Genomic DNA, 72,089 nt, shown 5'->3' on the forward strand with positions numbered 1-72,089 from the left:
CTTCCCTTTGTATACAGAAGGAAACAGAGTGGGGGCTATGATTAATAGTATAGGAAGGAGGCATGGCTTCCCGGTTGCCTACCGGAGCCATCTTGAAAGAAATCGTTGATAGAAAAGGTCTAGAGAGTCTATCAGAAGGCCTAATAGAGGCAACATTGAGTTTGCTTCTATTCACAAAGAGAGAACATCCCAAAGGTGTTAGGACTCATTTTTCAAATTCATTCAAATTAGTCACATCGAAGTTCCCAGAAATACTATTGTTCCAACGGCCAAAGAATAGTGCCCTGAGCGAGGCATAGCATGCAGTAGTTAGAGGAAGAGGATGAATATACCAGCCCAACCCCTTCTCCCCGTGTTGTGGCAAGTGTGAACACACCCAGCAATTCGTTCTGTTTAGAATCTCATGGGTCGCATTCAAAATCATTATGAGAGTATTATTATGATAACCCTCTCTTTGTTGGGAATCACTAGGAGGAAGAGTGTGCAGCTGCACGAAAGGTGGAGAAACAGTGGAGATTATTTCAGTGGTAACAAAGTCTCAAGCGAATGCACTCTTTCCACGTACCAGAACCCAAGCACACATATAATTACTAAACAAACCAGTACTGTGATTAAAAAACAGTGGGTCCTCAAGGACCATGATCTCTGATGAACAGATTATTTGTCAGCCACAAGACCAATAGCTTGCTTCGCACAAGTGGATTTAGCAAGGGACATTGTTTCTCACAGTCTCTTTAGAAGCCTCTCCGTTAGGCTCTTTTAGTTCATCCGTCAGTGGCTCCTGACCACGTGGCCTATCTTGCTTGAAGGTAACTTTGCCGGTCCCTGTCTCATTTATTTTTCAGCGAAAGAGTGACAAGGCACTGGCTCAATGATGATTCCTTATAGGCACAGCTAAAGTTGTGCTGTAAGTCTGGTGTTTCGGATGAAGATTGTACCTCAAGACTCCAGGTACGGTGTGATCTGCGAACACAGTGTCGTCACTTCCTGAAGGAAGTGATGAAGCAGAAGCAAGATTGCTCAACGGTGAAGAAAGATCCGAAGAAGAACTTGGAGGCAAAACAGCAGTCTGCCCAGGCTCAGGAAGGATTTCCAGGACACCATTGGTGTCGGTTAGAACAGACTTGTGATGAAGAACAGAGTGAACAATCTCCTTCTCTTCGCCTCTGTCGTGGGGCAGAGGAAAAGGTATCTTCTTGATGTGCATTGAGTGAATCCAGTGTTGGTTCCCTTCCACTCGTACAGCGGTCTGTGTGGCAAGGAGGACTTGATATGGTCCTCTCCAGCGAGGTGCGAGACAGGAGGCTCTTTCAAACGATTTGATGAGCACCCAGTCGCCAGGTCGGAGTCGATGACCTGGACCCTCGTATTTTACTGGTAGGTCTTCTCGCACCTGTTGATAAATCAAATACAAGTTTTGAGTTAACTGGTCACAGTACTCAGAAAGGAGCAAATACTCTACATCTTTTAACTGCTTGGGTTTGGGTACTTTCCAAATATTGGCTGGCCTCCCCATGATTATCTCATAGGAAGAGAGCCCTGTCCTAGACTGTGCAGTCGTCCTCATGGACAATAGAGCTATCGGTAAGGCATCTGGCCACTTCAAATTGCTACTTGCACAGATCTTTGCCATTTTATTCTTTAATATACCGTATGGCGCTCTACAAGTCCGGCACTTTGAGCGTGTCTGGCCGAATGGAACTGTTTATCGATTGTGCAATCCGGCGCAAACTTGGAGGATAACAGCAGCGATAAAATGTGGACCATTGTCCAACCAAATGACTCTTGGCAAACCAAACCTAGGAAAATATTCCTTCAGGATGGTTTTCGCCGTCATCATTGCTGTGACATCTTTTAGAGGAAAAGCTTCGACCCATTTACTGAAAGCACAAATAACTACGAAAACATATTTGTAATTCTGAAAATGCTCCATTTCAATGAAATCGAAGTGTATAACCTCAAAAGGCATAGAGGGTGACCAAAACTACCCCTTGGTGTCGATGTACCTTTCCCAGCATTATGTTGTAAGCATACCATGCGATTTTGGACAAAATGCTCAGCGGTTTTCCAGATATTTACATTCACCCAGACAGGTTCTAACAGTTTACAAATCTTTTTAATGCATATGTGAGTGGGACCATGAGCCATCGCAGCCACAGCAGTGACATAAGCATCGGGCAGCATCCATTTTTGTTTTGCATTATTTACCCAATAACCTTCATCGTCTAAACTTGCTGAACCCTCGGCCCACTGTTTAAGTTCATCTGGTGTGGCATCAGCCTGAATGTCTTTTATACAACCAATTCCTACATCTATGACACAAGTGTTAGTGACCTCTTTCGTTATATACATTTTGGAATGCAAATCGGTGGCAGTCTGTTTGGCTATTCTGTCAGCAAAACCGTTTCCTTTCCCCACGTCATCTGTTACTTTCTGGTGTGCTGCACACTTCATTATTGCTAACTGGGTAGGAAGCGTGAGTGCTTAAAGTAGCCAAACTATCAGGGTACCATGTTCTATCTTAGTTCCATGCGAGGCCAAGAAACCTCTCACTGCCCACAGTCGACCGAAGTTGTGAACCACACCAAAGTCATACTGACTGTCTGTAAATATATTCAAACTAAGCCCTTAGGAAAGTTCACAAGCTCGAGTCAATGCAATAATCTCTGCGGCCTGCGCGGAGTTATGCAGAATTCTTTTGGTTTCCACAATAGTGCTTAATGTAGTGATTGCATAAGCAGCAGTGGATGTACCATCTGGATGTTTGAAGCAGGAGCCTTCCAAAAAACAGCTCCCCTTGTGGATCTTTTAACAGTGTATAACTTAAATCAATCCTGCCCTTAGTATCTTGTTCTGTGGCATAGAGGCAGTCATGTGACATCTCATCACTGCAAGCAATTTCTTGCGGAAGAGGCAATAGTTTGGCTGGATCCAATAAGCAACATCTCTTCATTTGGATATGCGGTGTGAACAGAATCAGCTTGTATCTTGTTAATCGTGCTGATGTGAAATGTTTTGTTTGCGTTCTGTTTAATAGAATGTCTACAGAGTGAGGTACCATCACGGTTAAGGAGTGGCCCAGAACCATACCCTCACTTTGTTTTACCGATGTAGCGGCCGCAGCAACAGCTCTCAAACATCTCGGCAAAGCACATGCAACAGAGTCAGGCGTGGAGGAAAAATAACCGCACAGTCTATTCTTCCCTCCATGCTCCTGCATTAACACAGCCAAAGCGCATCCATCACATTCATACACATACAAAACAAAGGCCTTGTCATAATTTGGTGTGCCCAAAACCGGTGCTGAACACAACGCAGCCTTGAGCAAATCAAAAGCTTTCTGACAATCCATGTTCCATGGTAAAGGCAAAGATATGCCCTTCTTTGTCAATGCCAACATTGGTTTTATCATTAATGAGAAGTTAGGGATCCACTGTCTATAAACTACAGAAAGGTCCTAACACCTCTCAACTTCTTTGAGAAAAGTGTGATCTACAACCCTGCCAATCCATTCCTATTTCACCTACAGGTTTGGAGGAGGTTTATAGATGACATTTTGATAATATGGGACCACAACACAGCTAAATGTGTCGAGTTTAAAAGCTGGTTTAATGCACAAAGCCAATTTCCTAAATGTACAGCTACAACTAGCACAGTCGAAATTAATTTTCTAGATATCACAATCTGGGCCGATACTTCAAATAACACCTTGAAAGTCAAACCGTATCACAAAACAACAGATCGGAATTCCCTATTGCAATTTAATAGTTGCCACCCAAGACATACCAGAGAAAATTTCCCAATGGGCCAATTCCTGCGACTTAAGCAGAATAGTTCCGATACAGAAATATTTGAACAAGAAGCATCAGTCGTTAGTTCTAAGCTTACAGTAAGAGGTTACCCAAAACAAATTGTAAAGAAGGCTTGGAAGCAAGCAAGGAACAACAAGAGGGAAGCCTTATTAGAATACCAAGCTAAATCAAAGAACAAAAATCAGATTGTGTTTGTCAGTACATTCAATTAACTTTCTAATAAAGTCAACGCCATCATAAAACAGAATTGGCACATATTGAGTGGTGGTGAGTGCCCGATCGATAGACCACTATGTGCATTCAAAAGAGGACCCAATATCAAAGATCTGGCAACCCGAAATTACATCTCTTCAAATCCATCCCAAACGACATTGACAGAGTTGTGGGGTTTGGAAAAGCCAATGGGCCACACACCTTGCGGCGGATGCAGTTGCTGTTCCAGCACCAAACACACTAAGAAAGTAGATTTGGGCCTTAAAAGACCTTGGCAACACCGACAATTCACAAACTGCAATTCGAAAATGGTTGTTTATGTTATTTGGTGCCCCTGCCAGAAAATATACATCGGGATGTAGAGCTGTATAAGAAATAAGAACATAACTGCCCTGTTGGTAGGTCATTTTTTGGCTATGAACCATACCCCAGAGTCCCTTATGTGGAGTGTGCTAACACAAATGAACCAAATGGAAGATACAACATCAAATAGAAAAAAACAATTTAACAAAGAACAAAGACTAAATTATCTTTGCAATTCTGTAGAGATGGGGCTGAACGAGTCAATTGATTGGAAATTACTTTAGGTTAGAGTAGAGGTGAATTCCAATATTACTTGGACCAATGAGCACTAAGATGCGGAGGACGCTACAGGATGACATCCACTTTCAAGGTGTTTCAGGGTTTTAGTTGCTGTTCCTCCTCTGCCACCTTTTGCCTCGTGTTTCGCTTGTGGCACCATCTTGAATAAAGTTAAGTAGGTTACCATATACAGGGTCAAGAAGGTTACCCCATTGATATGTAACCAGTCAAGTTGCCTGAGGCTGAGGTATATTGGGCCCGGTGAGATCCTCCACATAGCAGTAAATGCCAAATCCTACTGGCAACTATTAAAATGACAAAGTGTAGAGATAGATAAACACTTCCAGTCCATGCAAACGTGTACTAGGAAGAAAGAAAAAGTATCTCCACAAATACGGGTGTTACACGTTCAGAGGCCAGCTTTAATTGGAAAGTCTTCGATTTAGGAAGGAAATCCCTCCTCCAACATGGCGGCTTCTGTTAACCACACTATAGACTAGAAAGAACAGTCTAGTGTGTTGTAGAATGGCCGGCAACTTTTCCGCATTGTATATGTCACGGTTTACACGTTGGCATAGCGAGACACTGTGGAAACAAGAGACGCAACCGGACAAGTAGCAACCACCAGACATGGGCTAGAGAGCAGCCCTTGGTACTTCGCACTGTATAAAACAGGTAAGTACAGGCAAAGATACTATATCTAATCCATAAGCGATGCATGTAGTTAAGTGTTCATGGAACAGTTTGTTTTTTCTTCTTTTTTTAAAATGAGTTTAGTGCAGCACATACAAGAACCACAAGTTGTGACGTTTGTTCAATAACAAAAGTGCTTGTTAGCACAATCATACAAACACCTCCGACCTAAATACAATACTTAATTCTCTTCTCACTGTTTCTACAGAAGAGACAGAGAAGCGGCAAATATGCAGAGAGACAGTATAAAGAAAGAAAGCTGACTGAGCACGCCAAAGCCGGCCCTCCCACAACAGGACCCCGTTTTTGCTTTCAAGGCCCACACATTGAATGGTAAGAGCTCCTCCACTGCTAGCACAAATTGAAGGAGGCTTTGCAGCCTATCCCCGTAAACCTTGAGACCAATGCATATATATGGTGGGACCAATATGGACAGTGGTGGTGTGTGATATATAACATAAACATCCATGAGAGTTTTAAATTGCTTGTAACGAGATGGGTTACATGATACATACTTCCGCATTAAGGTTTCCAGTCCAATTTGGCAAATAGAAGCCTGTTTATATATATTTATATATATATGGTGAAAAGATTTGTTTTAGAGTCAGTGGTTTACCGGAGCCGTCCACTGAGAGAGTGTGTTCTCTTTCCTTTTTTTAACCTCTAGGGAACAAGACTCCTAGCACAAGAATAAATTCTAATTACCCCTGCTACTAATTAAAAGACTGCAGTGAGGTAAGCCTCCCCTTGAGAATTAATTCCTTTAGGTGGGACGACTGCTCCAGCATTTTCCTTGAGTAGTAAAACTGATTTTTCATGTTGTTTCTCCTCCCTTAGGCTATTGATTTACATTAACAGTAAGCAACCGTATGAAAAGATGCACAGAACAGACACTGAACAAGTTTGGTAATAAACACGTTAACCGAAAGTTAAAAGTGTTCCCCTGAAGAATTTCCCTTCAAAAAACTTTACCGACAATGGGAATGAAACATGTCAGGACAATGATACTGTGGGAATGTTGTCACAGTGAAAATTGAGCACTAAAAGCTGGATACTACTTAGTGTTACTAAAAAATCATATTATTAATATAAGAGATTCCACACTAGACATTAGAACTCTACATCTATCATGTAATGCTAGTAATGTAAATGGTGTCGTATGATTTGTTTAGTGTTTTTTTGAAGGATTCATTGATTGTTTTTTTATTTGTTTTTTGATGGATTTATAGTTCGTCTTTTGTATTTATTGTAATTCCACATATACAGATTTTTTTGATCAATATTACTTATTTTCCCCCTTCACAAAATTTTTTGGTTTTTGCAATATATGTGTAGGCGTACACTTGTACATTACATATTCTATTTGAGTCCTATTCCAGGATCATTGTTTCACTTTTTCTTTTTTCCTGATTTCCCTTTTGAGAAAAGATTACATACTAATGCCATAGATTTGTATTTTAGAGTTTTAGAGAACTTGTAATAAAATAAATAGATATTTTTTCAAAAAAACAGGTTTTGTTGCAATTTGCATACCGACCAGGGTTGTTAGTTCTCTAGGTTCTTACAAAGAGGTTCCAACAATTCTAAGGGTAGGAGTTGAGAGGTGTTAGGACCTTTCTATAGTTTATAGTTGTTGTAAGGGGCTCGGTCCTATCCTCTGTTTAAAAAAAAAAAAAACAGTCCTTTAAAAGTTTAGTGAGGGATCCACTGTCTACAGTACAAGGCCATGCTTATCAAGGCTCTGACCTCTTTCTGTGTATTTGGGACAGACATGCTAGAGATGCTTTGTATCCGTTCAGGTGTCAGTCTTCTCCCCTCCTTTGACAGGAGATTGCCTAAATAGGCGACCTCCTGTTGATAATATTGAAACATTTTCAATGAAGCCTTAGGCCCATGTTCTGCTAGATGAATAAGCAGCAACACGGTGCCCTCCTTGCAAGCAACTTCTGAATCTGCAGCTAAAAGAAGATCGTCAACATACTGCAACAACGTACAAGTGGAAGGCAACTAAAGTGTATGAAGCTGTTCCTTCAAAGCTCTACTATAAATGCTTGGGCTCTTAGTGTACCTTTGTGGCACACGAGTAAATGTAAATGAGCATCCCCCTAGTGTGAACATTAACAAATATCTACTGTCAACATGTACAAGAATACTAAAGAAAGCATTCTTTAAATCCACAACACTAAAATGAGTAGCTGAAGCCGGAATCATTGTCAATATTGTAGTCACATCAGGCACAATCGGAAATTGTGGAGCAACAATTTTAATAATAGCATGCAAATCAATAATAAAACGGAAAAGAATTGCATTATCCCCTTTCTTATACACCGGTAGAATTGGACTATTAAACAAACTTCCTGTAATTTCCTCAATTACTCCTCCATGGACAAAATCAGAAACTATACTCTTTAAAGCTTGTTCACTGTCAACTGAAATCTTATACTGTGGAATAGGTGGTAGTTTAACACCTGGTTTTACCACAATTTTTACAAGCTCAATTTGTAAAATACCAACGTCATTATCATCAACCGCCCATAAACATGCCAGAACTTTATCCAATTCAGTCGGTAAATGCTTAGTCAAGAATTGTGAAACAGATGTTCATTGAGGTGAAATCGTTCAATGCACTCCATCCGGAGAACAGTAAATTACAGCATTCAATTCTTTCAACAGATTCAATCCCAACACATTTTTACCACAATTCGTCATCAAAAGAAATGGACATAAATCAGTAAATGGCCCCAGTGAAATTGGAACCAGCTGAGAGACCGGACTAACCACTGGCGTACTAGAGAACCCTACAGAAATGTTATTCTGCCCTGACAGTGGAATATCTGGAACCCGTGAATGATCAACGGAACACTTCTGTGCTCCTGTATCTATCAAAAATAGATGCTTCCTATTCCCCACCTTCATTTCAACGTAGGGCCCTTGCTGATTGACGGGAATAGGTACTGGTTCCAGACTCTGCTTCGGGCTGTCCTAAGGGAAGAGTACATCATCAAATGCAAGATGCACAGAGAAATAGACAGTTGAAGGATTGTCAAAAATGTTCCCTTTATTAACACTATGCTGCTGACTATCCTGTGAGAATGACTGTTGATTTTGAGCCAACTGACTTCTACCAGGACACCCTATCCCAGGACTGCCTCTGGATCGTCTACCCATGGTACCATATGTGTTATTCGATTGCTGCTGAAGGATCGGGCATTGTGCTCGCCAAGGACCTTCTTGTCTACAACAGGCACATTGGTTCATGTGTACAGGACCCATCTGCACATTACTCTGTGGGGCAAACTGACCTTAAACTGTGTATTCCCACCTCTGGTTCCTCTTACTTTTGTTTTCAAGTCTCCCTTCTTCTTTTCTATCCTCTCTTTTTCAGCATTGACTCTATTTTCATAATACTGAAGCATGTGCAATACTTCAGACTGTGATTTAGCTTTCTAGGCACTTTTGAAAGTCATAATTTGTGATTGGATATCAGGCAACAATCCGCGCACAAATTTGTCTACAAACAGCCTTTTTCCTGACTCAGTACTTAAGTCCTGACCACTAAAATCTGAAAAAACTTGTTTGAACCGATTAAAAAATTCGGTAGCGCCCTCAGATTTCCCCTGCATACAAGCTGTAAGCTTGTCCCAAACTATTCTTCTCTCTGGAACCAAAGTTTTTAATTTAGTTACAATTCTGTCTGGCAGTGTCAATATCACCTGTGGCAGTTTCTCACCAGCCTTCCTTTCTCCATCTATCCGTACCAAGTTAACCCTTGTCACTCAGCCCTGCTTTATCATCTATTGTTCTAATCTGTTTCCATAAATCAGCAGGTAGGATCACAGGGAACCTCACATCTATATCACCCAGCGTGAAAACTGATGAATGCAAGACAGATTCAATTTCTTTATAACATCCTGTTGGATTTTTCCTAATATCTGGAATCGTTTGTCTAATAGTATTCACTTACTTTCTAGAAAATGGGACATGAACAAACCTTGAGACATAATGAGCTTCAATAGTAGTGGCTGCTGCGCCTGTTGCGGCATCAGCTGGAATTTCTACTTTTGAAACAAATGTCGGCGGAACCTCCCTCATTGGCAATTGTAAAGTAGGCAATTCTGAACGCTTATTAAGCAACAAAGCTAAATCTAGCATCAAAGTAGTCAAAGCAGTATGGGGTGAAAATGCTCTCTTATAAATGACCATCAATTCTGCGGGATAACAAACCTTACTCTTCATAAACGCATCTTGTAGATACTCTACCATCACCTGTAACACTTTCCTTTGCATAGCCGGAGCATACTGACTAAACGTGTCATGCACATCAATGGGAGAAATTGAAATATCTGAAATCCATCTAAGAGCGTCCCTTCGCTCATTGGTTTCAATGAAGGAAGAAATAGTTTCTGCACATATGAGGCTTCCAATCTATTACCATCTAATTCATCATTGTGTAACCAATCTAGCTCCCTTTTAAACTCAAAAACCTTCTCAACATACTCATGTACTTTCTCTGCAGTGTCCCTTGAGTGGGCTAGGACATTCAAATACCTCAACCCCTGTGGGACATTCATGTCCGTCAAATCACTTCAAATATCAGCCAAATGCATTCCCCTCCCCTCTATCAAAATATTCTGTTCGGGAATACTTTCTTGGCCAGAAATCGCAGTTAAAACAGCTGATTTTTCACCCTCTTCTGCTCAGTGAGGGGTGAGAGTACTGGTCATCACAAAGCATGCAGTATTTATACACAGTCCTGGTCATTGCCCAGCCCTTCTCCAAACTAATAAGTTACAAATTTGGGTTTGTGCCCAGTTCACATGATAAATATAACAATATTAGTTTACACTTTTTACATGTTGTCCTGTCCTTGGAGATTCAATGGTGATGTTGGTTCTCCAGCTCAAATTAACCCCAGTTTCAAGAAACAAATTCAATAGTTTATTGCAAAGGCACATGGTTTTAGTTTGTATGTCATTCAGTTCTGATGTTTGTATATGGCTGAAGCTATTGATGCAGACAACTATTGAATTGAGGTTCACTGTGGCTCCAAGTTTCCTTAAAGATACAATACTGGCAAACTTTGTTGTATTCAGCTGTGTAGATCTTTCCTTGTTTCTTGGGCTTTACGATAAGTCCTGTTCCAAGAGATGCATAAATGATTTCTTCCAAAACACACAGCTGTAGTTGCTTTGCTTTCTGTGTCGTTGTTTGAAAAAGGATGAGTCTGTAGGGACAGATAACACTTTGAATGGGAGTTCATTTTGACCACAAGGTCTCTTTGCACAGGACAAACATTTCTGCTTTTGGCAGTCCTAGTGTTGACATAGGCTTAAAGGTCATTCTGCTCAGTGGCAGCTGAAAACATGGTTAATCATTTCTGAACAGGCAGCAGGAGTTGGGATCAAAATGGCAGATGTTTTCAAGATGGTGGCAAAGTCAATTCTATCTAAATCGAGTTAATCATAGGTTCTAATACAAATGCGAATGTCTAAGGCCAATATTCATATCAAATAAATAAATAAATATGCGAGACTGAGGAACAGAACTGTCAAACGGAAACCACGTTTCCCTTTGACAGTCCAAGTCAGCCGAGGAGCAATTCCTCAGCCGCATAAAGCAGCTGAGTGAGTGCTCAGTGTTTACAATGAGCTGGCTCCTCCATTATGGGCAAGGGTGACGCAGGTTGGCGCAACATTCAAATACCTCAACCCCTGTGGGACATTCATGTCCGTCAAATCACTTCAAATATCAGCCAAATGCATTCCCCTCCCCTCTATCAAAATATTCTGTTCGGGAATACTTTCTTGGCCAGAAATCGCAGTTAAAACAGCTGATTTTTCACCCTCTTCTGGATACAATTCTCTTTTCCTAGCTTTAGATACTGTACTACGAGTCACTACTCTTAAATCAACACTCGCCCCTTCAATCGCTACAAGTGGAACAGAACCACTTGCAAAAGAAAGTTCAGATAAATCTTGTTCAATAGGCAATGAAGACACTACCGCTGGCGATAAAGACGGAATTAAGGGAACAGCAACTGTCGGTAAGGGCGAGGATACAGAAGGGGTAACAACAACAGGAAGAGGAGCAACAATGGGAAGAGGAGCAACAACAGGAGGAAGATGAACAACAACGGGAGGAGGTGCTACATGGGGAAGAGGTAAAACAACAGGGAGAGTCACATAAGGAGGTGATGCCATGGCAACAGCCTTACGCTCATTCAAAGCTTATTGATTAGTTCATCTGAGTTATGAAAATCCTGAGACGGATATATTTTATATATTTTCTGTACTCCAAGTTGAAAATCCCTATCCATACTTCTAACAGATTCTGACTGTTTCTGTTGATCATACAATAATGCTTTTTCAGAGTTAAACATATGTCGACGTACATGTTTATCTTTACTGTTAAGTTGCTGCATAGCTTCCTTTCTCCAATCCTTAATTACATCAAATGCTGCAGGCCCAGCCTTTTGCTTCAAAAATATAGGCTCTAAATACTCTATACGGGCACTTTCAAAACTACAGTGAACTAGCCACTGAAATTCGGAAGCATGTCTAGTTTGTCTGTGCCAAATATTGTTAAATACAATACTATCTAGGCCATAATTACAGTACATGGTACACGCCGGCGAACCAACAGGTGGTGCCGGGCGGCCTTGTTCCAAAGATTGTCTGTCTCTGTGGAATAAACCCCTGAAACAGGCAGACGATTACCCAGGCATGTCAGATCACTGGTGTTACATTGCGTCCTTTGTACTTGCAAGTGCAAAACTGCAACCAAATATCAGGATTCTAAGGAATCGGGGCATGACTGACCTGATTACAAAGTCTATGGAGGTCCGATCAGATTACAAAGGATCGACGTGGCTGGTGATTTTGGCAAAACTACCTCCCTCGATATGGGGACCCTTGTCAAGATGTCCTCTCGAACCGCTTGCTTACCGTTCAGGGATCAGATTGTGCAGTACTGTCGAGGTGTCGGGTCTCATACAAAAAGGGGCCCCTTTCTCAGGCTCCTATTCCGGTCCGGTAGCCGCTTTCCTTGATTAGCGAGGTGACATCAATTTTGAGGGTGCCTATTTGGGCACCATCTGATAGATCAGCAAGGAATATCAAGGCTTAGTACAACCAAAAATTGAAACCGCCAGTCATAAAGTCAAAGTTATCAATATAACTTTATTCTGTACTGATACAAATATCAAAGCAGATAGCTAACTGGCTCCCCAGCGCCTCACAGTGTGTACCAGCAGACACAGTGAGGGGTGAGAGTACTGGTCATCACAAAGCATGCAGTATTTATACACAGTCCTGGTCATTGCCCAGCCCTTCTCCAAACTAATAAGTTACAAATTTGGGTTTGTGCCCAGTTCACATGATAAATATAACAATATTAGTTTACACTTTTTACATGTTGTCCTGTCCTTGGAGATTCAATGGTGATGTTGGTTCTCCAGCTCAAATTAACCCCAGTTTCAAGAAACAAATTCAATAGTTTATTGCAAAGGCACATGGTTTTAGTTTGTATGTCATTCAGTTCTGATGTTTGTATATGGCTGAAGCTATTGATGCAGACAACTATTGAATTGAGGTTCACTGTGGCTCCAAGTTTCCTTAAAGATACAATACTGGCAAACTTTGTTGTATTCAGCTGTGTAGATCTTTCCTTGTTTCTTGGGCTTTACGATAAGTCCTGTTCCAAGAGATGCATAAATGATTTCTTCCAAAACACACAGCTGTAGTTGCTTTGCTTTCTGTGTCGTTGTTTGAAAAAGGATGAGTCTGTAGGGACAGATAACACTTTGAATGGGAGTTCATTTTGACCACAAGGTCTCTTTGCACAGGACAAACATTTCTGCTTTTGGCAGTCCTAGTGTTGACATAGGCTTAAAGGTCATTCTGCTCAGTGGCAGCTGAAAACATGGTTAATCATTTCTGAACAGGCAGCAGGAGTTGGGATCAAAATGGCAGATGTTTTCAAGATGGTGGCAAAGTCAATTCTATCTAAATCGAGTTAATCATAGGTTCTAATACAAATGCGAATGTCTAAGGCCAATATTCATATCAAATAAATAAATAAATATGCGAGACTGAGGAACAGAACTGTCAAACGGAAACCACGTTTCCCTTTGACAGTCCAAGTCAGCCGAGGAGCAATTCCTCAGCCGCATAAAGCAGCTGAGTGAGTGCTCAGTGTTTACAATGAGCTGGCTCCTCCATTATGGGCAAGGGTGACGCAGGTTGGCGCAACTTTACCCATTGTGGAAAAGCGCCACAGGTGCACCATCAAAGAATGTATGCAGAGGGTCAGTGAGGCTGGAAATGAAATACTGGGCCTCATTCCGAGTAGGGTGGTAAGGGTTAACGGTCACCGGTAACGAGACCGGTGCTGTTAAACCCTTACTGCCCTACTACGAGTTCCCTTTGCGGGTCCTTCCTTAACGCCAGCTTTTAGCAGGCGTTAAGGACGGGACCCGCAAAGGGACTCCGGGGTCAATAACGGTACCGTAATTTATGGTACTATTATTGCCACCTTCCCCTTCCCATTGAGCCCTATGGAGGCTGAAATAGGAATGGGGAATGGCCCTGGTGAATGGGGAATTACCGGTCTCTCCAACCTCGGAATGGACCGGTAATTACTCCATTCACCAGGCCGGAGTTTGGACGAGTCCTGAGGCAGCCATGCCGCAAATAGCAGCCTGGTTACCTCTGACCTCGGAATGAGGCCCACTGTCTACTTTGAATTCATGTACACAAACTGCACTGTTGGTAATACAGTCATTTTGAACACATTTATGGACACATAGACATGCCCTACAGAAGAAAGCTACCAAGCTAGCTCAGCAGTTTAAGTGACTGTTGCTAAGATGTTATATATTTAAAACTGGCTGCAAATCTTATGAATTTTTGGAATTCATTAAAAAACAAGTGCTATAACATCTATTCGACCAGGGGATGTGTTGGGATGGTAGCTTGCTTATATACAGGGTGAGGATGGGGGAATTTCTGCCCACGTAGTGCAAATCAAAAGTTGGCACCCATGAACCCACAGTTTAATTTCCTGATAACGGCATTTATTTGCGATTAAGCAGTTTGACAAGCATATAACAGCTTTAGAAATATAGCCTGTGAAAAAGCACAAAAAGAAGGGACACAAAAATCACAGGGTATTTGGGAGGCAGTCTGACAAAAAAATAACACATTTCAAAGACAACTAATGAATGTAAGTTCAAGAAGCATGTTTCAGTTTGAAAATGTCTTCTCTTTTTTTCTAGATAAGTGTAAGCTGCACATTTGGAAAATAAAAGTGTGCCCACCATGTGGGTGGACTGCTTTTATCAGTGATGGCCCCCAGTGATATTCATGGCCCATTGCTTCCCGTGGTGTCCCTTTCAGGCCAGAAGAAAGAACACAGTCTGTGCAAATAGAGCTGCTAACGCACGAATGATGGTTGGGGCGAAGGAGAACCTTTAAGGCCCCGGCAAAGAGTGCAATTACGCCCTTTTAGGGATGCCTATGCCAGCAATGGTTCGGGCTTCAAAGACTTTCGTAATGAATTGCAGCCCACTTTGTTTTCTGTTGCTTGAAGTGGGCGGAACTTCATTATGAAAGTCCTGTCCTTAGGGGGCAGCAAAGCATAATACAGCGGGCATATGGCCCGCGAGCTGTATGTTGTGCACCCCAGATCAAGAGTAAACACTGTCAGCAATGGAAACTGATCGCTTTCATCTCTGGTCAAGATCGTCATGTCACTGATGAAGGAATACAGTTCAATATCAACAAATGTGTTGTCAATAATGGAAGGTGGTTGCCCACTACTCTGGTATATTGGCCAGGATTATGTAGAATATATTTATGGGGCGACAATCAATGCAGGGAGTTTTTGTTCGCCCCCCCCCCCCCACCAATCAAGAGCACCACACCAATTAATAATTCAATCAGATTCTTGACTAACTGCCTTTGATGCATATAACACCACTCTTATTTCTAACCCCTTCTGCAAAATGTAAGCCAGGAACAAGGCCAGTGGGTAGAAAGAATATATGTTTATTCCTGTTTAATTAATCAGCAGAATCTTTATTCACACAATGATTATCACGAGCACGCCACTTCACTGCATGACACAAAGCTTTTCCTACCTGACAATGCTACTCACTACAAACTAATTAAAACCACAAGTTGTGTTTAGTATACCAGGGGCCTCATTCCGAGTGGGGTGGTAAAAAATTGTTCTTTCCGTGATGCTGTTCCCACCATTTCCGGCAACCCGTAGTGCCGGAAAAAATGGATGATCATAGGTTATCGGCCGCGCGCATTCCGGCATGCCGGAAACAGACGAACCAGCATCATGGAAACACTGTGAGAAATTGCAAAATCTGGCCACACCGTCACCCTGGATGCCAGTCCCCCCAATTCGAGACTCAGCAGAACTGGAAACAGCGATACCGGAAATACTGTGACCAGAAATAAAGTGAACGCCAGAGCAGGAAAAAGGACGGCGGCCATCATTAAAACACAATCCATTGCAATCTACAGGATCCAGAGACATCCACCCCTCCTGACTGCTGAAATCAAAACTTGAGCATGGCATCACGCATCCATGAGACCCTTTAGTGCAAGCCGCGTTTCTCAGAGGCAGAGCTGCACATGCTGACAGAGACCATAGTCCAGCATGCTAGAGAGTTGTGTTCCACGGACCAGCTCTGTAGAACCCATCAGAGGAAAAAGAAGATCTGGGAGGAGGTGGCACAAAAGGTTTCAGCAGTGGGGATAACACCACGCACAGTGATAGACTGCCACAAATGGTGGGACAACCTCCGCCTGAGAGTCTGGAACCTCCTGTCCGCACACTGCAGACAATGCATGGGCAAAAGTGGTGGAGCCTCCTCCCCAATCCGCCTCAGGCTCTTGCAAAAGTGCAGCAGCGTGCTCTACCTGAAGGCCATTGAAGGAGTGGGCGCTGCGGAGGCCCTAGCCAGGACACCAGTCAAGGGCGGTGAGTACATGAAGCCCCAATATGAACACTGTCCCTGCTCACCCTGCACTCACCACCGTACCACTACTGCACTGAAATGGCAATTGCACAGTCCCCATTCCCCAAATCACACCCTGCAGGCACACTCACACACACCTGAATCAACACCCAGGGCGCTGTTGCAGCCATACACCCAGACCCCATCACAATGACCTGTGCATGAAATCACTGAGGAACACTGCACAGGCACACTGTACTGCCAAGAGAACAAGCATGCGCTCCTGCCGTGCCAGCACTGCCACCATAACACGACAATGCCAGCCCTCACCTGCACCAACACATGCACAACCTCCCATCCAATAACAATGGCATGGGCCTTCCACATCCTTGCCTGACCGAGCACAAACCACCAATACACATACTGGGCCTGCAACTGGGTCAGCCATCAACTTTTGCCTTGCACCTTCCTAACACCCCCTCAAAACTCTTCCCTTCACATCCCAACACCCGACACCCCGACAGACCCCCATGCCACCGTCCCCAGAAAATGGCAGGTCACAACACCAGTAGTCACAGTACATCTACGTGGAATGTCCCTACAATCTGCAGCTGAGGCTGCAGAACACATGCATGAGTGCACCATGACATGTGCCACGGAATGTCCCCTCAACAGCCTGCCTCGACCAACACATTGCATGTATCATGGTCTTTTGAGGCAACGCTGGTCCCTAACATCATGCCTTTCTTCCACCCTCAGGCACATCATCTGACAGCGATGGAGTCCAGGCAGTCACCTCATGGGGCACCAGATGTAGAAGGTGTTCGACTCCACCCACCACCACTACCGAGGAGACGTCCTCACACACTGTGACTGTCACTACTGCCCCTCCAACCCAGGCAGCCCCTGCAGTGGCCACAGCAGCTGCCCCTCCAACCCAGGCAGCTCCAGCCATGGTGAAAATGCCTACAAGGGCGATGGCAGGAGGACGGTCACTACCCCCCAACCCAGCAACCTCCAATAAATGTGCCTGAGTACAGCGATGAGGAAGCTGATGATGATGCAGGTGACACCACAGGGGACACCAGACAATGCCACATATGAGCGGCCTGAATTCAGCCCCTCCAACCTGACAAGCCCCCCACGCCTGCCCTTCCCCAATGTCATGGACATGGATAGACGTCTGCGCTGCATCGAGGAAAGGCAGGAAGGAGTGTCGGCCCTGGTGCAGCATCACCTACAGGAGTCTCGCCTGATTCGGGGGAGGCAGCTCTGCTCCGCACTGAGGAACAGCACATGCGGGAAACCGTGCAGGCCACTGATCGCAGTACTGCAGGTGCCCTCAGACATGCAATGTGCAAAATTGTACTTATGGCAAAGAGGGTCCATGAGGGTAATAGTAGTATGTCGGCCATGGCCGAGTCACTGGCAATGTTCCTGCAGGGACCCTGGATCGATGGGCCAGTAAACATTCCCACACGTCGTCCACAAGCTCCACTCCCGCTAGTTCTCGCCAGAGCAGCCCAAGGCAGAGGTAGGGCACAAGGTGGGGCCAGGTGGCAAGCAGCCACAAAAATAGGCCTTGGTCAAACGTGTGCCATGGGTGTGTCTTGGACTGAGAGATTATTGGCAGTGTGGCTCAAATTGGGGAGGGTGAGTGGGGAGGGATAGTTGGGGAGGGTGAATGGGAATGGATAGTTGCAGAGGGTCAGTGTGGAGGGATAGTTGGGGAGGGTGGGTTGGGAGGGATAGTTGGGGAGGGGGTGTTGGTCCACCTCTAAATGTTTCCATATATGGAAATACACTGGGTGTTGCATTGCAAATCATGGCTGGACATTCATTTTTTATGTGAGAGAGTGTTTTATTTGCTGTACGGTGTCAATTGCGGTGTATGGCCTGGGCCATGTGCATGTGTTCTGTGCTCAAAATAAGTGGGTGATTAGTTGATAGAGTGCCTAGCGCCCATCAATGCCATCCCTGCGATGGGGCTATGGAATCTCAGCCTTGGTGTCACTGTTGTCGCCCCCCTCCGCTGGAGGCATGTCCATGTCTGGGGAAGGGGAATGTTGCACCTGATGTACATGTTTTGTAACATGGCTCAGACCAGGACAATCTTGCCCATCTTCACAGGACTTTACATGAGGGCACACCCAGATCTACTCAGGCAGCGGAACCTTACCTCCAGCAGTCCAAATGTTGGTTCAATGGTGCACCTTGTCCTTATGTGTGCACGGTTGTAGCCATTCTCGTGTTGATTTTGTGGCTGCCTGATGGGGACCATGAGCCATGGCCTCAAGGGGTATCTGGCATCACCTGCATGGGAGGGACACAAGGGGGACAAAGTAATTGTGGTGGAGGTGTCAATGCAGCCATGTTTGGATGTTGGTCAGTGCCACATGGAATTGGCGCAAGACGTAGTAAATGGCACAGATGACCTTGGTTTCTTGTGCATTGTAAGGTGGGGGGTGGTTTGCGGCGACAATCGCTGCCCCATATCACTTCCACCTTGCCCTTTACCCCTATGGCGACACAGCCATCTACTTTTTCAATGTCGTCTGCCATGTATTTTTTGATATTTGCATGTTGTACATTGGTCATGTCTCCCATGCGTCATTCTCTGTTACACCATTGTTCAGATTCTTGTCAGATGCATCCGGAAGTGACCGGAAGTGAGCTGTTCAGCTGGACCCACTGCTACTCCTTACTTCTTGCGTCTTGAGCATTACTGCAGGTCCTCCGTCGCTAAGAGGAATCATCCATGCGAGAAAACGCGGCAAAACGTGGCGAAACTCTGTGGAAACTTGGAGCAAGTAATTACACTGTCCCATTGTGTTAGGACTTTGGGACTTTGTTTGACCTTTGTGGGAACTGTGCATAAGTTACTTCCCATGCTGAACCTATTGTTGGCTGCCTAACCTGCTTCCTTAGTGTGCCACGTAAAAGTTGTTGTGTACACACGATTGTAGCCGCAAACTAGAACATCTCTGTATGGTGTTACAGGTGTCATTTGGAAATATGTTTGTGCACAACAGTAAAGGCAATTAAATATTGTAAATTGCACTTTACACTACACGTGGCTTACGTATCACAGTGATCTAGCCTTGTGTACATGGCAATGGCCACGTGATCTCTATGGTGACCTAGACGTTGTATCTTACTATTACAACAGTACCTCTTCCTTATGGTCAAGCGCCCACGGGATAGTGCATCTAGTGGTCGCTCCACGAGACGTGTGCTTTGAAGAAATGCTTATGTTTGTTATCTTTTTCACGTTGAGTGTGTAATTACAACACCTTTGCACTTTGTGATTATAGGCGACTGTTTTGAATTGCTTTTTCCTTTTTGTAAGTGCAGCCGTCTTTTTTGTGAGCAGTACTCCCTTGTTGTTACATGCCCCTTAAGTGGTGTATCCACAGCTTTTCAAACCTCTTAAACGCTTCTACTGTTTAGAATGGTGAAAGGCTTACGCAGTGGGAGGAAATTACAGAATTCCAACTGTGTGTCTCCTAATAAAACCACACCCACTGCCACACAGCAGGCTTCTTTTACTGGGGAGCTTGTTGATAAAGTTCCTCCACTTATTGAAATGCGTGATGGACCGACAGGTCTAACGGGGTCTTTGCCTAGGACGGTATGCATGTAGTAACGGCGTGGGAACTCATACTACCCTTGTCCATCATCCATCCTATGCCCTACCACTAAGCTCTGGCTTGCACGAAATTAATAACATTGACGATGGCATGTATGAACCCTTAGCCCCGTCTCATGTTATTATGTCTCTAAATGCCCTTGATAAAAAAACACACAGCCAGAGGAAGATTTCACTAATCACATCTCTGACACTTCTATTATTGCACCAGCGATAGAGGTGGAGCTGGGTAAACGCAGACGATTATCTTTGGCTCCCTATATCCCGGCTTCTCAGAAAAGGAGGGGTGTAGAAAATGTATTCCTGTTCCATAACAATTTGGTAAGTGTAAAGCCTGATACCCTAGCCAGTGATATTAGATCACGTCATACTAACCACCAGCTATCTCCTAGCTCTACATTGTATGCTACAAATAATCTCGGCGCAAACATGGAGTTTAGTAAAAGAACCCAGCGACAACACTGGAAGGAAATAATGAATCCATGGGTAATGCTCCACAAGGTCCCACAAGTTCTTCCCCTGAAGATCCCGAGAATAGTGTTATAGATAACTATCCTTTTCCTGTGCTCACAAGGATCCTTAACTTATTGGATAAGGGTCATGAGCAAACACATTCAGAAATTCGGAAAATTAAGGGCACGATTCACAGAGTCCAGCGCAGAAGCAGCGCAAGCGACGTGCGCCGAGAAGGAACCAGCAATTGCGCGGCAGGCATATTCATGGATTTCCCGAGGCATCAGTAGCCGTGGCGCAATGAACAGCAAGCAGCACCAGTAATGCCCCCAACACAGCCCTGTGCGCATGAAAAAGCCAGTGAAATGCCCAATATGGCGCAAGGCCTCGTGCCATCCATGGCCCAGCACACAGCCCCCTCATCATAATCGTGTGAAAAATCGGAGCGTACCACACTCGCACCAGCCAGATCATGACGAAAGGGCCGCGCTTACCCCCACGAAATCGCGTATCCCGCTCACACCAACCAATCGCATGGAAAGGGCCATGCATACCCCATCCGCACCCCAGTGAAATCGCGTACCCTGCTCGCACCAGCCAAATCGCGTGGAAAGGGCCGCGTTTACCCCTCCCGCACCCCTGCAAAATCGTAGACCCCGCTTGCACCAGCCAAATCGCGTGGAAAGGGCTGCGCGTACCCCAACAAAATCGCGTACCCCACTCGCAGCAGCCAAATCACATGAAATTGCATGGAAAGGAGCGCGCGTACCCCAGTGAAATTGCGCACCCCGCTCGCACCAGCCAAATCGCGTTAAAGGGACACGCGTACCCCGCAATATCACTCACCCCGCTCGCACCAGTGAAATCGCATGGAATGGGCCGCACGTACCCCAGCGAAATCGCATACCTGGCTCGCACCAGCGAAATCGCATGGAAAGAGCTGCGCGTACCCCAACGAAATCGCGTACCCCATTCGCACCAGCCAAATCACGTGGAAAGAGCCGCGCATGCTGCCATCAGTCGCAAACACACCTCGCAGGCAGCCCACACCACAAGGGACCCCCCATCACCCGTGACCATACCCCGCAGGCAGCTCACACCATATGGGACTCCCTACCCCCGTGACTATACCCCACAGACATCCCACACCACATGGGACCTCCCCACCACCTGTGACCATACCCCGCAGGCAGCTGACCCGTGACCATACCCCGCAGGCAGCACACACCACAAGGGACCCCCATCACCCATGACCATACCCTGCAGGCAGCCCACACCACATGGGAGCCCCACCACCCATGACCATACCCCGCAGGCAGCCCACCCATGACCATACCCTGCAAGCAGCCCACACCACATGGGACCCCCCACCACCCGTGACCATACCCTGCAGGCAGCCCACACCACAAGGGACCCTCCACCACCTGCGACCATACCCCACAGGCAGCCCACACCACAAGGGACCCCCCATCATCCGTGACCATACCCGCAGGCAGCCCACACCACATGGGACTCCCCACCACCCATGAACATACCCTGCAGGCAGCCCACACCACAAGGGACCCCCCATCACCCTTGACCATACCCCGCAGGCAACCCACACCACATGGGACCCCCCCATCACCCTTGACCATACCCCGCAGACAACCCAAACCACAAGGGACGCCCCATCACCTGTGACCATACCCTACAGGCAGCCCACACCACAAGGGTCCCCCCATCACCTGTGACCATACCCCACAGGCAGCCCACATCATATGGGACCCCCCACCACCCGTGACCATACCCCGCAGGCAGCGCACCCATGATCATACCCTGCAGGCAGCCGACACCACTAGGAACCCCCCGTCACCCTTGACCATACCCCACAGGCAGCACAAACCACAAGGGACGCCCCCATCACCTGTGACCAGACCCTACAGGCAGCCCACACCACAAGGGACCCCCCCATCACCCGTGACCATACCCGCAGGCAGCCCACACCACATGGGACCCCCCACCACCCGTGAACATACCCTGTAGGCAGCCCACAGCACATGGGACCCCCCACCACCCATGACCATACCCCGCAGGCAGCCCACCCGTGACCATACCCTGCAAGCAGCCCACACCACTAGGGACCCCCCATCACCTGTGACCATACTCCGCAGGCAGCCCATTACACATGGGACCCCCCTACAACCCATGACCCTACCCCGCAAGCAACCCACCCATGAACATACCCCCTAGGCAGACCACACCACAAGGGACCCCCCCATCACCCTTGACCATACTCCGCAGGCAACCCACACCACATGGGACCCCCCATCACATTGACCATACCCCGCAGGCAGCCCAAACCACAAGGGACGCCCCATCACCTGTGACCATACCCTACAGGCAGCCCACACCACAAGGGACCCCCCATCACCTGTGACCATATCCCGCAGGCAGCCCACATCACAAGGGACCCCCCCACCACCTGTGACCATACCCCGCAGGCAGTCCACAACACAAGGGACCCCCCACCACCCGTGACCATACCCCACAGGCAGCCCACCCATGACCATACCCCACAGGCAGCCCACACCACTAGGGACCCCCCTGTCATACGTGACCATACCCCACAGGCAGCCCACACCACAAGGGACCCCCCATCACCCATGAACATACCCTGCAGGCAGCCCACACCACAAGAGACCCCCATCACCTGTGACCATACCCTGCATGCAGGCCACCCGTGACCATACCCCACAGGCAGGCCCCAACTCATGTCCCCCCACCCCCAACATTGACAGCAACCTGCAGGCAGGCCCTGACTCATGGACGCCCCCCACATTTGTACACCATGCAATCATGTAGCATATGTCCACCAAAATCCCACCACACGCTGCACCCACACCGTGCACCTCAACCCTCATCCATTGTAACTGATCCCCATTACATTCCCCATGGCATGGGAATCACAAACTCACACATGCATGCATGTTTGCACACACATGAACAACATTGCTCAAGAGCAGGGACACGTAATACAGACAAGGAAGATTGGAACATGCACCAAAACATTGAGAGCAGACACCACTTGTACTCCAAAGTATAAAAATGTATTAATGATCATGAATCAAAATTAAACAAATTAAAATCAAACCAGTGAAATTATCATCATACAAAATCCTAATGAAATGCAATTCCAGAACAAATAAAAATTTGATTGAAAAATGAAAGACTCCAAATTGTGGTCCATGTCCATTGTAGCATATGAAATTCCAAAGAAGAATCTGAATAAAACCATTGCTCCATGGTTGAAAATAATGTGTTCTAAAACGACAAGATCCCAACTATATACAAAATTCACGGGTCCATGATCCCCAAAAATCCAAGAACATCCAAAAAGTGCTATGAAAAATAACTATATACAAGATGCGGAGAAAAGTCCAGGAACTCCAAACAAAAAGAAAAAACAAATTAAACCTACTCCTAAAGAACTATATACAAAGGCAGTGGGCTAGTCCTACGACTCACCATTTCCCCCAAGAGTTTTGGCCAGGGCATCATCAAACTCTGGGTCAATTTCCCTGAGGCAGGCCTGTGCTCTCTCCTCAAGGGCCTGCAGGGATTCCATCATGCTCCTCTCAAACTCCCTGCCAGACTCCTCGAGGGACTCTGCCCACCTCTCCGCCGGAAGCAGGGTGTTCTCCGCCCTGGTGATGGTGAGTCGTGCCTCCTGTGCCTGCTGCCGCTCTGCTCCGATCTGCTGGCCTATTCGCTGCAACACAGAAGACATGCTTGTGTTAAGGTCCACGTTTCCCTCATGCCTGATGGCCAATACCTGCCCCTCTGATTTTGAGAGCCCCAAGTCCTGTCGCCTCCTACGTCAAGCCTGCTGCTTCCAGAAAGCCTGCTGCCTGCGCCTCCGGGACAGCCTCCGGGATGATGACAACCCCCGGGGCTGTTGTGCACATGCCCTGCTGCTTGGTGCCTGCACTTCCTCCATTGCCATTGGTCCTGTTGCTGCGGTGACCACCTCTGCTGATCCTTTTTCGACTCTCGACTGTGGCATGGATGTGGTCTCCACCAGACTGGCCGCCTGGGTTGGGACAGGTTCACAGGGGGCCCTGGTGGTATCTGGGCTGGAAGACGGCAGGGAGGACGACTGGCGCACAGAGGAGGAAGAGGAGGAGGAGGTCACAGCAGTGGTCAGCACACATAGGAAATGTGTGACCAGGAACGGAGCTAGTCAGTGTATGAGGCAACAGACCTCACTGTGATGATGTGCAAACCACGGATTGGAAGCCTGCACATCATCACGAATGCTGGCTGTACGCCTCGCAATACCAGCTAGCAATGGTTCCACCATGTCATGAATTGCCTCATCCGCAGGTAGTGGAAGATCTGTTTCTGTGAATACATCCACCACCTGCAGACGGGTACAGCATGGGGCATGCCAGCAGGTGCATACTGCTGCAGTCGCAGTACCAGGGACAGGATTAGGCACAGCCACCTCCACGGGGACCTGCACTGCCTCTGGCCCCTGACCCTTGACTGCAGCAGTCAGACCCACATCATCACCCCCGCTGTGCCCCATGGGCCGGGCTGATGTGGCCTTCTCCATCTACTCCACCACCAACCTGATTGACTCCCCACTGTCTTCTGCATCGGATTGCTACTGTGTGGGCTCACCTGTCCCTCCCACTGCTGAGGAGTCCACCACCAACTTCGCCCTCTTGGGCCTCCCCTCAGCAGCTGCAGCCATTGTCACGGACGCCGCACCAGTCTCCTCACTCCTGGAAGATGACGGTCCCTGGGAGGATGACTGGGCCCTGCGTCTGTGCCTGGTGGAGGCATCCCTGCCGCAGTGTTCCACAGCGCCTTCTCTGCCCTCTTCTCCCATCGTCGCTGTGGATAGGGAAACATAGAACACAAACATCAGGCTACTGAACATATGTGTTTGTCACAATGCAAATGTACATCAGTGGCACTGTTAAAGGTCACGACCATCATAACCCTCCACTACACACAGGCAAGTGCCATTCATACACATTCACAAACATGTCTGTCATTCACAAGACACATTCACATCCTTGGACAAGGCACTGAAACAAGATCACAATTGTGTATTCAGCTCGCACACATCATGGGACATACACATCTCATTCACACACATCACCTGACAGTCATGAGGCAGGCCATGGAGATATCACGTCAAAGTGCACTCGAGGCCAAATTGGCAGTGTGAGGCAATCACAAATCAAGAACTCAAGTAACATACATCCCGGAGTGTTGGGCAGTCACACACTCACTACTCAGACAAATGCACATGTACACCATGCATGTCCATGATGGTGACATAAGCACCCATGTGTCACACCTCTCGCATGTTCAGACACAGGTATGCAAACATGTGCGCATCGTTACATGCCGGTGCGCATCACGCATTGCAACTCAGACACCACTGATGTGGGACACACTTGAATAGACGAACATGCAGCACTGTCAGGGACATGCACACAGACATCTCTACAGGAGGCATGCCAGACATAAGGCCAAGATGCACACTCCAGCCGCATGTCAACATGAACATGCACTATGGTGGACAAGAACACATGAACACTTACCAGTCGACTCCAGACGGAGCACCAACTCCAAGACCTTGGGGTACAGCGCTGGGTAGAAGCGCTTCCGGACCCTCATCTCATCGGTGGTCAACCCGCCCCGGCGCCTCGCTCAATCATCAACAGCCTTGAGGAGGCGCCGGGCCTTGTTGTGCGTCCTGGACTTGAAGTCTTCCCAGCGCTTGTGGACATGTTGGTAGTCGCAGGGTACCAATCCCTTTGTGTTGATGGCACCCACGATGTCCTCCCAGATCTTCTTCCGTCCTTCATTGCCGACCTGCGATGGGTGTTGGAAGAGGGCCTCATAATGCCCCAGGACTTGCTCCACCAGGATGCCAACAGGATGAGAAGCTGATAGCACTCTGCCTCTCTGCCAGGGGGTTGCCACTTGCCTCAGATGGTGTTGGGTCGGACATGACAACCTCTGAGGCAGGTGTGGGTGGGCAAGGTGGTATTGGGGCTGGGCTGTGGAGCGGTGATATGGCAGTCAGGAGTCTTCAGGATCAGCAGATGTGGTCACAACAACAGGATCACTGGCAATGGCATCAGGGCAGGCACCAAAATGCAGGTCATGTGGGCAGCAGTCACGCAGAGTGGGCTGGCAGCAACAGATGGCTCTAGGTGACTCCACACGTGTGGAAACAGCGTGTGAGCGTGTAATCAGAGTAAAGGCCCTAAACCCGTAAGTTACGTGGCGCACGCTGTACGTTGGGTGTTGCCGTTCAGTAGGGGATAAAGGTTTGCATAGGACGACAGTGCAATCTACGTGTTTTCCGTGGGGACGGACACGTGAATTTCATATTTTTGTGGGTTCACACGCGATTAGTTCACTACTGTGGCAGTGCGTACTTCTTGTTTACTGCGACAGTGCTTACTTCTTGTTTTGGCAGGGGAGTTGCCTACGCGTACTGTGATTTTTTTATTCTACTAGGCAGACGGTGAGCCATACACCCATTTTTCCCACTGTGGTTGCCCCTGTGTGTCCGGTACCCCATTTTCAAGGTCATAGTAGCCTATGTGTTCCTTGCGTACACATGTTTTGTGTTGCTGAGTGCCACAGCGTACTGTGGCACATTTTTCCATCACACGTGGGCTTCCGAGGGGTCACATACACGTTGATTTTTGTTTTTGTGGTGCCTGAGCGTTGCGCGACCCATTATTTTTTCACCAGGGGTCACATAGAGCCTTGCTGGAGCACAGTGGTACATTTTTCATCACGTACCCTGCCCCCTCACTCCAATTGCCCAGGACAATTGTAGGCTGCACCTCCCATCGCGCTGGTCTATCAGTGCCATTACTGGGAAGGCAACACGTGGTAAGGGAGGTAAAGTTGGGCGACCTGCCAGAGGTAGTCAAGGTGGGCCACGTGGCCAATGTGGGCAACGTGGCCAGGGTGGTCAAGCTGGCCAAGGTGGTCTATGTGGGCAAGGTGTCCAGGCCCATGCAGGGATAGCTATGCCCCCCCACCCAACCGGAGCAGGGAGATGCAGCTGCTGCTGACATCCCCAGCACCTGTGGTCCCGGACAAGCAGTGTCATCTGCTGGCCAGAGCAGCCAGGGTATGGAAGCTGCAGGGGCAGCTGCAGCTATCACCACGCAGGCTCAGGGTCAGCCAGCCCTGACTGTAGTGGTCCCAGTCCAGGAACAGGGTAACTCAATGGCAGATTTCCATGTCCCGATGGCCAAGTCACATGCAGTGCAGGGTCCTGGCAACAGCACCTAGCTTCCGATATCTGCAAGCCGACCCTCTGTAGTAACATAAGTGGCTTATTCCATAGGCCAGTCCACCTGTACTCCAGCCCCTACTGACCAGAGCGGTACAAGCCACTCAGGGTCTGCACCACCTTGCAAGAGGCACACGTGTGCTCCAGCTGTACAGGCTGAGACCCCAGACACGGCTCAGCAATCCCACACGTCGAGAAAGAGGAGTTTCTGTGAGGAGGAACTGGACATGCTCGTGGACTACGTGTTGGAACACGGCCGTGACATGCTGGTGCAGGCAGGGAGTACACATATGCCTGCTCAACGTATGGCCCACTGGCAGTGCCTTGCAGTCCGTATTAGTGCTGTGGGCCATGAGAGGCGCACAGCTGGTGATGTTGTGAAGCGCTGGAAAGACCTCAAGCGCCAAGCAAAAGACAAGCTGGCTGCCAAGTTTGCCTCTACTCAGGTGACTGGTGGTGGGTCAGCACCAGAGGACGATTAACTCACTGGACATGAGTAGATCGCTAGTGATTTCATTTCAGTGGAGCAGGTCCAAGGTGTGGGAGACCTGCCAATGCATGAGCCAATGTCCGGTGAGTGGTGATGCGTGTGTGTCCTGCCCATGTGTATGTTGCTTGGGTGATGTGTTATGAATGTCTGCCAGTTCAGGCTACATTGACATGACTGCCATGCATGACTCATGTGATTTTGAACTGATACATGCTTGTTGTCATGCAGACTGCATACAAACCATGTGCTGTACCCAGAGCCAATCCTCATCACCACACTTGATCCCTCCTTCCATGACACTCTCTGTCCAGCCTCTTTTGGCCCTATTCTTGCTCCAACCTGTGGTCCCAGATAGCCAGTGATGATATTACACTCAACACTCACCTTCTATTGTCACATGACTGACGTCTCTGTGAGGTCACCCTGCAAGCTGCTCCTCCTCAGAGGCATTCTTACTTTCCTCTCCACCCCCCAGCATCTCACTGTCTCCAGAGGACTGGTAATTCCTATGGTGGACTACTGCAACAGGCTTTATCAGGATTTCTGTGATTCTACACTGTTCCCTCTGCAACTCTGCCAGACCTGGACTGCGTGGAAAGGCCTTTAGGCTTGGTGCAAGGTATCTGCCTAGAACTGTGATGATGGCACAGGCTCACAGTGGCTATGAGTGTTCATTCCTGAACCCTGTGCATTCTCAGAAAGTCGCTATGGGTCCAGGGCCAGCAAGTCCTTCAACTTCATCTCCAGTATTTACTTCCTTCTCATGATCTTTTATCATCCCTTTCATACTCCCTCGGGGTCAGTTGCTCCTCACGGAAATTAGTTTGTGGTTCTGGTCTATGTTGAGCTGGGGCCTCCCTCTAGTGCAGCCGACCTGCCTCTATGTAACTGGAGGTGTAGTTTCTCTGGGTCTGGAGGCACTTCTGATGCCTCCTCATGTGTTGTGCTTTCTGTCCTCCTCTCCCCTGCTGTAGTCCTAGATGACTCACAGAATGCACTTGCCACCTGACCACACTGTCTGCTACAACATAGTCTGACATGCATTGTACATGGCTCATGGACAGTAGTTTTCAACTTCCATATGAGGCTGGTTGAGAGTTCTGGCATGGCTATGCTACGTGCCATCTGTGTATGGGCATCAGTCATCTTTGTGGAAGGACTATGCCAGTGACATGTTTGTGTGTTATGCGGGTGCTATGCACCATGCAGTACATGTGTATCTTTTGCCCTTTAACACGCATCCATGTCTGCTTTCAGGCTCCCGTTCAATTTCATTGACACTGCGTGCATGCCTGAGTTTGTGTCATGTCGACATGGCAGGTTAATGTGTTTGCTGACAACATTGTAATGCCTATGTGTGGCCTATGGTATTAACATGTGTATTTATGTCTCTTTTTTGCATTTGTGCAGGTGACGAGGCACTGGATGCAGTGGAGGAGGAAGTGGAGGAGGAGAGATGGTGGAGGAGGAAATGTAGTCTCAGCCCCAACCAGGCACCAGTGGAGGACGTGGTGTGGTAGCCCATGAGAATCCATTGGTGCTACAGACCATCCTGGCCAGGGGTGACTCTGAGTACACCTCTGAGGACGCCTATGCCTCTGGTGCTGAATCGCAGGTGAGCGATTCTACTGTGGATGCTGTTCTGTCCCAAACACCTACAAGGGGGGTAGACCCCTCACGGGGCCAGTCAGTGTTGGTATGTCCTTCTGTGGTGGTTACGGCTGCAGGGTCACACTCCACAGTATTGGCTGCTGTTCCTGGGGCAGCTGATCAAGGGAGGAATGCAGTCCTGCAGCCACAGGCAGCGCCAGCACAGCAAGGGCCAGGTATCCTTGGGTACGGCGGGTGTGGGCCCGGCAACGCAGTGGCTGTGTGCCACCCGGAAATACTGTGTGGGAGCAATCCATGCATACTATTGCACAGCAACAGGGGGCATCATGTGAGATGTTGGCACAGGGCATGGATAGGGTGGACAAATCCATGCTCCCCTGAAAGACAGAGCTCCAGCAGCAGGCATTGGAGTCCACATGCCGCTCGCACAGGCTGGACATGTCGGCCAACAACAAGGGCCGATGGGCTGAACTGGGGGCTCCGCGCACAGCCATTGCTGCTGAGGCTGAGGCCCACAGGGCTGCCCTGAGGGAAGAGAATGCCTCCCTCAGATCTACTCTGGCTGCACTCGAGTCGGGCCGCAGTAGACGGGCGGAACAGCAGATGGAGCAGGTGATGCATAATGTCTCTGTGGAAATCCATGCAACCTGTGAGGTCTTGCAAGTGGAGACCCTTGCATCCCGTGACATCTTGCAGGCAGAACTCTGTGCATCGCATGAGGTGCTGCATGTGGACCTCCGGGCCATCATGATGCAGAATCAAACCTTTCAGGCCCGTATGCTCGCTGCCATTGAGGAGGAGACCAGCGCTATACGTGGTCAGGCTTCCCTTCTTCGCACACCCCCTAATGCCACACCAGAGGGTGATGACAAAATCGACAGCTCTCCCACTCTAAGCTAGCCGTGCAGGCCATGAACCCATGTAGGGTTTTTTTTTCTCAACATCCACATATGTGGGTGTTGAGGTGCACCCTGCACTTCCTCCCTCCTAGGTGCCCCCCGCCCTCTCTGGTCCACCATGGCCATTTTTGATTTTTTTTTCTTTATTTTTTGTCTATTGTGCATTCATGTGACAGTGTGTTGCTTTGTGTGGCATCCAAAGGCATCCACTGTGTGTTCCTGCTGGGCCCATACAGGCTTGTCTCGTGTTGGTACATGCCTTGTTTGTGCCTTAGCATCCAGACACATATGCCACTCCTGCTTCCCCTTTCCATGGGCTTGCAAGAAGGGCAGCGTGTGAAAGTAACTTACACAGGGGCATTGGCCTTCCATCAGTTCGGTGGTCAGCCTGAAGTCCAACCTGTGTATACACCCCTAGTGGGAATTCATGATTGTTTGTCCAGTGCATGGTTAGAATACCTTTTTGTTTGGACATTGGTTAATGTGCATTTTTTCATGTTACATCTTCATGTATTACCTTGACTGTCTTCATCATTGATGCCCTTCCTGCTTTATGCATTACTCTGCCACCTTTAGCTAGCAGAGGCACACCCAAGATAGAAGGGGTCCATGTGGTAGCTTTGTCACTTTGAGGCACTTGTGCTATTGTGATTGGTCACTGTCTGACATTATCACTGTTGGGTCCTGTGTTTATGATATGTTATGCTGGAAGATGGATGTTCCTGTGTACGATTTCATTTTGATGTGTCAGAGTGAGTTATTTCTGACCTAGTTCCATTTGTCGAACTACCCTTTGTGACAGTCGCATTATGTGTTGGCCATTTAATTGTCACTTTTGATATTGCATGCCATGGCATGGTGTGGCAACCGGGTGACATGAAGTTTGGGAGGGTTTTGGTGACATACCAGGATTTACATGTTTTGTTTTCCATGGGGTTAGTGGCATACTGCATTTTCAATTTGTGCCTTTTGTTCACACAGGATTGGGTTAGTTTAAGTAGCTAGGGATGCACACAATGTAGCATTTCCAACGACACATTCTCAGGGTGGTAAGGTTGGGACAGTTGATTGTCCCTTTGTCATCATTGATCGTCACCCAAAATGTGCCAGGCCTGTGTGCACTCCGCAGGGGTGGGATTTTAGGTGAAAAATTGTGCCACAAGCTGGGTACGGGCTGCCTCGCCACGTGCCCTTTCCCCTCCCATGCGCAGCGGCCATGCATGCGGTTGGGGATATGGGGGCACCACCATGTCCACCTGTACGCTACGCCGTGTTGCAAAGTTGTGCAGGACACATGCTGCCACAATGATCCTGCACACTACTGGTGGTGCACATAGTAGCTGTCCACCAGAGTGGTCAAGGGAGCGGAAGCGTGACTTTAGCACTCCGAATGTGCGCTCCACTTTGGCCCTAGTTGCAATATGGGCTGTGTTGTATCTTACTTGGGGTGGTGTGATGGGTTCCGTATTGGCGTCATCATGTAGCTGCTCAGAGGGTAGGCACTGTCCCCTGGGGAGGTGAGAATGGTTGTCATTAGTTGGCTTTGTCTATTTGTCTGTGTCTAACATGCATGTATGTGCACAGGCATTTATACTCACCAATGAGCCAAGTGTTGCCATGCCTCCCAGCTTCTAGGTCCCGGTGTAGGGGTGACATTCTGAATTTGAAACTATCATGGGTGGACCCTGGATAGTTGGCATATACAGAGGTAATGATTCCTTTGGCATCACATACAACCTGCACGTTGATGGAATGCCAGTGCTTGCGATTGTGAAAGATGTGCTCTGTGGCCCTAGGTGGACGTATGGCCACATGGGTGCAATTGATTGCACCAACCTCTTTGGGGAAGTGTGCCACCCCATAAAAGTCTGGGACCATGACCTGCCTTTCTGTGGGTGCTCTGGGCATGTATATGTGCCTGCGGACTGAGGGGCGTGCAGTCATGAGTGCCAACACCTGGTGTAAGCAGCGTGACTGCGTGGGCTGTGAAACACCCCAAACTATGGCAGTTGTCCTCTGAAATGACCCAGTGGGCAAAAAATGCAGTACATTGAGCACCTTTTCCAAGGGGCTCAGTGCTTGGGAGCACAGGGTGGGTGATGTGAGGTCATCCTCCCACTCAGTGACCAGGTCTAGGATCATATGAGGGGGAAACCTATATCTGCCATAGACCTGGTCATCGGGCATCCCAAAAAGGCTGGTCCTGGGTAAAAAAAAGAGGGGCCTGGCTATCCTCCTCCACCTCCTCCTGTGGTGTCCCTCGGTCACTGCTGCGAAGAATGGTACATTCATCGTAGCTGTATACGCATGTTTGGTTTCGTGCACGCTTTTTATGAATTGTTTTAGGTGCGCAGTGAAGCTTACATCTGCTTTCGCTTGGCGGACGTGTTTCTGGATTAGCGTGTCTTTTCCCGCGTGCAGGAGAGCCCTGTTCAATTCCATGAATACGTGTTGTTAGTACGTGTGTGGGCTTTGCAAGTTTTTTACCGTGGTACTTCCCACATAACGCCCACATTTACGCTTGTTGTTCCTGATTCTGCGTGTTTCACCCTCTTTTTAGGTGTGTGCGCTGGACGGTGTGTGCCTTCACTGGGCGTCTCGCACAAGGCATTCGTGGTGTCGCAGTGACGTGTTGGACCCACGCAGATTACACGCAGGTCTCAGGTAAGCCACGCGCAATCTATTCCATGAATTGGAAAACGGGCGCTTGCATGCGTTTTGCACGCATGCGCCCCGTTTTCGACGCAGATATATTCCATGAATATGGCCCTAAATTAACACTTGCACATATTGTGGGAAAACTAAATAAATTCGAGGGCTTATTATTTGCATATGATAACATGCTGGCTCTTGCATCGGCAGTGAAATGAGGCACTAATACGTGCTCAAAGAACACACAGACAGGTGATTACACTCCCCTCTCTGAAACCAATGCCAGATCCCATGCCGATGTTGCAGAGTAATATAAAGTTCAATGAGACCAAGCTAATACAAACTATTGTAGATAATTATGAAAAAATAGAAGCCAAACTACAGATTTTGTTGGATTCGCAAGGGGTTAATTTGTCTTTATCGTCTGTTGTGCCTAATCCTTCTATGGCTCAAGTACATAACACTGATGAGGGTCCGAGTAGCCCCTCGGCACTCACTGACTTGATTGAATCTGAAGATAAAAATGATGTCCTTGATGAAGGATGTGGTGCTGGAGTTACTGATTCTGACGGTTTGGAGTCTGCTGACTTATGCCTATCTCGTAGAGAGAAACGCGTGGCACAAAAAAGGTGACTTCACAGAAAGAAACGCTACAGGTAGCAGAAAAAAAAACCTAAAAATCTTCCTTCTAAAAAAATCAATGGACGGAATGGTAATATCAAAAAAATAGCTAACATTTTTCATGAGGACGTTACTCTTCATCTCCAGCAACTCAACGATGAGAGTAAATCCTTTTTACATATGAAAAAAGAGACACACAAAAGCCTTCCCATGCATGACAAGTCCGCTGTTTATTAATTTCAGACTAATAAGATCGTGGGTATGCTGGTTGGGAAGGAGCCATGTAGCTCAAAATTACTCATTGTGGATGATCCTCCATCAGACCACTTGGCACTCTCTGATCGACAGAAATAAACTGAATTACTGAGCTATTATGCAATTGTTTGAAGTAAAAAATGTTGCAGGACAGTGTTAGCATGAATGACTGCACTAATGCAAATCTTATAGGGGTAGATAACATACGGACCAGCGCTTTGAGTAAAGATCAAACCACTACATCTAATCTGACCTCTCGGGTTGGCCTCTTGCAGCCACTTACTATGTGTGGTCTGTCTACGAATGGGATAGTGGCCCCTCAAGTAGAGTCTGATTCTAAAATGTATCTGGATTTGAACAATATGCTGCTGCATCTAATCTGTAAAATAACACAGGTGGATGCAACCAACATCTCGGCTACAGCACGAGTGGGCACGATCGCTTACCCAATAGCCACCACGTTTAATCAGGTGGACGCAGCGCTAGGCAATCAAATGATAACAAAGAGCGATAATATGTACGCCTATAGGGCCCATATAGAGGGCCTGTTAAATAATGGCCATGATGGGCTGGATAAGCAGCTCTCAGCAGGTCTCTTTTATTGCAATAACGTGGGGCATTTCGACAACACCGCTCTGGGCGGGGATTCGCAAGTAGAGCCCATCACACCAGGACCAGTAGAGTGTTTGATTTAATAGGCCGTCTGCATGCTGAAATTTTCTTTCAGGAAAAACTATTGATCAATGGCATTGATCTTAAAGTGAAACTATCCAGAAACAGTGACGCCTTTTGCCTCATGAGCGGGGATGCAGAACAATACAAACTAGTCATCATATCAGCCAGTTTATTTGTTGAACGTGTAAGTGTCTCTCCAACTATTACACTGGAGCATGGAGAGGTGCTGTTGATATCGAACTTGAATTATTCTGTGGGGAGAGTCACCCTTAAAGTCCTCAGCATTCCTACCGGTAGTCATGGTACCAGTCAAGACAACCTGTTTCTGGGGCAGCTCCCAAAAATAATCATCTTGGGAATTGTTGAAACAACTGCGCTCAGCGGGGCATGCGATAAAAACCTATTAGAGTTTAAACACTGCAACATGAACAATGCAGTGCTGCATAAGGACTATGTTCTGATTCCTGTCAAAGTATGCACTCCTAACTGTGGACTTCCGAACATAATCAGAGAATATATGGGGCTGGTGGCTGTCAAGGGAAAGCACATACGTTATGTACCGGTTTCATTCACATGCAAAGAATATGCTCTCGTCTATACCCTACTGGCCTTTGATCTAAGACCTGATAACGTGACAGCGGGGCGTGCCAACCTCCTGAGGAGCGGAAACCGATGCGCTGAAATAAAGTTTGAAAAAACCTACCTGCCACACACCAGCTGCTACTGTGTTTTCGATAGCAATCTCGAGATCAATGCAAAAAGAAACATACTCTTTGATATTTAATGGATACTATTCAGCTAAAAGGATTCCTGCGTAAGCATAGACACGCTCGGAAGAATTTCATGGTGTGTATGCCAACGATACATGTCCCTGGCGTTTACCTAGAAATCGCCCCGTTAGCCTGGTGGTGAACCCCAATCCGCAAGCCCGTGGTGGAACACATTCGGGAGCTTTGTGGCTGGAGGACGGTGTGCTAACAGTGCTTGACAGTTTGGCTCACTTCCCGCAACACCCCATATACGCTAGAGTTTTAACGGACTATGTGAAAAGCATAGCAAAGTATTTACATTATATTACTGTGCCGGTTCAAGACTCTTTTCTTTATCAGTCAAATGTCAGAATGGAGATCACTCTCGGCTGTGTTGAAAATGTATTCAAACAATTGCATGCAAAGCGATCAAATGGTAACCAGATTTTTAACAAGTAGTTACTTAATGTACATAGATCTCGCAAAATGTTTACAGTGTATCAAAAATGTAAATGTGGATCGTCTATGCAGTGATAGATGTATCGATAAAGTAACTTCTTTTAAAAATAACATGTATTTGCGCATTCCTATACATAATAAATAATGTAACATAATAAAGAATCAGGCATTTTCATGAATTGAAAACATTTATTAATAAAAAAGACATATTAAATACAGAATTTCTTTTTTTATACCATAAACATCTCACTACAAATAGAAAATAAACATATACATTCAACAATGGGGGGGGCACGCATTATTGGGATAGCAATATAGGCTTGTCAAGTCTTTGGCGTGGCCTAAATGTTTCAGAGTCATGCATGACAGGGATGGGTAAAGATTCCTTAAACCAGCTGGTATTCCATTCCTTTTCGGGGCTGAGGGTGCGGGGACTGTGTATAGGTTTGACTAAAGGGCTGTGTTGTTGGCGAGGAGCACCCATTTTTAGCCGCTCCAGAAGGTGTTGTTGGGCTACATTACCCACAACAGAAGTCGTAATATTTAAATAAGCGACCGCTTCCATAAACTCGTTTCAGCCGATGGGGGCATTTATTTTAGCAGTGCGTGTCGATTTGTAACACCCCATACTAGATCATTTAGGTTTGAACCCCTAACAATCCTGCCTCTGTAGAGAAACTCTCCCCTATTGGTCCAAGCAGCCACATCCTTGCAAGGTTCATTTTATGTAACAATAGTTCTGGTGAAGCCTTCTCACTGCTAGATTCTTGAGGTGGCATGTGTAAAGTTAGTTTATTTTTCTCTGCATCGCCGTGTCGGGCATGGTTTAAGAATTTATTCAGAATTTTCATATATAAGGCTGCTTTATCATGCGCCACTAAATCAGATCTGTTTAAAACATCCTTAATTTCCAAGTTGAGACGCATGTTAAAAACCATTCGCATAGCCCAATCCGGTGCAGGGGTGGGAGTCATCATGCTTTCTAACTAACCCTTGTCACCAAATACATTTTATAGGTGTGTTCCATTACTGTCCCCTGTGCAAGCTGGTGATTAATGGTAGTACTATGCCTATAAACGATCCTATGAATCCGCCAGCCTGCAAGAGCACTTTTCTTTTAGCCCTTAGCGATATTTGCTTACAGCCCAGTTTCTTGATGATGCTATTTTTCAACCCACTTATTTGATGGTGTGTTAGGTGTCCCTTTAAAGTGTTCTGAACAATCTCCAAAATAGCAGCCACCAAATTATCAAAGGCTGCAGCTAGAATGGCCTTTTGTTGTTGAGGGGTGGCATATACAAGCATTTTCAGCAGTGCACTGTTTCTTTGTATGAGTGTCGACATGGTCAAAGAACGAACGGCTCCTGATGTGATATTGCGCTTAATGGGCCTCATTACGACCCTGGCGGAAAGTGACTGACCGGACCGCAACAGCGTAAATAGCGTTTCCGCCATTGCACGAAGGAGCAAAGTGCGGCCAATCACGACCCATCGGGCACGAGCATTACGCCATGGCGGAATCCGAAAGGCTGCGATGGCGGAAATGACCCCAAAACGGCCCTTACCGCCGCCGTACGCTGCACCAGGTGCAATACCGCCACCCATCTTAGCGGTCACCGTAATGAGCGGTCACCGTAACGAGCGTGCACCGCAAATTACGGCCACCGTAAATATACGGAAACGGAAGTAAAAGCATGTGGCCGGAACGGGAAACAGCACGCCGCACAACTATAAAATCCGAATCCCAACACAACCATAAAAAATCCGACCCTGACACACATCCCAACCCGTTAGCAACCCCAGTTAAAAAAATAAATATGGGAAAGGTAGCCAAGAAAGCGTGTGACCGCAAGCGGCAGGTACACTTCTCCCGAGAGGAACTGACCCTGCTCACCGAGACCCTCCAGGAAAATTCCGCCGTCGTCTTCTCCAGTCAAATGACCAGGACGGCCCTTGCCAACAAGAAGGCCATATGGGCCCTGGTGGCACAGCGCGTAAGTGCGGTGGGGACAACACCCCGCACGCCACAGCAATGTCGCAAGCGGTGGGACGACCTGCGGATCCGCGTACGCAGCATACTTTCTGCGAACAGGAACATCGCCACAGCTACCGGGGGGGGTTCAGAGTCGCCCATCAAGTTGACCCCCTGGGAGGAAATCTGCGCCTCCACCATAGGAATGGAGAGCATAGAGGGAGTCGGAGGGATGGAGAAAGGAGTGCCGACATCCGGATAATCAGGTAGGTTGGCCAAGAGAAACAATGCGAAATCCACAAACCACGAACATGTGCAGTACCATGTGACCCCATAGTGCAATACATACTTTGCCCTGACAGCGCCCTCTAAAAGTCAGAATGAACAAACAAATCAATCAAGAAGCCATAAACAACCCCTACATGTGCAGCATGCACCCCCTAACTGCATGCAGCCAAATGAATGCATCCTCAATCCACACGAAAATGAGACCACCTCCAAGGCCCAGTCCCAAATCAGCCTCATGTACCACCCCAATGCATTTGATACGTTGCCATTCCAAATCCGACAGACCCATAACTAACGCTCGCCCCTCTTTACTCCACCACAGGGTCCGATACCAACGACGAGCTGCAGGACACCCCTACCAGCACGCCTGCAAAGAGGGCCAGGACCAACGTCCCAAGAGCCTCCACCTCAGGTGCAAGGATCAAGACACGGCAGCAGCAGGAATCAAGTGGCAGCACACTGGAGGGGACTGCAACAGGCACCCCAGCAGCCAGCAAGTCCACAACCCCAGCACCACAGGTCCCCCCAAAGAACGTATCTGATGGCACTGCCTCTGGTGGTAGCAGCACCATAGGTGACACAGCTGTCATGCCAGCATGCTCCGACACGGAAAACAGTGCTGGCGACGTAGGTACCATCCATGACCTTTCCCAATCCCCCTGCATGTTCCATCCCCTACACCATGACGAAACCACGCAGGGGCACCCTGAAGACGACGACTGGCCAACCCCCACAAGTCCTGTGCCAAGGCAACATGTGTTGAGCAGCCCCCCTGTCACACCACCGCAAATGTCCATGGCCCAGCAGAGGCAACAGTCCCTCGACCTGCTGATCGAGCAACAGCAGGAAGCGTCCACGCTACTCAAGGACCATGCAAATGAATGCGGGGGTTCCAGGGCAGCCATGGAAACATCCACCGAGACACTCAGGGCACAAATAGAGAAAAGTAGTGAGAGCCTCAGGGGAGAAATGGAGAGAAGCACCGAGAGCCTGAGAGCACAAATGGAGAAAAGCACCGAGAGCCTGAGGGGGGAACTGCATGCGACGTCCAAAGACGTTTGTGCTGAACTTGCTGCTGTGCGCCGTGTGCTCTCGGAGCTCTCACAAACCCTCAGAGACATGCATGGACGCGAGCAGGCAGAGACATCATCCGTGGCAAGTTCCGTCCAGGGCAGCCCCCAACGCAGATCTGGCAGGAACCTGCGCTCCACGGGCAGGGGTGCCCCTGATACCCGTAGAGGGGGCTTGCAATAGCGTCTACCCACGGACAGCATGCATATTTGGACACTGGTGTTGGGGGGGGAGGTAGTAGGGTGGAGGGGGTGTGTTGGGCTTCACTGGGTGGCGGGTCCATAGGGTGTATAAATCAAATCACATTAACAATACAGCACCTCATTATCATCCAATGACATGTGTGGACATTGATATTTGCGTACGAGGCCTTCATAGGCGTACAGTCCACAATGTGCCTGTACTACACACACACAGTGCCACAGGTCCCCTTTCCGTGTAATAGGCACCATGCGTGGTTGCTAGAAGCATGCATCTATGATGCTCTGTCGGATTGCACGTACATCCTGTGCCTCATGGACTCCTTGAGGTGCCTCCACATCCCCACCCTCATCATCATCATCATCTTCAGGTGCATGCAGTACAGCGTCAGGGGGCATGGGCACATTCCTACGTATGCACATGTTGTGCAGCATGACACATGCCATGACCATCTTAGAAACCTTCTCATGGCTGTACATGAGTGCCCCGCCAGACCTGCTGAGGCTGCGGAAACGAGCCTTCAGTAGGCCGAATGCCTGTTCAATGACCACACGGGTACGTGAGTGGGCATGGTTGTAGTCCTCCTCATGCTCGTTCTGTGGGTTCCGGATTGGTGTAAGGAGCCATCTCTTCAGTGGATACCCGGCATCACCTGTATGAGACGAATAAAGGGTGTCAGTGGAATGATAGTGCTAAGTAGCCCCCCCCCCCCCTGCAAGGTCATTGACGCATCAAATGGGCCACGATGTCATGCATGGAATGAGACTCACCGAGTAGCCAGGATCTGTGCCCTGCGTGTCGCTCCATGTAGCGTGGTATTCTTGTGTTCCTCAGGACCATAGAATCATGGGTAGATCCAGGAAATCTGGCACAACAATGCGTAAATATCTTGTTGGAGTCACATACCATTTGCACATTGATTGAATGAAATTGTTTCCGGTTGCGGTACTGGACCTCCATGGCATGTGGGACAACCAATTCAACATGGGTGCAGTCGATGGCACCAATGCAACCCGGGATGCCGCCAAGTGCATGGAATCCCACTTTAGCGTTGGTAATCTCCTGGTACGTGCGTGGTAGTGTGATGTGGTCGTCGGCGTGCTTCAGGAGGGCATCGTGCACTTGGAAGAGTGTCCGTGAGAACAGTGGCTGTGAAATGCCATGCAACTGTCCCACTGTGTGCTGGTAGGTGCCTGTGGCCAGGAAGTGGAGTGCAGACACCACCTTCAGTAGGGGTGGGATGGCGGTTGGGCTATCTATCATGCTCACGAGGTCAGCATGTGTCATGTCCACAATGGCGATTATGGTGTCCCGGTCCAAACGGTAGAGGGTGTGGATCTGCTCAGCAGTGAGGTTGAACGGATCGGCTCGGAGGCGTGGGATTGCGGGCCGCCTGCGTGGTGGTAGTGGCAGTGCTTGTGGGCCTTGCTGACCCTGCCTTGCCCTCCTCCTCCTCCTTCTCCTCCGTCTCCCCTGTGCGCCCGGTTGTTGTACCTGTTGTTGTTCGTCGTCTTCTTGTAGTTGTAGCACTTGCAGTGCTATCTGGTACCCCAGGCCCAACATCGCTAGTCCTGCCGGTAGCATTTTGGAGTGGGAGTGGTTGTGGGAGGGGTTTGGGTCTGCAATATATGTGCTGTCGGCCTGTATGGCCTCCACCTGTGCTGATTGAATGAATCTGTGGCAGATGCAATCCCTTCTGGCCGAGCACGTCCCGCACGTAAGGCTGCATTTGGCCGCATGGCATCTTGGGATTGGAATCATGTATCAAATCCCGATGGCAGTGTGATGTACTTTGACTGATTTTCATGCTATGCTCCCATTGTTACACATGCTATGATTGCAGCCGCTTACATACCTGTGAAGAGTCAGTGGTATGTAGGGCTCGATCGATGGCCGACCCTCATGCAGCACAGTAACGTACTTCACCGACGGGCGTGGCGTGCCATTTGTGATTGCAGCCAGTTAGCATCATGACACACAGCCGCACTACATTGATGTAATTGTGAATGCAAGCGTTCACAGAAGCCTTTTCGACGTAATGTTGCAAGTGAGGAATTCGAAGGCCAGCATTTTGGGTTTTGAAGTAGCGGCGAGGATACGCCCACAGGTCTGGCTGGAAATGTAACGTTCTATTGTAGAATGTCCTTGGGACATGGCCCATAACGAGCAGGCAATGAATGATATGAATTGAATGGGATGCGCAACAGCGTAGTGGACGATAAGGCAGGACGTTCCCAAATCCATCTTGCTTCACAACACTACAGATCCGGCCAGGGGCACAGTGGTTTTTGCGGACTGCATTACGCACAGACGCGATGGAAGTTTCACATATTATGTGAGTGAATATTCATGCGTTTTCATTGCGGGATGAGGGAATGATGTGTGGATGCATGGACTGATGATTCCGTTTAGGGTCTGCCATGTACATGGGTTTTTTGATTCACTCCCCTTCCCCTGCGTTATGTGATGCAAGGCTGCCATAGTGGGACATACGTCTATCTGCCCTTGTCGGATCCTCCCTGTCTCGACGCGCCTTCATACACTTGTGTCTAGGCACGTTACTAATCCCATGTCATGGGTTCTATCTTGACGGACGCATGCACAGTAACCGACGTTGACAATGGTGTATTTAGCTCGATTGGTTTCGTTATGATTCGATACTGATTTAGGGGTGTGTATATTCCTTTGGAGTGGGCTAGCATGCATATGGGTGTGGATTTGGTGTGTTGAATGAAGATTGTAATGCATCATGAGTCCCGTAATGCAATCGGTTAATTTGTGTTTCTTTTGGGTGACAGGTATCTCCTGCCCTATTGCAGATGCCATCTCTACGCCACTCCTCCAGATGGTTTTTACTCTCGACTCCTGCAGCTTCGGGTGAATCAGTGGAGCACCATTTCGATCTTATGGGACGATCGCCAATGGGCCACATGCCCTTACGCTGTACTGGTGGCTAGGTGCAACATTTCGGCCTTTCAGCTCGACTAGTGCCTGCCTCATGGGACGGACCTGCGGTTCTTGCCGCTTCCATGTTGCCTTTTGGAACGTTGATGTAGGCCCTGTGTGCCATGATGGTACAGGGCGTCACACAAGTGGAAGCCGGTCAATTATTGCAGATGCAGCCCTCGGTGATGATGGTTGTTTTGGTGGTATTTTGCAATTTGCTGTGGGGCCTTTGTCATTTGGATGTGCATTTAAATTGTATTCCGATATTTGTCGTGTTGCGTTGTTCTTTGCAGGTGATGTGGCGATTTTCGCTTTGTGGCGGTATGTATTGCGTGATGATCTGCATTGTGTTCCGCCTTCTGAGTTGAGTTGTGTGGTACAGTACTGGCCGCGTTTGCCTACGTAGCACAGTATGGTCACGGATAGGGGCTGCCATTGTGACTGTTTACATGATGTGCTGTTCAGGGGCGGGGGATTGGCTTTTGGCCGACTGGTGCCTGTCAGCCAGGTCGATTGGTGGAATGATGGGTTGTTCAGAATGTGGCTGGTCACAGGTGACTGTGTTTGCGTGCGTTTGTTGGAGGGGGACTGGGGTCATGTCCATTGGAATAGCTTCTGTATTGATGCCATCTGTGCCCTGCAGCTCCCATCGGCCCCTCTTGGGATGAGCCTGGCTGCTCAGTCACTCTGCCGACTTGTGTGGTACATGCTTCTGCTGATGGTTGGTTTGTTTACTGGCATGAGTACAGGGCTGGTGCAATCCCCCTCAGGATGCTGTTTTGGATGTTGCCTTGCGCTGGTGGCAAGCGATGGGGGACTACTGTTGTTTTGTGTCATGTGTTCTTGATTTTCATTTTGATGTATTGTACCTTCACATGCCTGTGCTGCGTCAGTACGGCTATGGTGACATGCCGTACATGGATGCCCACTCACGGGCCGCTTTGAGCCCCTGCATGCTTTTCTACGTTGGCATGCATGGGTGAATTGTGGATTTCACTGGTTGCATAGTGTGGGTACATTGCGCCTGCCAGGAGTTGTGCAATGAGGCCAGGGAGTGGAGTACAGGCACTCAGTGGGCCATTTACGGTTGGTTCGCGTTGCCGTATTTCTCGCCATGGCGGAATGGTACTTTACGACGTGCTTGATGGCGTTCAGTACATGTCCGCTAGGGTCAGAATTCGCGTACCGTTGCGCCATGGCGGTGATTCCGGTTTTGCAAGGCGCGCGTGCGCGTACTTGGTGCAGTTAGCGTTGACGTTCACTGCGGTGTCGCTAATGGCATCGTACTTTACGGTGACGGGTCATGATCGCAACGAGCGGTGTTCGATGGCGGTATTGCATTTCCGCCATCATTTTTCCATTTCCGCAAGGGTCGTAATGAGGCCCAATGTTTTTTAGATGTCTTTTTTGTGATATAAACAGCGGGTTATCCCAGTGGGAATATATTGATATGCAATCTATAATCCTCTAGAGTGGTTGTTTTGAAATCAACCAGGAGATATCCGTAGGGCTTACTGGTCGCGTCTTCAAAAGGCTCCATGAAAAAATGTGTTTTTGTCAGATACATCTGTCAGGCTATCACGGCTGATTGTCTATCACAAGGGTTTTCAAAATGACATAACACTATCTAACTATATTTGCTCTTGCCCTTGTTAAATAAGTTTTCATGACATAACAAATGTTTAGATTGCAGTGATGGGAATGTTCTAGTTCGGCGGTCTGACCCCCCTCGGTCATCAAATTGTCCACAATAATCATATTCACCATGCTCGGCGGCAATAAACAATCATTATTGAGACTGTTGGGCATACACTATACAAACCATAGGTATTTAAACTGAAATTGCAAAGGTTTTTTAAAGAGTTTCCCTAGCAACTGTAGAACCAAATAATATTATTGGGGATATGTGATATTGCGGTGTGGGCGATTTCAAAAGGTTTTTGGAAGGTCCAGCCAGCACACACAGGAAGGGATGCTGTAGCCTAGTATCCATAATGACAAATACTTGAGCATTCAAAAACCATTTACAGATATCCAAGTGTGAGCTTCTCAGTTGAGGTTAAATCACAGCAGGTGGTTAGCCTTTCAATCTTGTAGGAGTTGATAAAACAAACATTGCTGTATCTGCGTATTTATATCTGGCGTTTAAGCGCTATGTATAATCATACAAATAAAGTGCATGACCTTCTCCACCTCACCTAGAAGCTGCGAATAAAAAACATTATAAAATACACCCCTTAAAACGGTATAAAACCCATGCATTGTATATCACACACAGCACATCTTTAGAAGTTATCATAAATCATTCAGCATATAGCAACCCATCGGTTGCCGTTTGTCAGACACCCATGACCGTTGATAAATCAAAAGAACAACTCCACTCGCCGGACCCTCCCAGGCATTCCTCGGCCCATTGATGAATCAAAAATATAAAAACTTTACTCATCGGGGCCCCCCAGGCATTCTTTGAGCCCTTTGATGAATCAAAAAATGAAAAATATAAGAACAACTCTGCTCGTCGGGACAACCCAGGCATTCCTCAAGCCCGTTGATGAATCGAAAACAAACAAAATAAGAACAACTCCACACATCGGGGCCCCCAGGCAATCTAGCGGCCCTTATGATCAACAACAAAGATGCCCCACCCTCGTGCCCTCAAAACAATGCTTCAACTTCAAATTCTGTAGTGCCGGTTCATGAGATCAGAACCACTATCTGTAGCACCCCATGATTAATATCTTGATAGCATCAGCTCCTCTGGTTTATAACCCCTGCCGATGGTGCCATCACCCTCCTCTATAACTTGTGCTTGCGGATAGTGATGGGGTCCAAAAAAACCTGCATTTTTCTCGAGACATCTCCGTGACACTTGTTGCTAGAGTTCCTTAAGCTAGCCCAGAAGCCATTCTCCATTGGCGGTGGCAACCCCAGGCTTTTGTGGCTTGAAGCCCCCTGTGAACCAGCGAATGACACACTCCACAAATCCTTGCCACGCAGATCCATCCTCAATGATTGTGTGAACCCATCAGCCACATCCATGGGAATTCCTAAATCCATATCTCCATGCCTTGATGTTTGCAAGATTGCATAATCTGTGATACACCCTAGATTCATGGCATCAGTGTCCACCAGTTGTAAGGGTCCACATGCCATACACAATGCTGGAACAGCACAGAGACCATGATGGTTTTTCGGTCGCCCGAGCACCGTTCTCGGAAGCTCAAAACATCCACCTCTTCAAGAAGCAGCCTGCTGCAATGTCTAGTTGTTGGCAGACATTTCTATAAAAAACTGATAAAAATATGATCAAAATAAAACACCTGTTACACAATAAGCATCAGCATATTTCAGTGTCAACATCTTAAACCCTTATAACAACCAAGTAGAAAGATGTCAAGAACTTCATCCAATGTGTGAATTCATAGTTTGATAGGTCCAGCTGCTAAAAGACAAAACATCTGGCATAAATGCATTTATTCCATGTTCACATGAGTCTAAAATTCTGAGGATCACAATTCTATCAACGCACATTATTTAAAATAAAGAATTGTGTTTTAAAGGGCAATCAATAATTACATACACAAGGTTGTCCCAACCAGCAGTTGCTTTATGTCAGAAATTAAATCTATGTTCTTTTTGTGTTTTCAATGTACTTATCATGTACATAATAGGAGCCAATTTCCTAGAAATACATTGTCTAGACTACACCTTTTTCCTTATTTCCTTGTCCTTTATCAAAAGTAATATGTAATAATAACTCTGACAGAAAACATTCAATTGATACATAGAAAAAATTCCTCAGTCAATAATACATTTACATACAACAAATTCAGACTGACAGGATCAGCATACGAGGTAGCAATATGAAATATATCAAGTTCACAATAAAACTATAAATGCCTCTCTATCTAGCTAATCCTCATTCATTTGTAATGGAAAATTCAACAATAAGACATATCCACCAGACAAATGTATGGACTCAGAGGTCTACGTTGGTCCCGAATTGTAAATATAAGAGACCTACAAACCTGATAGGAATACCTGATGAGTTCTCTCTCAAGGTTGAATACGTTTCGGCGGAAAAAACCTGGATAGTGCCGCCTTCCTCGACCAAAAAACACACAGGTAACCCCTGGGGAGGAAATATGAAATATATTTACATTTGTCTATTTTCCCATGCATATATTCAGCACATTATATGCACATTTTAAACTACCCTTCACCAATAGTATAATAAGAAAAAAGAGGGACATGAAAAGTTTATAATTCCATCACCATCCCATATTTGTTGGGCATGTACTCTATGTCCAAAGAGGTATTCCACCCACCTCAAATGAACCAGATATAATTCCTAGTATTGTTAGAGCTTCAGAAGGAAAATTTAAATTGGTAAAACACAAAATCAAAAATTCAGATCCAACATGTATAACTCTATTCTATTTGACTCATAGACTCTCCAACCTGGATCCTGTGGAAATTAACCAATTGAAAGGTATGGATCAGGCAACAATAGTGTATGATCTATAAATGTGGAGGTATAGTATGGGAGAATAATATCATATCCCCTAAGATGTTATCCCATAAGTCTTAGCTTAATTTCAAACATACAATCAAGTAAAAAAAATAAAATAAATAACAACTGAGAGCCACAGCCACCAGCACAGCGAGGGCAGCATCCCTGGGATACTACCGGGAAATCCTTTCCCTCTTAAATCCCTGAATCTCGATATACCAACCAATTAGGGTAATCAAACAGAATTTACTAGTCCTTGACTTGCCAGATAATCGTTAGCAGTTCATCATGGCCTGTATTCAAATATATTAAGGGGACAAAGTTAGAGTCTCCAAAACATATTATATTCCCATAGTTAAATCATGTTGGTTTGGCACTATTGAGGTTGTCAGGATAATACTTTCCTTGACGATCAACACCATCAGTCCACTCTTGGGCTTGTGCGTATGTTCCAGAGAGCTTCTAATTGAACAAGTAAAGCAAGATAGTTCTGGATCAATCCCTATATAAAGTGAGGATACTTCAAAACAAATTGTATCCTAATCACTATAAATCCATACATGCCGGCCCCTTCTCCACTCCTCCATGGGCGCTTACCTTCACATTGCTGCCCGTTGTACGGACGTCTCCGCTAACGGCTGCCTCCAGTCGAAATCGAAATTGTTGCTAGTTCCTTATCGCGTCCGTGCTCTCTGCACCCTTTACTTCTGAAACAGTAATCGGACAGGGGTTAGCGTGACCATACACACGAACGTCTCTTGGTTCGTCTCAGCAATACGTTCGCAGTTCCCGTTTGTTGTTTGCCTGCAAGTGATTGTGATTCTACCTATTCTCTCCTCGCTAGTCTACAAATACACGGGCTACAAAATTCCATTTGTTTTTTTACAGCGTCTGCTCACTTTCATGCTAATGGGGCATTCCATGAACCGTCCATAAGTTTAGTACGTCATTAGTGTCCCTTGGCTGTTCTCCTAATCTGTGTCTTCATGTCAGCCATCTTGGCACAGAGTTACAAGTATCAAACATGATACGGTGCCCTCATCCATATTAGTACACAAAAATACTCAGTTTCCCCCTAGTTTCAATGCATTAACTATATGTGTTAATTATTTGAATGATGTGTGTTTATCTGCTCCCAACGATACTAATTTTCAACTCAAGTCTCTGTGTTTGTAAATTTTTTCAGATGTAACCAGGTTCTAAACGGTCATATCAACAGTCATGTGTCCGTATTCTACAGGCAGATGGAGTGAACTTTATTGGGTAAGGTGTCACCATAATGTTACAAATTCCTGTACACAATAATATTTTCACAATTTGTCAATTCCTGATCTCACTACCAATTATGTAGTTATATTGAGAACATCTAACTATGAACTCCAAATTGGTCCCATAACGTACTTAGATCCTCTCTCTTCCTTATGTTATGTTATGTTATGTTATGTTATAGCATTTCTATAGCGCCAAAGCCCTCAGGCATCTAAGCACTCCTTCACAAGCATAAAGGGTCAGTGAGGATGAACCGAAGATTAGATAAAGAGTTCCGTTTTCAAAAGCTTTCGAAAAGCCAGATGATTGCTTTCTTCTCTGAGCACCAAAGGTAGATTATTCCATGCCTTAGACACAAGCACTGGGAAGGAACATCCATTTCCTTGAGCTCTCTTTGTCCTTGCCACCTGTAAGAGTTGGGTGGATGTGGAGCGAAGGTTTTTTGTGGGTTGGTATATAGTGATTGTGTCCTTTAGGTAGCTCAGAGCTGTCCCATTTATGACACAGGGTCAGCATTTTAAAGGAGATCCTGTCTGATATAGGTAGCCAGTGTAACTCTTTTCTGGCAGAAGAAGTGGGTTCATACCTTTTCATGCCATAAATTATGCGCACAGATGCGTTCTGGATTTTCTGCATTCCGAGAACATCTTCTCTACTAGCACCCCTCAATAGGGCAGTAATCCAGGCATGGTAAAATAACGGCCCTAACTAGTTTGGCTCGATTATTTTTTGAGATTAGTGGGGCAACCTGTCTCAGTACTCGCAGATGGTATTGAGGACACTTTTCAATGGCATCTACTTGAGCGCCTGCGTCCAAAGAGGCTTCCATGTATGCACCCAGAGTCTTCACCTTATCGACCACTTCAATGAGGCTGTCCTCAACCAAAAAGCTAGAAAAAGCAGGGACTAAGGCCTCTCTGGATTTCTTGGACCCATAAATCATAAGTTCCGTTTTCCCAGCGTTTAGGCATAGCCAGTTTGTAGTCATCCAGTTCTTTATAACTCTATAAACTTCAATAAGTTTGTGTTGATCTTCCTGATGGTCTCCTGATAGCTCCATTGACAGCTGGAAGTCGTCGGGTAATTTGTAAAAAAGAAGCCCAACTTTTCCAGTTCTCTACAAAGAGGGACTATATAAATGTTAAAGAGCAGGCATGACAGGCATGCTCCCTTAGGGACACCACACATAATGGTTTCTACTTCAGAGAACACGTCTCCCCAGTGTACCCTGAATCTTCTACCCTCCAGAAAAGATCTGACCCAATTTATAGTCTCGGTAGCCAGTCCACCCGTGTCTAGCAGCCTATTCAATAATATCTTATGGTCTAAAAGATCAAATGCTGCACTGAGATCTAACAATATGAACAGGCCCGGTCTACTTCTCGCCACTAAAGTCAGCATGTGGGTCTGGACGTCCACCAGAGCACTCTCTGTACCGTGAAAGCGATGGAAACTTGATTGTCTCTCATGTAACCAGCCGGTATTTTCAATATGGAGTTGAAGGTGGGTTGTGGCAACCTTAACGACCAACTTTAAAAAGAAAAGAGTATTCGTAATAGGCCAAAAATTGGTGGCGTCTTTAGGGTCTAAGCCTGCCTTTTTTAAAAGGGGGGTGACTGCCACTGTTTTGATGGCCTGAGGAACAGTGCAATGCCTAAAAGAGGCATTAACGAATCTACATAGAAATGGGGCAAAAATGGCCAAGTGGTCCAGGAGTATCTTTGAAGGGATAAGATCCCCCGGACAGCTGGTCGGGTTCATGGCTCTCATAATATCTTCAATCTCAGTGACTGAAATCTCTGGGAATTTGAAACCTATATGGGTTGATTTCAGCTCTTCCTTTTTGGGTACTGTATGATCGGTCAAATGGTTTATTTCTACATTCTCTGAGATGGAAGGATTTATACCTGGAGTTTGATTCTGTAATTCTCTCCTAATTTTATCTTGGGCACATAACAGTTTATTAGCAAAAGCTTTTTCGGTTCTAACACAGTGCTCTTCCGTGGGTGTAATTGTGTGATTTAAAACTTCTGGTTTCTCCCAGGACCTAAAGAGATGAACAAGCTCCTTTGTATCATTGTCTGCTAATTCAATTTGATCATTATAATAGGTCCGCTTGGCTTCCATGATTGTTTCTTTATATGCTTTCTCATGTAGTTTCCAGGCTGCCTTATTATTTAGGTTTTGATCTTTAAGGCAGGTATGCTCTGCGCGTCTTTTGGTAGCCTTTAATTTGGTCAACTTTGTGTAAACCATTTTTGCTGGCGAACAGATTTCCTAATGGTTTTAGACTTCATTGGAGCCACATCATCCAATAGGTTTGTCATTTGTGTGCTATATTCCTCCACAAGTAAATCCAGATGGTCTAATTCACTGGTTTTATGCATAAGAGAAATCATACATTCCGTTAGCTTATCTGTGGTAAGTGCCTCATAATTCCTATGTATAGTTTTACTCAGTGACTCATGTTTAGGCCTATTAGAAGGTGGAAGCAATATTTGACTAGAAACAAACAGGTGGTCGGACCATATACATGGTGTAGTAGTGATCCCTGATAGTACGATAATATAGCTAGCCATCCAATCCAAAGTATTCCCTTTGATATGTGTTGGATCGTTATTATGCACCAGGATGTTATTTTTTTTTAACAGTTTTTCCAGTTCCTTAGCTTTTTTGTCCTTGGTATTTCCTATTTACACAGCTTTTCCTATTTTAACAGCTTTTCCAGTTCCTTAGCTTTCTTGTCTTTGGTATATCATATTTACCCAAAGGTTGGCATTTCCTCATTGAGTCCCTCCTCTAGACTGTTAAATATTTAAATATTTTACTGTGTCCAGTACCCACCATTTATTTCTTCTGCTCTATGTTGTTTTGCCAGATAGTGTGAAACTAGGGGCACTGCCATATTTTTACACCTCACTCTGGATCTGTGTTAATTTATTTTCAGGTGTACTGCCCTGAACGTCTGGCCCACATACTTAAGGCCACATGGACATTGTATACAATAGGCAACATTAGTCGTCTTACAGTTTGAAGGGAATCTGATCTCCCACTCTTTCCCCTGTACCAAATAGAATTTGGTTTTATTGGTGAATGTGCATGCTTGTCATGTCCCACAGGGGAAATGTCCCTTCAGTGGTCGCAGGTCCCAAGCTGCCAGATTGGCTCTACTCTTCTGTGTTCTTGAATGTACAAGTTTGTCTCTCAGATTTTTAGAGTGTCTAATGGCAAATAATGGTAGAGCAGTAGTCTGCAGGCATGTCCTAATTTGTGGCCAGTATTTACTGATCATTTTCTTGATTTCAAATGAATTAGTGTTATAGGTAGTGACAAATGTCATCCTTTCTTCCTTATCAGTCTTATTTTTTGGTTCCAATAATGTCTCCCTGGGAACAAATCTTGCTCTTTTGATTGCATGCAAACCAGTTCGTTTGGATATCCTGTTTCTCTGAGATTCAATCCCAACTTCGTGGCATGTGTGTAGTAATCCTCTAACGTGGAACAGTTTCATCTCAGATGTAAAAACTGGCTAAAAGGCAAATTATCCATAAGAGATCTTGGATGGAAACTAGTTTAATGCAGTGTTGTGTTCCTATCTGTGTTTTTCTTATATAAAGAACACTTTAATCTTCCGTCACTTGATGATTACATCCAAGAAATATATTTGTGTTGCATCTTCTTCCATGGTAAATTTGATATTTGGATGACACTCATTCAGCCAAATCAGATAATTATCTAATAGCTCCCTGGTGCCTTTCCAAATGAAAAGTATGCCATCTATATATCTGTGCAGATGGGTAATATGTTGTCTGAATGGATTCCTCTCATTTAGCACATGTTCATCTTCAAAGGCCGCCATCAAAAGCAAATGCTGCCCCCATCACCGTTTCCTGAGTCTGTCTGTAGATAGAAATGCTGGTGGCTGTGGCTCTCAGTTGTTTATTAACTTGATTGTATGTTTGAAATTAAGCTAAGACTTATGGGATAACATCTTAGGGGATATGTTATTATTCTCCCATACTATACCTCCACATTTATAGATCATATGATAGTTTTGCGTGATCCATACCTTTCAATTGGTTCATTTCCACAGGATCCAGGTTGGAGAGTCTATGTGTCAAATAGAATAGAGTTATACATGTTGGATTAGAATTTTTGATTTTGTGTTTTCCCAATTTTAAATTTCCCTCTGAAGCTCTAACAATACTAGGAATTATACCCGGTTCATTTGAGGTGGGTGGAATACCTCTTTGGACATAGACTAACATGCCCAACGAATTATGGTGGATTATAAACTTTTCATGTCCCTCTTTTTTCTTATTATACTATTGGTGAAGGGTAGTTTAAAATGTGCATATAATGTGCTGAAGATATGGATGGGAAAATAGACAAATGTAAATATATTTCATATTTCCTCCCCAAGGGATTACCTGTGTGTTTTTTGGTCCTGAGGAAGGCGGCACTAGTCAGGTTTTTCCGCCGAAACGTATTCAACCTTGAGAGAGAACTCATCAAGTATTCTTGTCAAGGTTGTAGGTCTCTTATATTTACAATTTGGGACTAACGTAGACCTCTGAGTCCATACATTTGTCTGGTGGATATGTCTTATTGTTGAATTTTCCATTACAAATGAATGAGGATTAGCTAGATTGTGTGGTTTGCTGCGTTTAAGGCTTGTGTTTGTGTTTGGTTTGAGTTTGAGAGGTGTATGCAGAGGAGTTAAATTGTTAGTGGGTTGGTTATTGATTCATGATAGCATGCTTTGTCTAGGCTTGGCAGAAGAGTCGTATATCAATCATTGAATAACATCTCTATCTAGATGCGACGCAGGCTACATTGAGGATTCCAACTAAGTGCGGCATATGCTGACATTTACAGTTCTGTCTAGATGTGGCGCATGCTAAGCTTAGGCGTTCCCTCTGTGTGTCATATGCTAGCATTCACAATTCTAACTAGATGCGAGGCAGGCTACGTTGAGGATTCCAACTAAGTGCGGCATATGCTGACATTTACAATTCTATCTAGATGTGGCGCATGCTAAGCTTAGGAGTTCCCTCTATGTGTGCACATGCTAACATTCACAATTCTATCTATATGCGATGCAGGCTACGTTGAGGATTCCAACTAAGTGCAGCATATGCTGACATTTTACGATTCTATCTAGATGTGGCGCATGCTAAGCTTAGGAGTTCCCTCTATGTGTGCACATGCTAACATTCACAATTCTATCTATATGCGATGCAGGCTACGTTGAGGATTCCAACTAAGTGCAGCATATGCTGACATTTTACGATTCTATCTAGATGTGGCGCATGCTCAGCTTAAAGTATTATTGATTGAGGAATTTTTTCTATGTATCAATTGAATGTTTTCTATCAGAGTTACTATTAAATATTACTTTTGATTAAGGAAAAGGAAACAAGGAAAAAGGTATGATCTAGACGATGTATTTCTAGGAAATTGGTTCCTATTATGTACATGATAAGTAAATTGAAAATGTAGAATATTACACTGCCACAAAAAGAAAATAGATTTCATTTCTGAGATAAAGCAATTTCTGTTTGGGACAACCTTGTGTATGTAATTATTGATAATTTCTCCAGTACTAATCAAAGTTGGGGATCGTCCTTGAGTTTTTGTTAAAGGGTAATCAAGCAGTGTTTCAAAGGCCACACGCATTGTCAGCTCCATGGCCATTTGTATTATCTTCATTTAACTGCAGCAGGCATTGTCAGAGCCAAAGCTTCACTGTTCATTTTTAAAAGTGGCAAACAGATATTGCTATAGTCACTCATTTTTATCTTAAAGTTTCACTCTTCATTTTTTACAAGAGTCCTAACACTTCGTGCTGGCTAACATGTGCAAAATTCTGTTGCTGATATTTTTTCCGAGCACATAAGCGTCCTCTCTTCCCCCATGCATTGATCTTTCGCATTGGCGCTGTAAAACCACACTTTTCACTGCTAAAGGCCATAGCTTGAAAACCTTTTTCTCAGCCCTGGAAAGCACACTTTGCCTATTTGCATGGGGCCAGTGTGCCAGCCTCTATTTGCACTCTAACAAATATAATGTTAGTAGCAGTTCAAGCTATAGCCTGAAAGTTTCTATATTTGTCATCACGCTACAGAATTTAGATGTTTTACATTTTGTTATTTATATCTCTTAGCAGCTTCTTTGTCCTGATATATTACAGTCAGGCATATGCCCTGCTATGGGCGGGCATGTCTGCACCAGCTCACCTACAAAACACAACCAGCTATTACATTGAACATTTTTTATTCATATTTATACATTTTTATTCAGATTTTATTCACCTTAAAATACCAAGACCACCACAAACCTATTTATAGCTCAATCCTCCATCACACTATGAAATATGATGTCATGATTTTACAACAGATTTGATATTAAACCTATATAGAAACTGTGATAAAGTTATGATGTCATCTACTGTACATAGTGTTATATTAAATCTGTTATAAAATTATGATAACAGCTACTGTGCATGAATTTATATTAAATCTATATAAAATTATAGCATCAACTATATATTTAAAAGGCCAAACCCACCCCTGTGTCATCAACGCGTCACCACGCCAAACCCTAACATTCACAGTCTCTCTGTTGACAACTCACTTCGCCTTCAACCAGGCAGCAGCGCACATGCTTGCTCCCATGTTTATATACATATTCTATTCACTAAATATCATTTGTATATAAGATTTATATTCACTTTATATTCTTTTTTATATAAAACTAGAAAAGCACTTTATATAGAGAAATATATATTTCATATTAAATTGATAACATCTTTGATATCATTTTTATATATATGCAGAGTTGGAGAGACCCTACACTGCCTTTTCATGTTTGGAAAATGAAACATGAGAAAGAGGATCTGCACAATTGTTCCCCGGATATTCAAGTGCAAAGGAAGGAGAGTGCTTGTGACACTGTGTAACGTATGCTTCATAACTTCTCCTGAGGGGAAATGCTTACCGAGCCTCAGTGTCCAGGACAGCTCCAATGCACGGGATCCTGGCAGAGTCAAAATGTTTTGTATTCTTGAAGTTCAGATGAAACCCCAGAGACTAACATGATGATAAACCAGCTCTGAGAACTTTGCCCTTCTCGGGAAATCATCGAGGTATGAAACTGCATAAGCATTTCTCTTCTCAGGTGCGCAGCCACCACCTTGAGTGCCTTTGTAAAAGTCCCAGAGTTTCCTCCACCGTGCCCTCCTTTGTCATGAGAGTGGGGGGTCCTTCAACCTCAAAAGCAATGTATTTGTCTCTACCCTTCTGGCCCACAACAGGCTACAGGGTGGTCTGTACCCTTTGCAGAAGCTATCTTGTATTCACAGGAAACAGTCTAAGCAGCTGCAGGTATACACATTTCAAATTTGCCATTGTTTCCTAAACATTGTTTTCTGAGCTCCTGACTGTTCTGGAGCTACCCAACTCCTGTGTATAAACTAGACTTGCACTCCACTCAGACACTTGGTTTCTGGGTTCTGGCAAGACTCCTCATCGCTCTCCTAGCTACCATTGGGGCTGCCTGCAACCCTGCAAAGGCTCACCTTGACCATGAGGAAGACACCTAATGCCACCTAGACACTAGAGACATTGCTAGAGGTTGCCGAACATTGCAGATGTTGATGATCTTGTCTGATTATGACTGTACTTCACTGGTCATCGCTGGACTCTTTTGGACATTGGCATTGTGGAGACGATGATATCCTGTTGGTCATTGCCTTGACTTTCTTTTTCCTGCCCATGCTGGTCAGGCCCAGTAGTTTCAATCTTGTTCACAACCTAAGAAATGTCCCCCGACCAGATCTCCGAGGGAGCATTTCGGCCAGGGGGTGCTTAGGTGCTTAGCACCATTAGGTGATTCAACTAAATCCTGTAGCTATTTTGTTATAGACCCTGGCATCATAATCTAGTAAAATAATGCTCACCATGACCACGGTGTGGGCAGTCGCAGGTATTATTCTTCTTTAGCCACCATGAGATCCACCAAGGTGAACCTTTTTTTATTTATTTTATTTAGTGTTTTACAATTATTTAACTCTTCATGCTTCCATTTATAAACCATTAAATAAAGAAGAAAAAAGAAAAAATAAAGAAGAAATATAAGGGAAGAGACTAATACTAGACAATGTAGAATTATTGGCAATGGAATTATACATTTTTAATTAGTATGTTACACATATAAAATGTGTTCCTAATAATCCATTAACATTTTCAATAATATCTTCGACCCAAATCACACATCTTTACATAAAGCCACCTTATATACATCCATATATTGTATTAGTAACCAGCGAAGGTCAATCAGATTGTAACAAAAAATCTGATTGGCCCTCGGTGAGGCTTTACCCGACTGGGAATCCCTCTCCCGACTTTCCTTTCCTTTGTCCCCGGTCGGGGTTTGGCAGCCCCTTAGCCAATGAGGAGGCTCAGAATGGGGTAATCCCCACTCCGAGCCACCACACGGCTGGAGACTGCCATCTTCCCCAGCCAGGGATTCGGGTAATTGTTTTCCCTCCCCCACTCACCCAATCCAAACAATCCCCTCCACACCCTCCTATGCCCACTTACCTTCTTTTTGCACCATTTCGGGAGCAGACGCACTGGGTACACTTCTGTCCCCAGCGCGTCTGCTCCCGATCCACGACAGGACATCATGGAAAGGAAGAACGGACTACATATAGTCCCTTCTCCCCTTCAATGGTGGCCATTTTATTTGTTCACCTTTTTCAATTAATTTTGAATGGCCGCCATGAAAAGGGAACCCCAGCGGCAATTTATTTAGACATTTATTATTTTTTGTTACGAAAGGCGGGAGCATTTCAGAACAGGAAAAACAATACTCTTAGTAGCCCGGTCTTGCGGGCCGGGGTACTAATAGCAATAAGACCCTCGACAAGGGGGCATTACTGATTCAGGTAAAACCCTGGGGCCTTGGTAAACTATGGGCCCCGGGGCTTTACCTGACTCGGTAATGCCCCCGCGTCTCAGGGCTAATTGCTTAAGTAATGTTATCGCTAAGGTATAGCCACAATTCCCTCAAAGTTGAGGGAATCCTGTTACCATTGGACCCAGGCCCATTGTTACCTCTCTTCACTGAGCCTAGCCCTTCCGCAACCCTGAACTCCTGGGCACTAGCTTACTGGACTTAAGCATGAAGTTCAGGTGATTCAGTTGTTAGCAACAGTTTTTATTCTTTCAAACATCCTTTGATCTTTGTACCATTGAGACATGTGTTATCCAATACTCTGGTACCCTTGTCTTTGGACTCTAGAATCCTGCAGCCTAAAATGTTGAACCCAGGACTCTGTACCCAAGTACCTATAGGCTGGATTCTCTGGATTCCAGTTGGTACCTTTACCATGCTCGCTGTTCGTAAGAAACTTGGCTGTTGGCTAGGGTCAGCTTCTGACAATTGGGGTGATACATCACCCCCTTATAATGGATGACAGATAATGTATGTGGTTCAGATAGATGGGTGTGTGGAAGTTCATGGTCTACAAATTATTCTTCCTCTAAAATGGTCTCGAGAATCTGGGGCAATGTCATCAGCTTGCACTTTTTTTGTTCAAGGCACATTTCCAATAAGCAAGATCTAAAATATTCTGCAGACCATCACCCTTCCTGGCCATGAGGAACTATCTCAACCACCAGCTCTTTCCAAGCCCCCACTGGGGAACCTTCTCAATGATACCTTTGCTAAGACCTTCAGCAACCTCTTGGACCAGGACATGACCCTGAGAAGAAGGAAGAACAGAAGGTGAGGAAGATTCAAGGATTTTGTTTGTTGAATCGGAGGTAGTGGTTAAAGGAACTATGTCCCTGGACTCCCTGGTCCAGGCTACTCTGCTCCCAGTGAGGCAGGAACATCTGGACCATACATCCCACTATAGTCTGGTGGTCTAAGTGCACCACATTAAAAAGCTTTTAGGGTGAACTCTCCTAAAAGCAATGCACAGCCTGAATCTTTGCCCCTACCAGCATGAAAATGCTGCTTCTCCTATGACAACAACTATTTACTGGCCACTTGGAAATGCTTCATAGGGTGTGAAAATGAACTGAAAAGGTGAGACATTTCAGAGCAGAAGTGGCTAATCCCAGAGACTTGGTAGTCACCCCCGAATATCTGAAGTCCTTACAATCAGTTATGACCCGCTGATGCTCTCGAATGAGGGGCATGTGAATGAACGTATCTGTAGTAGTATTTATTTCACATAATATAGCTGTTAGGCTTTGTATATATACAATCTCCAGAATGTATAATATGTACCAAAGAAACATTAAAATCAGGCTATCCTACATAAATACATTCGCATAACATGAGTAAAAGTATCATTGAGAAAAAAAAGACATAAAAAATTCAATCTGCTACAAAGTTATCTTAAATAAAGTGCATTACCTTTTATATACATCAACATAAAAGCCTAAAATTCAACAACAGTAATTTGTATTGTAATATTAAAAGTATATTAACCATTGTATCCGACAGTTTGGTCATGTGATATACAATACAAACATCATTGCCATCAAGATATTCCTGCCATACAAATTTGGGGCCATTTTCCTCAATGGCAATGCCACTAGCCTTAAGGGCAATTCTATGCAAGAGACTTAAGGAGTCACATTCCAACAATAGATGTCTTATACTTTCCTTACATGAGTATCCACATAGTCTGCATGCCAAGTGAGTTGGATGGTTCTATGTGGTTTTACCAAAATCATTTTCAGAGAGGTATTTTATAAAGAAACAATTAGAATGAAAAAACTTTGCATTTATGTGAAGATTTTTTATTGGGGGTTACCCCCCAAGCTGCCCATTTATCTATGCTTTTAACCATACACCAAAACCCTCCCCACCAGTTTTAACTCCTTACTCTGCCATATATATATATATATATATATATATCACTAAAAAAAACTTTGTTAAGGGGACGTTATGGTTAAGTTGGCCTACTAAAAACCTGTGCAATTCACTAAAAAAACTTTAAAAAGGTGACATTATAGTTCAAAGTAAAACCGAAAAAACCCCTGAAATTCGCAAGTTATGGTAGGCTAAGCAACCATAACTGCCCGCACCACTGTGCACTGCTAACACTAACACCCAGGACATGAAAGATGGCATCACAAATGTCATAGATGGCATCACTGATGATATCACATGTGTAGCCCCTTTGTTTATGTTCACTGCCAGATATATATATATATGTATATTCAGTAAAGGCACGTTATGGTTCACAGTAAAACCAAAAAACACTTGACATTCGCTAATTATGGTAAGCTAAGCAACCATAACTCACACCACCTACGTGCATTACTAAGGCTAACACCCAGGACATCAAAGATAACATCACCAATGTCATTGATGACATCACTGATGACATCACATGTGCATGTACTTTTCATGAAAAGTCTGCAGTAGGGAGTCTTAAAATGTTGATAAAAAAACTGTCAAGGATCATTGGAATAGATGACATGAGCTATGTGGTGCATTAAGCAATGCATTGATATAAATAGCATTCAATTATGAAGTTCTTTACAGTACAATAATGTACTCATGTATAAACATAAGCATTGTGTGCAGCATACATAATGGAGGTGCAATATTCATAATCTTCCCATGTTAAATAGTGAAATGGTAAATGTTTTCTTATTAGAGTTTTGTGTACTGTGCAACATGTTGTAAGTAGCTAATAAAGCCCGCTTCCTATATAATTTAACTATTACACACAAAACACAAAGACATAACAACAAATAGAAATATGAGTATATACAGTGAAAGTGAAGTACACAAAAAAGCAGCAGAATAACCATAAATTGTTCATAACCTACCTGATTATTTTTATGCACAGTAATGATTGTTCTGCTTCAAATCTACTACTTCCCTGAATAACTATCACATGATGTGCCTGCATCCTAAACAGAGTAATGCGAATACAAATATGAGCATATCCACAGAAAGTACAGTAATAAAAAAAACAGCAGACCAATAAGAAAGTGTTGATAACCTTACTGATTGTCTTCATACACAGAAAGCATTGGTATCTTTCAAGTGCGTATTCTCCGCATGTATATGTTTCATATGCTATGAGTGAACCCCAAATGAATTAATGTAAAAATATATTTGAAATTTAAGTCTACAAATATAGTACTTTTCGATTTTTTTGTTCCTAAGTATTACTGGCTAAGACATATCACTAAAGGAAAAAAGAGGGAGCCAGACATGTGATGTCATCGATGATGTCATCAATGACATTTGTGATGTTATCTTTGATGTCCTGGGTGTTAGTCTTAGCAATGCACGTAGGTGGCGTGAGTTATGGTTGCTTAGCTTACCATAATTAGCGAAGGTCAAGTGTTTTTCGGTTTTACTGTGAACCATAACATCCCTTTAACAAAGTTTTTTTTACTGAATATACATATATATATATATATATATATGGCAGTGAACAAAAACAAAGGGGCTACACATGCAATATCATCAGTGATGTCATCAATGACATTTGTGATGCCATCTTTCATGTCCTGGGTGTTAGTGTTAGCAGTGCACAGTGGTGCGGCCAGTTATGGTTGCTTAGCCTACCATAACTGGCGAATTTCAGGGGTTTTTCGGTTTTACTTTGAACCATAATGTCACGTTTGTAAAGTTTTTGTAGTGAATTGCACAGGTTTTTAGTAGGCCAACTTAACCATAACGTCCCCTTAACAACGTTTTTTTTTTTTAGTGAATTTCACAGGTTTTTAGAAGGGGAACTTAATCATAACATCTCGTTAATAAAGTTTTTGTTACTAAATATACACTTTCATCATGTGATTTTGGGAGATATGTAGTATAATTTCCTTACTTTATATACATGTAACATAGAACATACTGAACGCCCTCGCTAATGATATTTGAAAGGCACGGACTGAGCGCCTGCCTGCGGACGGGCGCGGACGAGGTCAACAGTACCCAAACAGTCAGGGGTATCTGAAATTGTAGTATTGTGTTATATGAAAAATGCACAACTTTGAAAAAAGACACATAAAGACATTATAAGTACTAATAAATAAATAGGTGAACCTAAACGTCTGAAACAATAACCATGCATTTAATGACCATGTAGCATGAAATGGATTATACTATAACAAAAAAAGGTATGCCTCCAACGTAATTACCTCACAGAAACTGTGCAGCCAGGAGTGACAGTAGACGCACACAGTACAACGAAGACAAATTACAACAAAAAAGTAAGTGAACTTCTTTTTACTTTTTATGTGTGTGTACTTTTTTTGTATGAGGGGCAGAAAAATAATGTGTTTCTGTTGTTTTGACACAGAAATGTGCAATACTTTGGAGTGGCTGGAAGAGAATTTTCCGATTGGGGAAATGTCCGAAGATAGCGATAATAATGGTACACACTACTCTGCATAATTACATTAATTGTCAGTATTTTATGGGCATTTAACATATATATATTTATTTTTAACAGACCAGGTAAAAAATGAAGAAAGCCCAACAAACGACACAGAGGAAGACAGGCTGGAAAGGATAGAAGTGGAAATGGACATACTAAATGACAATTTTAACATATGTGAGAGGAAAAATACGATATAGCTCTTCCCCCTGTACCTGCCCCTCTTCTCCATTTCCTAGTGAACCATCCCCAAACCTTCAAGAAGAAAATAAAAGTTTTGATGAAACATCCATCCCTTCATCCCCTCACAAATCATCCCCTCACAACCAGCCCCTGTTAAACCCTAATTCCCCTGTATTCGTTTCAGTATCTGCTTCCCCCTGTATTTCTCTTGATTGATGTGTGAGTGTGTATTGAAAGTTTGTATATGTTAGTTGTAGTGGAAGGGTTTGAGGCAAAACATTTTTTTAAAAAGAGTTCAAATGTCCGCGGACAGTGCGCCTGTTCGAACCAGCCGTAAGCAATAGAATATGGATGTTCTAACGGCAATACACCTACCCGTACCAATGGCAACCAAGATGGAACTGATCTTAGAACGCACCATCTGTGCAAGTTGTGCGTAAATGAACAGAATGGGGCGTCCTAAGGACATTATACCTCTCTGTACCACTCACAAACGAGATAAAACATGTTCTTAGAGCACACCAGGTGTCCGGGATGTCTGTAAATGAACAAAATGGGAGTGTCCTAAGGACACTATACCTGTCCGCACCGTCCGCAGCCAAGATAGAACCGTCCTTAGAACAGGCGTGGTGGCCGGCATGTCCGTATTCAAACAAAATGGAGGTGTCCTAAGGACACTGTACCTGGCCGTACAGTCAGCAGATAATGTAGGCACATGCGCACTACACCCATAAGTACTGCGAACGTCGCACCTGTCCGTAACTGTCCGTGTCACTTGTGTCGCACTTTTAATTAGTTTCAGGACCCGAACACTGTCCGTAGAACACCCGTGCGCATGTGCACGTCTGTTACTCTGCATTTGCTGTCCAGCAGGCACCCATTTCCCTTGCGGATGTGTTCAGGACGTCACAATGTGACCGCAACCACGCTGAGCATGTGGACTCATTTGCTCAGTTTGACTGCTTCCGCAACATTTCAAAAGAACTTATACAAACATGGGAAATTATTTTACAATATAAAATCTCCATTTCACATGTCCCATACAATGGCCCTACCTTTGAACGTATTGTTTAGAATTTTTGCAACGCTTTTTAGTGATCAATATAGTCACGAGCCGCACCCCTCCACCCCTATAAATGGCCACAACCCCAAACTCATCTTCATTGTGCTTCTGGCTATAGCAGATTTAGTTGTGATGCCTTTACCGCTGTAGCGACCATTAGCTGACTAATCCTTATGGCATCCATGGCTACTGTTGCTTCATTAGCCACAGCACCACCCTCGAACCCTCCACCACCACCACCACCCCAAGGGCGTGCAGAGGGAAATATGGGTGAGGATGTAGAGATCGAGGAAGAAGAGGAAAAAGAGAATGAGGTGGAAGAACTCTGCACTACAAGCACTTGCCGGGAGTCCTGGGTGTGGCGGTTGTTTTCCGTTTTTGGGAACGTACCAAAAGCACGTGCGAACCTGGGCAGGTGTAACCAGTGCCAGTTGGTGCTGAGTCAGAGGAGACCTGGTGCGTACAGCTTTGGTACGACAACCATGAAGCAACACCTAACTTCATTCCACAGTGCGGACATTCGCAAGGTGGTGCCATGTGAAGAACGTAGTAGATTGAGTTCCTCCACAGCATCCTCCGTGTCTGATCCTCTCACCACAAAAGACACTCCTGTGGGGGAGCGCATCCCTTCAGCTTCCTCACAAGACATTCGCGATGCTGTTGACCCTTACCTTTCGAGGGTCACAATATTGTGTATGTACTGCGACGCAGTTCTCTGCAGGGGGGAGAGTCTTCGAAGTGCTTTTGAGGCTACGGTCACGGAGCACCAGAAGAACTGCCCCCTACCTAAGTAAAGCCCACCCTACATCTTTCTCTCTCCACCTGCCATTTCGTATCCCCATGGTTGGTGTCCCTTCCTTACCCTCCTTTGCCCTCCTCTCCTAGTGTGTCGTATACTCAAAAGCAATAAACTGGAAAAACACCAAAAATTACAAAAAGGCTCTTTTCAGAGCCGCCTTTTGTAGTTTAACAATAGAACTATCAAGTGACCGTTGTAGGCCCTTGCGCATTTTTCAAAAAGTCAGCGGACAGTCATAGGACTCACAAAAATGGAGGGTGCAAGCGGAGCAAAACCAATGCACTTTTAGCTGGGACTAAGTGGTGGCTCTGAAAAGAGCCTTTCGGTGGTGTTTTGTGTGTTTCAAAAACTGTAGATTGGAAAAAACCTGATTGCCAAATAGGTGACTATGAATCCAAAAAAGGTTGCAATGCATTTTGTACATTGTGAAGAAAAATCTGATTGCAGGCATATGTGAGATGGACTCCATCTCTGCGAAAAATGAAAGTGCTGCGAAACAAAATGTTTTCATTGTGGAATGAGGACATGCCAACATCTCTTAGAAAGGCATAAACAGCCTTATTGACATTGCGCCTCGCTTTCTCCATTTGTGGACCAAATACAGAAGAACGCAGCCATATTTGTCTTTGTGCAATATGGGAAAAAACTATTTGGCAATTTGGAAACATGTCCATGACCTTCGCAAGTCCTTCCTTCATTGCAAATTGCAAAGAAATTCCAGAGACATGGCCTAAACTGTTTCCTCCGCAATGAATCATAAGTATATCAGGATGACGCTCTGTCTGTAAAGTAGCACAGAGAGGTACCAAGTCCAGCCACCTCATTCCACGCACGCCATGCCAGTGCACTTCCACATGAGGAAATCCAAGATCTGCAGATAGACCGCAACTTTATGCATGTACCTTCAACCAATGTATCCATGAGTCTCCCAAAATCCAGATAATCTGTTTTTGAGAACACAGAGCCATGGCTGTCTGGTCTCCTGTCATGGAAAAGATCTTCTCACTAAATTTCTCCATTCAGAACACACCCACTGAACATTACTAACCAATCCGTACTTTCGCACATTCTCATTTGCATGCATCTCTGCCCCAGAATCCCCGTTGGTAATACGCGCTGCCTGCAAACTACCGCCATGTCCGCGGACACATAGAGGATCAGAGCGTGACGACTGTACATTTAAAATGATTCCCCTTTTCCCCTTTAAGGTGGGCTCTGAAAAGAGCCATTTTTTTGGGGCGAATGCCTTATAGACACCTGTTATTTTGTATTTTTTTAAATATTTTTTCTTCTTACTTTAATCCTACAACCATTACAGAATCTTCTCCAAAGCAAGCCAAAAAACATGGCATTTCCCAAAGAAGATAACGCAACACCATCTGCTTCAAAATAAGCCGCATTACTGGGAACAATGTTCTTGTGACTGCAGAAAAACATACCAGCTCGTAACATGAAAGCACGCATGCCGCGATTGATGTTACACCTCCCAATACTTTGATCAGGACAGAAAACAGAACTGTTGTCCCATTTTCCTCTAGGAGGTAACCCAGACAAAAGTACTTTCGCAGTTGGAAAGATGTTCATGACTGCTTGAACCAACTGTTCCAAATCTTCCAACAAAGTACGTGAACTCACGTAGCCCAAATGGCAAGCACTGTAGTGAAAAAGTACCACATGGGGAATTGTCATCCTACCCATGTCTCTGCAAACTTGGAGAATTGCCGCAACATTGCGATCAGTCTCAGCGTTACACACCACCTCCGCTCCTCTCACATCGGAATTGTGAACCACATGCCTACTTTCAGCATAGTGCTGTAAACCATGGACAAAAATATCTCCAAGCACCAAAACCCTGACCCTCTCCACCTCTGCCATCTTCAGTATACGCACCGTCTTTCGACACAACAGAGCAATGTGAACATCTGATTGGCTGATGCAGACAGTCCCCTTTCCATGCTGGATTTGCTATAGAACCCCGTATGTGACACGCCCTACCCACGGACAAGCGTTGTCTACGTGCGGCGCGTAACTCTTAGCCAGTCCTTCTACCCTTTCCACATCACTCGCGAATCCATTCCCTCATTGGACACAGCTAAGCAGTCACACAACCATCCACCAATCACATTCAACATCTCTTCATCTAACTCTGTCATCAAAATTTCGCACTTCAAATGTACTATTGATCACTCTGAATGCAAGTCGCATATCATTGGAAAGCACCTACTTCAAAAACTACTGTGCAAGTGTCGCAGATTTCTACATACAGCTCCATGCATGCGCACATGCATGAGTATAAAGTACAGGTATACATATTTTAATCAGAGAACATGTGCAACCCTTATGATTTCATTTAAACAAATTAATGCCACTAAATCTGCATAGCCAATATATACCAAAGCTCCCCTTTGAGTGCAAGCTGTCTGATTTTTCATTGACAAACCGCACTACTTCTTACTGTCTCCCGCATAACCTATACATACGTTACAACCCTCCCTATTTAGCGCGTAACTCGATTTTCCATTAGAAAATGTCACAATTCTTTACTGTGTACCGCCTACATTAATGCTACTTTCAATGCGATCGTATGAGAAAAATAAACGCTCCCGATTGCTGTGGTGACATCTCCCTCTGAGGGTCTCCCGATTTTTCGGATTCGTACTTATAATATGAAAGTAGTGAAATTTTTCCCATCTACTATAAAGACCTCTATGCTATTGATAACACAGCTTAAAAAAAACAAGGCATTTTCATAACCTAAAAATTGTACTCATCTCTGAATCATGTGCAACTAACATACTGCAAATAACATACAAAGGCAGCACAAAGTGAAGTGAAATGCACACATGCACTGTGTTGACATATCAAAGGAGAATACTCCGACGAAAGATGCAAAATTAACGTGTACAGTAACATCACTGCTTTAAACACACAAAGTTACTAACTTCTTCTTTTTACAATCGCAGTGAAGAATACTCTCCTGAAAATCAACAGCTTCTACACTGCAAATGACATATCTGAAGAAACCTGGTCATTCCGCTAAAAAAAGTAAGTACAGTACTACCTTTATATCCTTACTGTTCCTCAAAGAGACTGTGTGGGTTATTTATTTAATTTGTGCACCAAAACTAACATTGATTTCTGAACCATTCTACCCACAAATCCCCATTTATTAAACAAAGAATAAGAGGCAGAATGGCTCACAAATCCCTGTGTTTTTGGAACTCAAATAACATACAGAAGCCTTAGAATGTTAGTACTAGAAAACAAATAGCTGTTTCAATTTTATACCATTACGTTTACTATTAATGCTTCTCCTCAACACTAGCTCACTTTGTACTCTCATCTGAAGCACATTATAGTAGTATACAAACAGAAACATAGCCTTCCCAAATCATTGTAACAGCCCAATGCACATTCACACACCACCACAAAGAGCTTCCCCATCAAACTCATGCACGCATGCACACAGCACACATACATTGTACAACAGACCAAACCATGCCTTCTTTTTTTCAACAGACCCCAAAGAATGCCTACCAAAAAGCAAGTCCATAGAAAGGAACACAGACATAGAGCAAATGAAAATAAAAGTGTCCAAAGTAAGCGAAACAAAGGAAGCTTCAACTACCGAAACTTTACCTCCTCCATCAAAATGTGGCACGAAACACAAAACGCTTCACAAAAAATCGGCTACCAGTACTGCTAACAATGCTTCTATTAGTCCTGATATAGTAACAAGAACCCAGAGTAAAAAAAGTATTTTAGCAAAAATGTTTTGCCACAGAGTCCTTCAGAATCTAATAAGAAGAGGACCAAAATCATCCTCAACCCTTAAAACCTACCGTAGAAAATGAATCCTACAAGCTCTTGTGGACAGTGCAATCCTTCTCAAAAGGAAGTTGTTTATGTTAGTGTTAAATAGGATGAAACCACTAACAAAACTAAGTACTAAACGACAAAAGAAACTTATCAATAAACAGAATGTGAACAAAAATAACTTCTTACATATTTGTGCAGGTGAATGGAGTCACACAACAGCCACAGAACCATATTTTAATGAAGAAGCATACAAACAAAATCAAACAAACACAATTGCCATCGATAGCAGTGGATGAGGGTATGAAAAAATCAATTATACCATCATGGAACAAGAAACACTGCTTAGAAAAGTATCCCCTGAAAACTCAGAATTACCTCTCGATTCGACTGAACCAGACCGTCCAGTATACAAATGGCCGTGCACGTCAATGTGTGCCATTCCTAACAAATCATTCAAATCTTTACGTCAGTTCCTCAATCAGTATGTGAAAGGTAAAGATAAAATTAAAATTAAAGTGCTGCAAAATATGGATATCTGTCCAATGCGCAAATACACAAGACTACAAGGACATTCGTTCGCCTGCATTTCAGGACCTATTTGCAAATGCAACTTCCATGATATCAAAAGGATATCAATACATCATTCAAATGTAAGAAATCTAGTGTATAAAATATACTATGCTAAAAGTGCAGCTTTAGAATTGGAAAATTTAAATAACACTCCTTTGCATGGTACACCCAAATACCTACAAGAAGAAATCGACCGTATCCAGAGAAAATATTTTGGAAGTGAAAGCCACATAGAAAATGCAATCGTTTTAGAACAGACTAGCAACAATTCTGCACATAGCAACCTTCTATTACACACATACAAAAAAGAAATACTAAAATGTAAAAGTGCATCGGCTGAAGTACCAAACCATGTGTGTGTATGTTGCCGCAGAACGTTTTACAAAAGGTACACAAAAAATATAGACATAGCATACAAAATAGAAGACAATGAAGATTCCAAATGGTTTGAATTTGCTCTCTACCTTTTAGCAGAAAACAAATACAAAATAAGTGAACCCCTAATATGTTGCAGTTACTGCACTACAAAACTGGACAACAACCAAACTCCTTCACGTGCTATCACAAATAATTTGGAATAGTTCCCAGTACCAAGACCCCTGCAACAACTCAATTTTTATGAGAGCATCATAATCCAAACAGTGCACCCATTTCAAGCAATAATACGCCTTCAACCAAAAACAGCAAAATGACCTCCCTCTGAATTGGTGAAAGGCATTTGTGGCAAAGTAGTTTATTTGCCATTAGATCTAACAGAAAATGTAAACACTCTAGGAGTGAAATGTTCAATAGAGCATTCTTTAATTGTCTTGGTAAATGGTGTACCAACAAAAGACAAAAAGAATTGGCAACAACTGGTGGACTTACATAAAGTTAGACAAGCCTTGCAATATCTAAAAGACAATAACGAATACTACAAGGAAATAAATATTTAATAAAGCTTGAGGGAAACAACTGAAATAATTCAAGAGTCATCAGAAACTGGACAATTTGAACTTCTGGATCCTGCTGCAGTATCCACTCTTTTGGACCATTACACAATTCATCCATTGCATTCCAATGAAAACATAGATGATGCACTAGAAACTTACCAAATGCGACAAACCAAAGGGTCACCAATGAGCATATGGGAACAAAGTATAGAAGCACGTGCTTTTCCACTGCTATTTCCTACTGGCAAAGGCGAAAGATACAATGATAGACCCACTCAGATTACGGCATCAGAATACCGCTCATTACGAATGTATTCGCAAGATCCCAGATTTAGACAAAATGTAGAATACATATTACACGTACTCTTTGAAAGTGAACTAGCAACCTTATGTTACGGAGTTGCACACATTTTGAAATCTGGAACCCACTTTCAAAATATGTCAGCTACGCAATTAATACAAAAAGTACAGGCACGGAGACGTACGTTGTATGATCAGAAACCTTGGACCACCGAATTGGTTTGTTACACTAAGTTGTGCAGAATATGCATGGGAAGATTTACATGAGTTCCAACGCATATCAAACAACAACAACAACCAACATAGATATATTAACACCTGGAGAACTTTGCTCTCTAGATCCAATTAATGTGTCAAAATATTTCCATCATCGTTTCATTGCTATGCTACACTTTATTTGCAATAAAATTGTTCCTCCCCTCAGAGAAGTGCAACACTTCTTTTGGAGAAAAGAATACTAAGCGAGAGGAGCACCACATATTCACATGCTTTCATGGATCAAAGGTGTACCTAAATTTGGTCACGACAGTGATGCCACTGTTTTGCAGTTCATCCAAAAATATGTCACTTGTGAAATCCCTTCACAACGGACACATAGTGACCTGCATGGGCAGATTTTACAATTTCAAAGACACAAATGTGGCAAATATTGTCGTTGCAAATACAAAAGCAAAGGGAAATACTACACCAAATGCTGCATTGGTTTCCCTAGACCAGTTACAGAAACAGGTGAAGTGAACAGCTTCATGTCTTCAGTTTGACATAGTGTTAAAGGTAAATCACCTAAGAATACGTATTACATAAAAAGAACAGAAGAATCAAAATATATCACTGATTACAATGCAATCATTGCCCTCTGATGGAATGCAAACATAGATGTGCAGTACATTACAGACAATGTCACTGCTGTTGCACAATATGTTACAGTCTACTTAACAAAAGCAGAAAAAACAGAGCTTCAAGACCTCTGGGATGAGCTATCATCAGACAAAACACTATCTCAGAAATTGTACAACCTAGGCATAAAAATGCTCTCTCATAGAGAATGTGGCACCTATGAAGTGGCAGATCGTTTCACCAGGTACTGCTTTGTATGGAAAATCAGACAACATAGTATGGCTAAGTCTTGGTCCTGCTAAATCTAGAAAAAGAGTTCTGAAATCATATGAGGACATAGAAACAATTGCCAGAAATGATCCCAACATCCAAGACATTTTAAAAAACAATTTACTGGACACATACTTTCCGAACAGGAGTAGCACTTTGGAAAACATGTGTCTATACCACATAGCTCAAAACTTTGCATACAAAAATAATATAAACCCCGATAAAAGAAAAGGTAGATATAGAGTGACAGATTGTGAAGGCAGCTTAGTGAAACTTACCAAACAAAGCTAAATTAATCACGTCAAATTGTCATTAAAAACTCCTCAACAGAAAGAAATATATTACATCTCTGCTACACCTTTTTAAACCATGGAGAAAGAGGAAGAGATACTAGATAACTATGACTGCTATGAAGATGCTTTCAAAGCAAATGAAAGCGCTATCACCGATGTGAACTTTACGCAGTACAAAACAATGTTGCACAATGAACAGCAACATGAAGAAGAACTAGATAAGGACACTTCCAACAGTAGTCAACCTTCTGTAACAGGAAGCCAAGAACCACTAGGACAGCCACTAATAGCAAATGAGGCAGAATTAGCTATGACAGAAGTGGAAAACACCATGGGCCTCATTACGACCCAGGCGGTAAGGGGTTTACGGCAGCGTAAACAGCGCCGACCCTTACCGCCTGAGTACGAGGTCCCTTAGCGCCATGGAGGTTTTAACACCTGCTTTTAGCAGGTGTTAAAATCCATGGCGCTAAGGGACCATGGAGTTAATTACGCCACCGTAATTTACGGTGGCGTAATTAACGCCTTCCCCACTCCCATTATGCCCTATGGGGCAAAAATGGGAATGGGGAAGGGTAAATGGGGATTGGGGACTTACCGCCCCGCCGACCTCGGAATGGGGCGGTAAGTCCGCCTACCACCATGGCGTAAACGTAGTTTACGCCATGGTGGTAAAGTCACGGCCCAGGCGGTAACTTACCGCCTGGGTCGTAATGAGGCCCCATGTGTCACTATCAAGAAGATATAGAAGACTTAACTGTACAACAAGCAAAACTTAACAAACATCAGCACACCATTTTTGAAGACGTAACAAAACAAATTGCACATGGTGTACAACACGAAAATAAAGAATGTACCTGCCAAAATTACAATCCTATACTGCTGTAGGTCAGTGGTGAAGCTGGGTCAGGAAAAACATTCTTAATCAAAATCATCAGCAAGTTCCTTCAACAATTGAGAAACAACAAACTATCAGCTGTTGTAACTGCCCCCACAGGTTTAGCTGCCTACAACATAGGCGGTGTCACTTTACACCGATTACTAATCCTTCCAGTAGAAAGCCAAAACAAATTAGACTATTACAAACTTTCTGCAGCAGCTGCAATGGAACTACGCTGAGTATTAAAACAAATGAAAATGCTACTAATAGATGAAATGAGCATGGTCTCCAACCTAATATTGGCTTTGATTCACCTCAGATTACAAGAAGTACTTAAAACAAACTACGAAGAAC

The sequence above is a fragment of the Ambystoma mexicanum genome, chromosome 2p (genome assembly GCF_040938575.1).
Source record: "Ambystoma mexicanum isolate Mex_15411 chromosome 2p, UKY_AmexF1_1, whole genome shotgun sequence".
In the NCBI taxonomy this organism is placed as follows: Eukaryota; Metazoa; Chordata; class Amphibia; order Caudata; family Ambystomatidae; genus Ambystoma; species Ambystoma mexicanum.